This window comes from Haliotis asinina, chromosome 2 (assembly GCF_037392515.1).
Source record: "Haliotis asinina isolate JCU_RB_2024 chromosome 2, JCU_Hal_asi_v2, whole genome shotgun sequence".
Classification (NCBI taxonomy): domain Eukaryota; kingdom Metazoa; phylum Mollusca; class Gastropoda; order Lepetellida; family Haliotidae; genus Haliotis; species Haliotis asinina.
Genome location: NC_090281.1, coordinates 71411108 through 71483196, shown reverse-complemented (window position 1 = coordinate 71483196; position 72089 = coordinate 71411108). Strand labels below are relative to the sequence as shown.

Here is a 72089-nt window from a genome sequence, read left to right as displayed (position 1 = left end):
TGAGTGCGGTGTAAAACTACACTCACTCATTCATTTTATTCCTACCTGAATCGTACAGTCAACACCGGACATAACTAGGTTGGACATAGCGAATAGTCGCCACACCTGTATCGATAAAGAACGGCCCATGCTAGTAATGATTATGTAACGAATTGCATTCGGATTTTGTCATAGGTTCAGCTGACCGTGTTGTCGCCTAAGTTAAGGTATAGCTATACCTAGTTCTAGTTATTTCAAGGAATGTTTGTAACATCAGCGGATGTGGAAAACTCTCACCATTGAGGTTTGTCTCTCACTTCAACATCAAAGTAGTTAGCATACTAATCACAAACAGCACACTTACAAAAAAAGTATGTCAAGGTGCGGATGGACAGCTGAACAAAGCCATACCATCACATCTGGTTCAGATCACGATGCTAGCTCAACCACTGTCACAATTCAGTTTTAAACACTGGATATCTCAGTATTCCTACCATTTCGATAGCTATGTGGGAGCAGCTTCTTGCTCTGTATTTTCACATGTTACTAAAACCAAGTGTCTCCTGCATCACGCCAGTCTACGCATCTTGGAGGACATCGATCATTCCACGTCATTGAAACGTAACAATAACCATAAGTTGTTTCTATAACCATAAGTTGTTTCTATGTGTTTCTTGTAACATGTATGCGGGACTGAACTCCCAAAGACGTTTATCTTCAATGAAATCCACATGGATATCTGTCCCGGGGGTTCCAAAACGGTATTGATATCATCCCCTTGGGTCTTGGCTGCCTTCACGTCACTGAATAAGTGGAATTGTTCTCAAAAGCCCTGATGGTTTTCTTATAAAATCTGAAAGTAAGGACATCAGAATTAGCATTGATATGTCAGGTTGCTCCGTTGGCTTAAATGTAGATGATTCTGGCTTTTGCGTGATGCCTTGTAATCAGAGTGACGTATTTGACAAGACTGTGTTCAACCCATCAGTCATTGTTTGAATACTCCGATGCTAACTAAACATGTCAGAAGACGTCTAAGAACACCCAGTCTTTTTTGCTTGGCAATAGTTATTATGTCTCGCCATGAGATGTTGCCAAATAACAGGAATGTCAGTCGTAACACATGAAGGACTACCTTAGGACCACGTCAAACGATCTTCATATTAAGCGTGCGTTTGAGTTGCCTACGCCAGAGATGTGTTGAGTAGGCTGTACCGCACAAATCATGCATTCCAAAACGGGAACCTAAAGTGGAAGTGGCAAGTTATCTATTTACCGTTGCAGCATTAACACTCAACGTCATCTCAGCCTGGTTTCAGCCATGTAGGGACGACGACTTCCAAATCAATTTGCAGTTGGATTTTGGAAGTCTTGTAAGAAAACTCGTGACTGAGTTGCTAAACGTCGGTGTGTGGAGATTTATGTGCACATCTAAGTTCAGTAAACCAATAAAAACCAGCGCCAAGTGCTGTGGTTTATGTTAAATCTATAAATAGACAGCAGAAATATTCTCTTTGCAAAATGCATCGATCAACCATTAATCGTGTTAGTCAGGGGTCGTTGATATTGGTTGGTTTGATTAAATTTGCTTCCACATTCCTTCGCCAGAATTCGACGTGGGTTCTATATTTAGCATAATTCAATTTATCGGACATCAAGATTGTTCTTCTGATTCGCATACACACTATACAGACGAGATAGCATATACCGATACGCAGTTGAAGCTCGGTTTCTATTCCCCACATAGGTAAAATGTGTGAACCCCATTTCTTGAGTCGCTTGCCGTCACTTTGCTGGAATATTGCTGAAAGCGGTCTACAACTAAACTCAATGCACATTAACTTCTACCAATTAAATACCTTTTGCAGCCACTGGTTTATTACATACGTTCGCACCAGAAGAGAGGTATCCATAAAGCAAACCGTGGCTTCTCTATGGGAACTATATTGCAGTTACAGGGTCTATTGATTTAAAAGGTAAATATTGAATATTACTTTATGAACATTTTCACCCAGCTGAGCGAACTCCTTTAAAAACATATGACTGGTCTACATGAAATGGCAAGTCAGTTAACACCCATTAAGAAGTATCCAATGTCACTTTCCTCTAAGAAAAATATTTAATAATAAAGTGTATGTAATTCGTTGTCAGTCTCAAAGTTTGTGTCTAGATCCCGATCCACAAAACATTTCACAGTTCACCTTAGGTTAACGAATGTCCTAGACATAATGATGTCTTTTTAAAACCGTAATTTGCAGATTATTGAGACATATTATTGTCTGGCATTGATGTTTTGAGTACAGCGCTACCGTTTGGGAGTATCTGGTGTTTATAACTCTTACATGATATTGCAATTCACAGCAATATTTTGTTTTCACTTTTGTATCTGGGTTCAGATCCACAGTGCATTCGTAACTTTACGATTTGTCGTAAAGTTACAGTTTACCGTAGGCTTACGAATGTCAGCTCTACGAATGCTTTGTGGATAGAGATCTTATGATGGTAATGCCTTTTATAATCCATATTTTGCTTGGACGTCCCATTTAGCTTGAAACCGACGTAAGAATCTACATCGAAACGTCGCTCAACGTAACAAACAAGACGTTGTAATCCATACAGTTGTATGTTTCATTTTGGACGTACAACAGTTTAATCTATCCCGGCAGATGATCGCAACATAAACTCCGATGACACTGACATGTCATCACATACATCATATTTAAATTATAGCTACATTTTGATTTCAGCCAGTTTCTTCAACTTATAAGGTACCATATAATTTGTTACAACTTGCTTGGCGTATTTCGTGACAAGTATACAAGTCATCTTAATCCAACGTTCGTGACAATAAGGATCTTCCTTGATTTGTTGAACCCAATTACCTCTTTTTCTGTATTCATTTTGACTTAACTGAGCTCTTGAAATTGTGTGATGTTATCTTGTTTGGCACAGCAGCGCGGTCCAAACAAAATCACGATGAACTGAAAATAATCAAATGAGCACATGGCAAACCTCTGACTGACACTACGACCTCTTCACTCCGACATGATGATATCCAGTCAACCAAACCTGACCCCATTATTCATTTTAGTCACATCGTACAAGAAAAGTTGCATTCTGGGACCAGTTGGACAAGGGCCTCCATGGAACATTCGATCAGAATAGTATGCTTGTGTTATTAAATAAAATTTGCACAATACAATGGGCCTGTGTCGTACACATCGATCACTTACGAAAGAAAAGTGTGCATGTGTCAGGAAGTTTAAATTAGCAGGAAGACTTTCCAGTGTCTGTGTGGATTACATGGACAAAATGGTGGGGTAGTGTCAGTGTGGATCATTTGATAGAAACATGTCAACAAAATGAGCAGACCCTGCCGATGTCAATCTACTTCACAGTCTGAAGCTTCTCAGGCAATTTCTCTTAACATGGTTCATCCAAATGTGTAATTATTTTTTTCGTGAATATTACAGTTCGTAATATAAGAAATATAACCTATGGATGCGTCACTCGTCCCATGTACATGTAAAGAGATGAGACACTAAACTATATACATGTATTACATAATTAAAGTATAATTGTGAGTTTTAGTTCAGTTTATTTTTACGCCGTACTTTGCAATATGCAAGCTTCATGACGGCAAACTGTAAATGATTGTGTCTGAACCAGACAATCCAGAGACCAATAGCATGATCATCGATCTGCGCAGTCGGGATACGATGACATGTGACATCAGTGAGTCTGAAATCAAAGTTTAAATCTAAAACCAAGCATTTACCTTCATCAGAATAGATCGTTTGTTAACGAATTCTGATACAAGTTTACTGTGACGCCAATGGCCTATTTTCTTAATCTCTTGAATTATTGTGCAGGTCAAGGTACACACACTCACACATGCACGCACAGACACAGACAGACAGAGAGACAGACAGATAGATAGATAGATAGATAGATAGATAGATAGATAGATAGATAGATATACGTTGCTGTACCGGCAACTAGGTGTTTCCACGTATTCAAGTGGCCACCATCTGGTCATATACCAACGGATTCGTGGGTTGTTTTAAGTGCACAGGGTTGTGTAATGTACCCAACACTGAAAGAGTCTGCACAAAAAGTTGACAGAAAGGTTTTTACACCCGGTCACATTCTTGAGGAGCACTTAATGCAAATGCTCAAAATCGAACATTTGCGCATGATCGACATCCACGTCCGAAATATACAAAAACGTTTTATATCTTGGCAACTGTTAAAATACCTCTTGGCCCAGATTAACTCCACTGAAATTTGTTTCTTGTGGATTTTTGTGTTAATGTCGGTACTGAACATACCATGGGTGTAAGTGGTTATCTTGTAACAAGACGAAATAATACAAGTCATAAACTCTGGACATCCCACATAGAAGCCTAAGTGGCCCTTGGAATTGGATATCGACTTAAAAGCAATCATTAGACAAATCAGGTCTTTCTGTCAAAATTACTTGTTGAGCCTGCGAGAAATTCCTTAAACACTATCAACAAGGGTTCTGCGGTGATGATTTATTGAACAAGTACTTGATATTTCGGTACAAACTTTCAGATCGATGCTGGCGTTACTTACTATTTTTGCGAGTCTCGTTTGTCTGGGTCATGATATGCCTGAAAAAACAAATTGCATTCTGTACACAAAAATCGCCTTAAGTGCATCACTTCATCATATTTTTAATATCACCTTCAGTGGAAAGTGACAGAGGAGAGGAGCTACATATAACACTCAAATTTATCAGCATAAGCAGTGTTCTGTGTTATATTATTTAGACTGTGCAAAAGTTCAACATGTAAAATGTTACGTTATATTTGGACTCAACTTGTTTCTGAAGGTTTTATCTCATTGATCTGTCTGGCGATCTAGGGTTTAGCTTTAGATAGTTGTCGTGCAATAAAATTATTGATGTATGTATTTTGAGTTGAATGAGATAGACACTTTTAAACTGTGGTATACTGACGGGATGAATCAATAATTGAAAACTAAGAAAGCATCCACTCTGCATACACATGTTTACATAATAACCCCAGTTTTGGCGTAGAGATTAAGTGCTTCGAATTCAGTATCATTACACAAGGTCCTCGACAAGATTAATATTTGCTGCAAGAAAATACATCCAGACTGCTCTAGCTAATCACAGTTGAAACTATAATAATATTCATCACGTTCACAAATAACATATTACGTTACCATTTGTACATTTTATATCTCAAGAGCTGAGTTATTATTCAAAGTCACAGTCTTTAGCATTTCTCACCCTTGACAAGGGTATTTTAACAAACCTGTTGAAATGACTGCTTGGTACAGGAGACTCGCTTCCTTAAAAAATTCATTTTGTCGAACCCGAGTGCACGAGAAGACACTGATCACAGGGGACTAAACAGCACGATGGCACGAACCGATCTCACAAAAGGAGATAGCGAGGGTTGGGGTGCAAGAAGCCACCTGGTCTGACGTTTCAGGAAGTGAATTATATGATTCCTTGGTTTAATCACAATACTGCTTCTTTTATAGAAATTGTATCCTTATTTTCTCTTAGCATCTGAAGCACCTTCATATTCACGTTCACACTCGACGGTACTGAAAGAATGATAGATCACACACCCCTTTCCTAGCCATACAAAGCAAGCATGTTAAACACCACCTCGTAGATGAAGGTGTGGATCAGCATAAACCAGTTGTAAACAGTTGCAAGAAATTAAAGCCGTACAAGTTGCCCAACATTGTGATTCCGCCTAACATATTTCAAAAGTTAGCACTATGAATGTTTTCAGTCTCCGTTAAACAGGGGATGTAACGACATTCTTACTGCTTCGCTGGGTTTGATGAATCAGGTCCTGGTTTAAATCTCAAAAACGGGTTCTGCTTTTAGGCCATTGTATAGGCCTGGGTCTAGCCGGATATCCTTTTGTTTGTGAATGGCCGTGAATGTCGCTTCTTTGTTTCAATTTATTTCTCCCGACAAATATACCCTCGAATAACCCCAATACATTAGTGTCCTTTATTTTCATAGATACCCATATGGATACTCGAGCCGGGGGATTCTTAATGCCACGATGGTTTTTTTGTAAAACATTCATTGAAACAACTAGAAGTTGGGACGCCAGATTCAGCATTGATGTATGAGGTCGTCCTCATGGCTTAAATGTAGATGTTTCCGGTTTCTTTGTGATGCGTTTTAACCAGATTACACTAAGTTAACGCCATCAGTCATTACACTGATATATATCTTACATCTGAAAATAATTTATCTGTCATGCAATGAGAGGCTTCAACGTTGACTGGATTGTAACTGTCTTTACATCAACTGTTGCCATACGAGAAATCGTATGTTCTTCACATATGATAAAGACTTCTTTGGCTGAAGCGCATGCATTCAAAAACGAGAGCCTCAAATGAAGTGAAAAGATTATTTTCTGTTGATACATGGTGTTTTTAAATTTAATGTAAACTCTGCATGATTTCAGTTATGAATGGACAGTGACTTTGAAATCAATATGAATTTTAAATTTGTAATTTCAGTAAAATACTCGCGATGAGATGTTCATTGTCCATGTGTGGAGATTGATAATGCAATTTCGGTAAGCCATGACTCCGATTCGAATAATAAGAAACTCCAAGCGCCGAATGTTGTGCTAATTCTTTAAAGAGATATAATACTTTATTAGCAAGAAAAACTGATCAACATTTTGTCAGTTCAGGTTTGGGATATTGGTTCGATTGCTTCCAGATCCCCTCACCGGAATTTGACATGGGTTCTAAATACTTCCATTTGTTCTCTTGGTTACAAGATTCCTACTCCTTCCGCAACAAATAATTATCCTTGAAATCAAGAGAGAGGCGTACCATCAAAATTGCTCTTTTGGAGTAAACATCAACGGAACTTCTAGGTGACATTCTTGACATTTCAGCTTCGTTAACACTCATGTGAAACCAGTGGAGTTTCCTAAGATCGGCAGGGCAATGTAGTTGTAATGCAGATCACTACAATCAGCTATCGGATTTAATTAACATAAATTGTGTTGTTTTGCTGAGAGCCTGTACTTGTTCCGACAGGGTTTGGCACGATAGGCTGGAATGAGAGCAGCTATCAACCTGAAGTCCCAAAATACAATTTCTTCCATTGATTCCATTTATTACGAACGTTCGAATCCAGTCAATGTATGTAACCCCAAGCTACTCGGGGATGTTTCTTTATGGCAGCACCAATACTGTTGCAGACTATGTTATTTGTTTTTAAAGTAAATACTGAATATTTCTGTGTTTTTTAATTTCTTTTCTATCTTTGGCTGTAAGTGTTTTAATTTATGTTATATTTATAGATGCCCTGTCAAGTAGAGAACTTCAAAAATAGTATAACTATGACACCAGGTGTTCGCAAACGGGTGTGAATATATCGCACCAGCTTTGGTGAATTTTCAATACTTCAGTTGGCCCCTAAAACCCGTAAACGTATACGATCTTCAGGTATGTAGGTATCTACAGAATATTCTCAGGTATTGATTTATTTAATAAGTTGCATCTATAGAGAAACACCCATTGTAACACAACCAAGAGAACTATTGGAACTATACAGTGTGTGTATTCAGTTGCTAATGTAAGAGTACAATGTTTTGATACAAATGAACATGGAGTGAATTGTCTACAAGGACCTCCAAAATCAAAAATCTACTAAAGACATAAATATATTCTTCAAAAAAGTAGGGGATCCCCTTTTTTTCTATTTACGATTAAAATATTTAGGGGATTCGTCGGAGTCAATCAATTTTGATATGATATTATTGAATGTTTTGAGAGAGCATCACCATTTGCACTTTCTTACAACCATGGTTATTTGGAATGTAGTCGCTTTGGAAAGGTGATTGGTCTATGGCATGTAATTTGCATGCATACGATTTTCATTTTAAAACAAACGACTAGAAACAAACACTATCAAATATGTGATGCAAGACGAGTGTCAAAATTAATGTTCTAAGTGATTTCTAGACCTTCTCGAAAAAACGTCAAAACAAAGAATGGGTCCCCGTGCACGTGTATGGGGTTACTGCGTTGTGCACGTGCATATCATGCGTTGTGTTTAGGGGTGGTCATAGAGGGAATTGGTGGTGCGTTCATTAGATGTCTGTCCTTGAAACGCTTGTTAACGTTTACACTTCCTATCCAGATTAAATGTCCATTATCCCTTACTGTTTTTTTAAGAGTATATATTTGATATCCAGGTGTGTATGAAATATACATGACTATTTACTGACGTTTTTTTCTTAACAGTTACTATGTATTTCCCGTGTCGTTGTCGTTAGTGTATTTAGTGTAATGGTCTTGAAAATAAGCCAAAATCTTGTCAGTTAACAATCCGGAAATTCTCAACATTGCATGTGGTAGCTTCAGTGGACTTTCAAAACAAATATTGACTAACAACGAAACATTGAATAATATTTCAGTGAAGAATATGCGTTGTGCTAGTTAGGAAGTCCTGATGCATTATCAAAAACGTTTTTGTAGTGATGAAATATTGAAGAAGTTGATCTTTCGGTACAAACTTAAGATTGATGCCAGCCATCCTCCATTCTCTGATTGGGGGTATTTTGAAAATAACCCACTGGAGTATCTGTCCACACTTTATCAGTGTTAATGCACGTAATCCAGACAGACTCGACTGGTAACATAGTTTGCTGGAAATTTCTGCAACACTGAAATCTTTTTATCGGTTTTATCGCCAGTATCCACTGAGCTAGATGAAATTCTGTTTATTTTCTTTTCCACTGTCATTCTGAATTTAATATGTTCTGTGGGAAGGTTTGGTTTAATGAGCGTTATTTGTGTGCAAAGTTGTACTATTTTATGTTCTCTTTTAAAACCACAAAGTTTTACGGGGCACAACGGACTTGTCTCTTTCACCAAAAATTTAATCTCATGGAGTTGTTGGACAATCGAAGGCTAAAAGAATTACATTTTCGCCAGACAATCTGGTTTCTCGTACATGATCGAAAGAGTTTATCGTGCAAGTAAAGCTCTTAATGAATCTGTGGTTTGGAGGCATGTGAAGGGGAGAGGTACTGTGTTATATATGAGGCAAAGTTTATGTCAAAGCCTATAACAGATCTTAACATGCAGGTACATCAGGAAATGTTCGCATGGAACCAATTCAGATTCAGAGAAGACTTCTAGAAGAAACCATTTCAACATTCGTTCTCTGCAGAAGACATGAAGAGAAAAATCCGCTTTGTTATAAATCAGATCTGAAGTTTCATCTTCATCAGAAAAGTGCACAGGAATTCGGATGCAGGGAAAACTTTGGTGTCACCTAACTGCTATTGTTCAGTCATTACATTATCAAGTTGGTCATGTTGAAGACACCTCTTCCCTGCCATATGACGTGATTCGAACGGGTCGTACCGAAAATACTTCTTTACAATGATTTGAAAATCGCAGTCTTAAAGAACAGCGAGCGACACTGACCCTGGACCAGTAAGTCACTGCAAATATTCAGAGAGGGAAAAAGATGCATGATAGTTATTCATATATGAAACGTACGGGAATATTTTACCATACCACTTGGCCTAGATCACCTCTCCTGTAATATCTCTCTTGTAGTTTCCGATGTTATTATGCCCACTGCATATTCTCAGGACCGATTGCGCCATGCAATGCTCTTCAAAAACATCCACACAGAACTGAAATCTTGTTACTGGACAAACTAACTCAAATCATAAAATCTTGACACTCCTCATAGCCGCTTCAGCGACCATAGAAATGTGATCATGAAGAGAAAACAAACATTTGAAAAATCAATTCTTTCTATCACGATTATGTATTGAACCTGCGTTGAATTTCAAAAACATTTAATTTATCAAAGACGTTTCTGTAGTAATGAAATGTTGAACAAGTACTTGAGATTACGGTACAAAATTCATATCGATGCTAACGTCTATTTATGTTCGCGACATCGTTTGTCTGGGTCGTGGTGTTCTTGAAAGACATTGCATTCCCTGCACAGATTCCGCATCAAGTTCATCACTACATAAAAATTGTAACACGACAGAAATGGTGCAACACTGAAATTATTAAACATAAGCACTCTTTTGTGTTACTTTATTGCTAGTTTAGACTTACATACACTGGCCCAAAAAAGAAACGCATAGGTGAAAATCCAATGTTATGAGAGATGATTTATTAACTTAAATTGCACAAAAAGTAATGGAACTTGAGCAATGATAATTCACACGGGTATTAACAAATGTGTGTCAAGACATATACAATCATTCACAGTGGTATTAAGCGTCTCTATTTTCCATGGCATAGTGAGAAAGTCAGTATCTGGTGTGACCACCACGGGCATCAATCACTGCTCTGCATCGCCTGGGCATTGACTGTATAAGACGTCGTATCCGCCTTTGTGGGATTCTTCTCCACTCATCTCGCAACGCATTCACCAACTGTAGACGTGTCTGTGGCTGCGGCTGTCGACGTCGTAACCGTTTACCCAATTGGTCCCATAAATGTTCAATTGGGTTCAAATCCGGCGATTTTGAGGGCCATGGAAGAACTGTAATGTTGTTGTTGGCAAGGAAATCCGTGGTAATGCGTGCTGTGTGCGGTCTTGCATTGTCGTGCTGGAAAATTTCCCTTCTAGCGTCAATTGTAGGAACAACATGACGGTTCAGAATTTCATCCCGGTAGCGTACAGCATTGAGATTCCCTTGCACATGCACCAACTGTGTCCTGCCGTTCATAGATATGCCTCCCCACATCATTACACCTCCACCACCGTGTCTGTTGACCTCACGAACGCACTGTCGAGCATATCTCTCATTTCGACGTCTGTAAACACGCATCCTTCCATCATGTCTGTACAGCAGAAAACGTGACTCATCGCTGAACCAGATCCTCCTCCAATTCAAGAGGTTCCATGCCCGAACGTTCCTGCACCACTGAAGACGTGCACGACGGTGATGGGGATGCAGAACAGGTCCTGCATGAGGTCGCATAGGTCGAATTCCATGCTCTCTTAGGCGATTCCTGATGGTTTGTGGAGAGACTCTACGCAGCCCAGGAACGTGATCAGCGGTATACGTAGCAGTGACGGCCCGATTACGCAGATGAAGCACCCGGATGTAGCGGACTTGTGCTGGAGTTGTCACCCTTGGTCTCCCACTCCTTGGACGGTCTCTGGTCGAGTTGTGTTGCGTGTATCGTTGCCAGAGACGGGAAATCGTGCTCTGCCTCACATTCAGACGTCTGGCAACTGATGACTGACTTTCCCCAGCTTCCAGACGTCCAATGGCTCTATTTCTGTTTTCTTCATTTAACCTTGGCATTTTTCGCGTCGCATAGAAAGAAATTCGAAGAATGAATCGCAACAGGACCTGTCCCCTTTTATAACCATCATAATCAAGATTGAGATCCTGCATTTGCACGTGCATAATGCTTTCAGATTTTCCCACGTGCAGATTATACAAAGCGTTTTCAAGGTGCTGTGGTGTGGCGAATAATCACCAGAGGTTGTGTTTGTTTGTCTGTTTTGGTTGTATTGACTATAAAAACACTTAATATTTACATTAATTGTCATTCCATTCCATATTTTCCGAAAAAATCTACTTTAAAAATGAGATTTCAGCTATGCGTTTCTTTTTTGGGTCAGTGTAGATGGGGGATTTTTCTTCGTTTTTTGCGTCAGAATTCGTATGAAATTCAACGGATCACCACGGACTTACCCTTTTCTCCACCGCTTTAACTTTACTGACCTGCTTGATAATTAAATGTTCAAAACATTAGATGCTTGTCATATGCATGCAATTTGCTTGGACGAGGGGTATTGTAAAATGCGTTTTATCACGAATATCCTTCATATTTTCTAATATGAATACTGAAAAATTATCAATTATTAAAACTACTCATTTTGTATGTATATGTGCGTATAGTAGATCACATGTAATGAAAAGGGATGAGAACCTCCAAAAACATCATTCCTTTCACTGTGATGAAGGGGATGTATACATGCGAATATACTTCAGCGTCAAAATAACTTACCTCACAAAGCCAGTATATCATACAATATAATAATGACAACCACAGTACATCAGGCGACATGAATTAGTGTCTGTGTTAATGGTTTTGACTCCGTCCCATCTAGAGGGTATCCAGGAATATTTAATATTTCGTTGAAATAGGCCTGTATACAACCTTAGACATATCAAAGCCAATATACTTTAAGTCTAGGTCTTGTTCTTTTTCATGAAAAGCTATGACATTAATACATCTGTCCCTCGTGACAGTAATGTTTTGACATGATTCGGGAAAAACATGGTAAATATCAGGACAAGCCTTTGAAATGTTGTAGACTCAGAATTAATCTCGGTGCATTAGGTTTTGGTACCTTCTGATCACTTAAGCGGGTTCTTGGAAGGACAGTCCTTCTAACACTCTGGGCAATGCAGAGGGTTTCAGTATTAAGGATTCTTCTAAAAGTATTTTCTGCATTCAACTAGGCAGTACTTCCTGCTTCGTGCGTGGAGGTGGGGAAGGTACCTGAAATGATGTTAAGCCTTACCGACCTGTCTCGTAGGACCACTCCACCTCACTTCGCTGCATGTCTCACAATAATTTGTACAAAAATGATAATCACGTCGAGAATAATGAGTGATTAGCATCACAGAAGTTCTTTGGCATGAGTTGTCAGGAATTATCTCCATTCTCCTACAAGACTACCACGACCGAAACTATAATCATCGCAAATGACATGTTTCAGTTGGCCCTCTTATGTGTCAATCACCACAGCATGATTAGCATCTTTGCGTGTAATATTTCTCACCTTCGGCAGCAGTTGTGGTGATTAAACTGTTGCATTGATTGCAGAGAAGAGGAACTCTTTTTCATAAAGATGAATTCAGTTGCAACGAAAAGGCAACAGAAAACTTTGATCAAATGGAATCACTGCAGCACAACAGTGTTGTCGTACTGATTACTGATGTGCCGGTAGCTGAGGCAAGCTGAAAAGCTGATTAAACGTAATTCCTTGTGATGTTTCTCACACTAGGCAAACGTTATGGTGGTTAAAATCTTGTTGGGACTCCTTAGAAGTATAACCTTGTTTCGTAAAGATAAAGTCAATTTAGGGGCACAAGCCTTTGATCAAACGGTTGCAGCGTAGTCACACTGATTACTCGAAAAGAAGTTGTTTTCCAACGGAAGAGAAAATAGTCAGGCTTGACAAGTGAGTATACACTTGCATATTACACCATACAAGTTTCAGAAGATATGTGTAAATTCAGTAGTAAACTGTATCAGTTGTATGAAGCATCTCGTCATCTGTCCCGTTCCATCAATGATAATGTCCATTCATGTTCATACTGCTTGCTAAACATATCATGATAGCAATGTGAAGGAAGTCTGTACATCATCGCGTCTGCATTAGACAATCTAATTACCGAAACTATTGGCAAAACATATACATGCGCAAAACAGCACAACAACCCGATTCGCAAAGATTTTAATGCATCTTTCAGTAGATAAGAGTATACTAGGAATATGGCCTATTTCTGTGCACACTTAACATATACAAACTCAAATCCTATGCATCGTTCCATTTCCCGTAAGATCACAGATTCAGATGTCATCAAGGATGGAGACAAATCTCACTCCTGCCATTTCTGTCAAGCGAGTCTAAATATAGTCATGTTTCATCTATTAAAGTCTTTACAGTTAGATTGTTGTGCAAGCAACTAACCGACTAACTAGTACTCCCCTGACATCTGCAGTAGTTCAAGCAACACGATCGATGCCCCGATGTGTACCAACTACAGTCACGAAACATCCTGCTATTTACGGTCTATTTGAAAAGCCATTGACATCATTTTACGCTGATAGGAGATTGGGTTGAAAGGTCAGAGATGTAACCAGTCGTATTAATTCCACTTGAAATTACTAACCTTTGACCTAGTGGCGAGTCATCAGACAATATAAACGCCTGAAATATATGTTGCCCATACATACAATCAGTGGGATAACGAACAATAACTATTCAGCACCACATGTGCAAATCAGTAACCAGAATCATTTAACGCAAACCAGTACTTTCGTGTAATAAAACCTGTCTTGCTAAGTAGACTTCGAGTTTGTAACAGTAACAGAATAGCGCTTTCCGCCTCTGTCATAAACGTATGCAATGTACACCGGAAGTAACCAGGTCCAACACAGCGAGTATAAAATTAATATACCGGTACCAACAACGAATGTTGGATGTTATGGCCTTATATTTATAGGGGATCACCAATACGCATTTTCACAAACAATATTAGCAGATTAGATATGAGTCACCCCCTCTAGAAAATTGCGTACATGCATATGGAAGGAATATCACCGTTAACGTGACATTTGGGATTAGTTGAATAATTATAAAATGTTAACGGCAGAGAAGACAAATGCTCCCCTTGGCGTAAAAGGACAAACAACCATGGAATTTAAATGAAAAGGATCAATGTCGATTGGTGATGATACTAGCTGTTCGTAACTCCCATCTGGGCACAGTTTCTCATAATGATCTGAGTACTGCGACTGTTTATGCAACACGTTGGAAGTTATGACATTTATAATTAGCAGGTCTAAACATAGTCATGTTTACAACTTCATTTTAAATTAAACAGGTTTGGGCAATAGGTTCAGACTAGTTTACATGCCATTAAGCGGACATTGATCATTTAGCGTCTGTAATGCAACAATGGACATGAGTGAAGCTTCGTTGTTTTCGTTTGCTTCTTCTGACAAATATACGAGAGTGAATAAATACGCTAAAGGCATTGGAATCGTTTACTTCCAATAAAATCCAAATAGATAAGGCTCTTCAGTTTTATTGTACTCAGGCCTTTACTGCCAAACTATCACGTTTAAGATGGAAAAGTTTCCCGACGTCCTGTTAATTGTTTTCGTTTCACTAAACTCAAGGAATTAAGACACCAGCATTGATGTGTTTGAGGTTGTCGTCTTGGGATAAATGTACATGCCTCCGGCTTCTTTATGAAGCTTGTAACCAGAGTGAAGTATAAAACTATATTCTGGTCAAACAATCAGCCATCGCTTCAGGGGCGATACAACTTTTTGAGAAAGTGGGGTGCACACTATTGAGAAAAGGGGAGGGTGCACACTGCATTTTCACCCGAATTTCAATGGTCATTCTGCAAAATTTCAGGACAAAAAAGGGGTGCGCACACGCAAACGCACACACTGGATCCGCCTATGCGCGCGCTTTATTTGTGTTCCATTGTTGAGTTATCAAGGTAAAGAAAAACTGTTTCCATGTGACAATACATACTGCTATTTGCCAGCTGAACGGAATGTTGTCTTTGAAACATATTGCCTCTAATTATAGACTTTTTCATAATTAACTGCATGAGAGCTGTTTTATATGGAATACTGTGCGAGAATGCGAGATCGCGAGAATGTCCCTTACAGTATTCCATAGTTTTAACACCCTGTTAAATCAAATACCAGAACATAAAATGAAATGCAACGGATAAGTATTTCTCCAGAAAACTATAAATTCTAAAATTCAATGTAAACACGGCGTGGATACATATATATAGGAACATCAGTTACCAAGTCAGTTTGTTAACTGGTAATATCAGTTAAGGTTAGTGGTGGCTGAGACTCTTGAAGTCGGTGAATAGAGATTCAAGTGCACTTCCAAGCTCGGTAAACCATTATCTGACACATATAGAAGCACCAAGTGCTGTAGTTTATTATCTTGTTAATGCTATAAATATAATTTATAGTAAAAATATTCTCTTTGCAAAAACTATCGATCAATCATTAATCATGTCATTGAGAATTCGTTGATAACGGTTAGTTATCATCAGATCCCTTCGCCAGTATTCGACGTGGCTTTAGAAGCGAAATTCAGTTTATCAGAAGTCAAATCAAACTTTTTGAAGAGTTGCATGACACACTGGTGCTTGGGTAAACAGGTTTCCAAATGCTGAAAAGGAAACAAATATGGATATGAAATGGTGAACAGTCTACACATGTTCTGCGAGAACAAATTAGCATATTTTCAAATGTTTAGATTCCTGCAAGACCACGTTGCCCTCTTTGGAACTTTTTTTCTTTTTTTTTCTTTTTATGTCGTTCCATCAGATAATCAGCACAGAACAGGCAGTGGGTGTTATGGTCTAGAAAACATGCTGCCTGCCAATCTACAACCTTGGTATTGGACGGATTAATTCAATTAATTCAAACATTTGGACATCACCCTTGGCAGTATAAGTAGCACTTAAAACAGATGTTGCGTAAAATTTGAAATGGCAGTTATTTCTATCAAGATTAAGTGTTGAGCATGCGAGCTTCCTAAGCATTGACAAAGAAGTTATTGCAGTAATAGTATGCTGAACTTCGTTCAGAGTTTCAGATCAATGCTAGTGTTGCAGCCTACATTCTTGATCATCCTTTATTTTGGTATTCTTGAATACAAATGCATTTCAGCACAGAACGAACCATAAACTTCCCCGCTTGATCAATACTTTAACATGACATCGAGGGGAATACCGATGACAGAATACCGATCGGTAATACCTTTGATCGATTCTCAAAGTTCAATCACTGACACTATAATCTTAGCATATAACTTTCAGCTCTTGCATAATCCATTGTGACGGCAAAATCCCTTTTGTTATGTAGTTGACACAGAAGAGAATACCAGAAACTGACAATGATATTTTTGTTTATTAATAAACTTGTCAGTGGCATTAGACATTTATTTTTTGCCTCGTCCTTGCAACAACAAAAAACGCAAATGATGCGTGTGTGGCTTAAAGCAACATTGACATTAAGTTTATAATAGTCTATATCTCTATTCTTAGTACATGCCAGTGTGATGTAAAGTAAAATTTTAAGTCACTCATTCGTTTAAATTTGACACAAATTAAGTGTGCATAAGTAGACTTGGATCGTTGCCAAGTTCGACTAATCCTTTGTCATAACGCAGCTTATACACAAGTATTAATGTTTGCAGCTCAGTTACATTGTATCATGAAATATTTCATTGATATTAAATCTTATTTTACAGATTGCTGCTGGCCAAAAGCAGCAGAATGGCTGGTGCACCACTCACCGATAATGTTTCCATAGCTGATTTTTTCCTATCGTTACAACTTGAAGCCAGGATGGATTTCGGTATTTCAAAATCATAACCAGCAAATAGACTCAGCAAAATAATATACTTGAGTGACTCAGGCCGTAGAATCCATTTAGCCAACGGACCAGATCTAATGAAGTTGGCAAAGAAGTTAAATCGTCTTGCCTTTGATGGTTTGAATACACATTTTACTATATGAGACTATCCATGTACTCTCAGCATAAACACAATGATATAAGGCTTCCTTCCATTACCGGGAGGATCACAGATTCAGATGATATCAAGGATAAATCTGTATACTTAACATACACAAGCTCAAATCCTATGCATCGTTCCAGTTCCCGTAAGATCACAAATTCAGATGTCATCAAGGATAAAAACAAATCTCACTTTTGCTATTTCTGGCAAGTAGGTCTAAATATAATTGATGTTGTTCCTTCCAAAATATAGTTACAGATAGATTGTTGAATATCTATTCTATGAAATCAACAAACTGATTAGTCCCCTGATATTTCAGATATCAAGCATCACGATCGATGCACCGATAAGAACGAGCCACTGTCACAATGTATTCTACGTCTTACAGTATATTTGAGTAACCACTGGCAACGGTTAAGGGAACTCGGCTCAGGAGATCACAGGTGTAACCCATGGTACTGATTTCATTTGATATTACCTACGTTTGACCTAGTGGAGAGTTATTAGACATAGAAATGCCAGAAATATATGTTGTCCTTTACTTATAGTCAGTGAAACAACTACTAACTATCCAGCGCCAAGTGTGCAAACCACTCGACCAGAATCATTCAGTCCACACCAGTACTTTCGCGTAACAAAATCTCCATTGATATGTGGACTGCCCTGTACGTAACAGTAACAATACCGCTTTCCTTCTCTGTCATGAACGTACGCAATTTACACCCGAAATAACGAGGTCGAATACGCGGATAGCAAATTAATACACCGGTACCAACATGGTGAATGTTATCGGTATAGTTTTTATGTGAAAACACCGTCAGCAGTGTACTTTTCCACAAACAATATTAGCAGGCTAAAAAAATAGACGTGAGTGGAATAACTATGAAGGTGACGTGACAATTGGGATTAGTTGAATGATTATAATATGTCATATGGTAGAGACGACACATGCTCCACTGGGCGTAAAAGAACAATTAGCGATGAAAATGATATTTAGTTGATTACGGACAGTTGGTAATACCGGATATTCCCGACAACGGTAAACATTTCCGCCCTGTGTTTTTACAAGAATGACAAATAATTATTCGGCGTTACCCTCCACACAGCCCTAAGGGAATGACAGAACACACACATTCGCTTCTTAAAGCCGCATCAAAGTCCTTTAGAAACACCAAAGTGAAAAGCAGAGTGCGGTACAACACAGTAAAGATGCCATCAAGTTAGTCGATCATAAGAGATGTGACTACAAGAGATGTAGGCACACTTCCCCATAATGACCAGAGCACTACGACTGTTCATATCTGAATCTAAGAGAGCGTTATGATGTTTATACCGCCTTAAATTGGTTAATATTTGTAGGCTATCAAAAACAACTCTAAGGTCCATCGATATGTTGTGGTTATTACTTTCCGACCTGTCGACAGAAATACTACATGTATTAGGATACAGAGCCTTTGTTATGTAACAGTGGTTATGGCGGTGCGGTGTATTTAGTTTCTTATATATATATATTTCTTTATATGTATTTCCATATATATTGGAAATAAAGAAACTAGGGATTCAGTTCCAAATTCAAAAAAAAAGAAAATAGAAAGCAGGAAGAACTGAAACGGACGGAAATAGAGAAATGGAAAGAGACAGAAAGGAATTAGAATCGGAAGAAATTGCAAGTTGACAAAGAAATTGCACTGAAAAAGCTTGAAAACCCTTCCCAGCCCTCAGATTCTTCTTTTGACATTGCAAGGCATGCTACACTGGTACCCCTTTTTATGAGAAAGAAGTAGACAAATATTTTCTAAATTTTGAAAAGGTTGCTGAAAATCTGAAGTGGCCTAGGGAGTCATGGACTATGCCACTGCATACTGTTTTGAAGGGAAAAGCTCAGGACGCTTATTCAGCGTTGTCAGTACAACAAAGCTCAGACTATGATCTTATCAAGAGTTCACTTCATGTGACAATGATTGCCAGCTGATTGGAATGTCGCCGTCATAACATTCACTACAATCATGCGAAAGCATCGTGTGTCTTTCAGAACACAATCTAGCGATTTATATGACACCCTGTTTAACGCAACCACAATCCAATATTAGAACTTAATCCAATTTAAAAAACGTACAATGAAGTGCAAAGGGTGAGTCACTGGTTGGTTGGAAAACAATAAATTTCAAAATTCAGCGTAAACACTGCATGGATGCAGAAGTGTAGGGACGGCGATTTACAATTTGGAATTGGTAACATCAGTTCAGGATACTCGTGACTGAGATGGTTCAAGTCAGTGGGTCGAGACTTATGTGCACTTCCAAGTTCCGCAAACCATGGCTCCCACACAAATAAAAGCACCAAGTGCTGTGGGTTAATTTTATCAAATCTGAAAATAGATAGTTGAAATGTTCTCTTTACAAAGAGCATCGATGAACCATTACCCTTGTTATTTAGGGTTCGTTGATATTGGATAGTTTGAGTAAGCATCCAGATTCCTTCTCCAGCATTCGATGTGGCTTCTCAATTTAGCATAACTGAGTGTGAGGAAAGACTCTTCCTCTGTAGTTAGCATACACAATGCACAGGAGGGGCAATGTGTTATCAGTTCTGTTAATGCTTTTTCATAAACTTTGACGACCCTTTTATTAGGCTCTTGGTTAATTAAAAATTCCGTAGCAGATGCACATGTTTCTCCTAATGTTTTGTCTTGCTTTTTAATCAGTTGTTCATGATGTTCCAATAAGACCTTGATAAAACATATAACTGACATTTCAGTTTGTGTACAGTACAGTACACAGTGTTATCCACTTCATGGTAAAGTGTAAATTAGTGAATTTTATTCGCATATACGTAAGTGGGCAATCATTAATATATAGTGTTGATCTGAGAATATGTTCCTTTTTAAGGTTTTCATAGCAAGGCAGGTGGTTAACGGCGCCATTATTGTGTGATCGAATCAAAGAGTAGTCTCTTGAGAACAAAATATGAGCTATTTCTTTATATCAGTAAGTTACACGATACATTTACATACACGTGCAGATAACAAAAACGTGCTAATACAGCCAATTTTCCTCAAAGAGAAAATAATATCCATCTCAGAGGACGGGTTTTGTTCTGGGGATCGATGTTTTGGGAGCGAGGCGCTTCATGGTCCAGAAAAACTTCAACGGAAATTCGATCTATGTTCTAAATCATTCACGTGACTCAGCTTGACATTTCAGCAGCATTGGCTCTTATTAGAACGATTCGTTAGAAGCTATTAAAGTGGATTAACGAGATCGGCAGTTGCCACGGCAATTTAGTCGCGATGCAGATTACTGTAATCAACTATCTGATTAATAGCACACAAACTGCTATGCATAACATCAATAACTTGTTTTCGGGTCTGTTAAGACCCTACATGTTTTTCGGATACTGTTAGGTATCGATAGACTGGAAGGACTACAGTCCAAAAGTAAACTTTCTTCGATTGATGCCATGTTCGTTCGCCTGTCGCAGTCATATTTTATCAAAAACCATCAAGTCAGTCACACAATTAGTTCAGTGCACTTACGACATGTTCCTGCAAGAGAGTCCTTCGTGTTAAACACTACTATAAGAAATATGTCTAATGTACAGTACATGTGGTCTGCTGATTTTGGCAATTGTCTTATTTAGGTAATTCATAATGTCAGTGATAAAGGCTCGCTATTTCACCTTCTTTTTATGCCAGGTGTGATCTGTTCAGGCACATGATGGAGACTGTTATTCTGTACCTTTGACGTTCTGAATATAGCTCTGTCTTGCTGGTTAGCAGTTATCATTCATTCATTGCATTCAATTTGATATGTTTCCTGAAACAGTTTTGAGTGTCCTAAAGCAGAGTTTAAACTTAACTATTCCTTACCAGTATCCATTCGTTACCAGTAGATGTTTACCTATGTTGATACAGCTCAAATCTGATTTTACACAAACTGCCTTTCTTCAAACTGGAGTAGCAGAACAGCTCATGATGATGACAGTGCCAGATAAGTCTAGTACAAACGTTTCAACAGCTGACAATTTCCATCTGTTCATGCACGGTTCATGACTAACTTAATTTAGTTTTTGTCATTGACTGGTAGCTCACCTAACTTTTCCCTATGTAATTCAAAACGCAAATCAGGTTCTTCAAGAAACATACTCAGCATCAAACCCTTTAAAAAACAGCAAGAAACACTGGTGCTTAGATATACATGTTTGCAAATGTTAACAAGAACAAGTGAACAGATTACATGATACTGCTTAAGATGTGAAATAAGCAGGAACATTTTATCATCTGTTGGCAAATTCATGTTACATTCTTTGGAATTGGTTCATGTTTTGTCTTCCATATTTTGTTGCTCCATCAGATAATCTCAGCACAGGACATGCAACGTGTGTAATAGTCTAGAAAACATGCCGCCTTCCAAACTACAATCTCGTTCCTGGACAAATTATTTCAAGTCATAAGAGTTGGACATAAGCCATGGCAGTATAAGTAGCTTTCGAAAATAGATATTGCGTAAAAATCACTCGTTTGAAATAGCAATTATTTTCATCAAGATTGAGTGTTAAGCAGGCTTGGAGTTCCTCATAAAAGCTTTGACAAAGAAGTTATTGAAGTAATAATATGCTGAACGTGGTTGTTCAAACTTTCAGATCGATGCTAGTGTTTGATATTACATACTCGATCCTCATTTATCTCCGCTGTGGTATTTTTTTAAATAACAAATTGCATTTCTGCATAGAACCAGCCATAAAATTTCCCACTTCAATGTTTCAACATGAAATGGAGGGGGACATGACTAGATATGTAGTTTGTCGGAAATGCTTTAACTCTCAAATTCCGCAACACGGTACAGTTTTATGTTGTTTTATCGCTAGTGTGGGCTGTAACAAATGAAACGATTATGTAATATTTTTATTGCAAGCTTTTGTTGAGGGAGAGGTGTCAGTGTGCGATGCTGTAAGATTTTATGTTCTTTTTGCAACCAAACTGAGATGAAATTTTACGATACATCACGGACCTGTCTCTTTCACCAAGGGTTTAATCTCATGGAGTTGTTTGACAATCAAAGGTTCAAAGAGTTAGATTCTCGTCGGACAATCTGCTTTCACGCCGATCTCGGGAAGATGTGTTTTATTATGAATGTAAAGACTTTAAACAAAGCTCTTGCAGACATGTGAAGATAAGAGCCTCTTAATTTTTAGCTGGGTTTAAACCAAAGAATTAAAGAGAACTTAACGTTCATCGCCATCATGATCAGACAAGTTCGCATGTAATTGATTCGGATGCATTGAAAGGTACTTTAGTGTGACGCAAATGTTACTTCTCAATCCTGCAGGACAAGGTGAATGCACGATTGTTTTTCTTTTTAATGGAGTCTTGTGACTGATCTCTTGCTAATACCTTGATCGATTTTTGCCCTGTGTAATGGTTTGCATAGATTTTCAAATTCCCCTCGCTGGGCTTAAATGATTAATATGAGTGAGTCACTCACTCACTGATTCCTGGCGTATAACTTTCATAATGCAATGAGATGGCAAAAACGTAAACTGTTATCCCTTTGATCGATTTAAATGTTTGCATCGATTTTCAAATTCCCCACTCTGACCTTTATTAATTCACTCACTGTCACCATATTCTTGGGCATATAAATTTCAGCGCTGGCATGATCTCATGTGATGGCAGAAGTTCATTCAATACATTTTGTCAATCGTAGTTGACGAAGAAGAGAGATCAGAAACATAAAACAAGATGCATCCTTTCAATAAAGTGAGTGAGTTTAGTAATATTTCAGCTATATGGCGGCGGTTTGAACCGCACAATCCAGTGATCAACAGCATGCTCATCTGGTCTCCGCAATTGGGAACCGACATGTGTCAACCAAGTCAGACAGCCAGACCACTACAAGCAAAGGCGTCCTTTATGGCATGCAATGGGTTGCTGAAGGTCTGTTCTACCCCGGACCTTCATGGCTCCTTTTAATAAAGTGATAAATTAGCACCGCACCAGTGATATTTTTGTTCAGTTAACTAATAATGCATCTATAGCATCTATAGCTCTGTAGCTTATGTGCCGTCTTACGCCGATTTAACTCTGCAATTATTGAGAGTTTCTTTGTTTGAGAATATAATGCTTAGAATCGTCTTAGTGCTGAGAATAATCGTAACTTTTTTTTCCATCATGTCTATTCATTTCAGTGGACCATTCATTTTCAGTATTGGTATACATTAAAGTCATGACAGTGTTAGCATAACAGATTTGCGTAAGGAGTAGTTAGCACCTGGTACACTTATACACAAAACTACAATCAAGCTTTCATTTCAGTGGAGCATTTAAAAACGAGTATAAACGCACGTTGATGGCGTAACAATGTGGCATAATATACTGGCATAACATGTCGGTAATGCCAAACATGCTTGTACAGAAAGGTACAATCAGGGTTTCCTTTCAATGAAACAGCTACAAATAGGTATACGTTGGTGGAAACGTAGTGTTAGCATAACGGGATCGTTCACACTTGACACAAGGTCAGGGTGCATAATTACACGTGGAACAGTTCCCATGTCGACTACGCCAGAGTCGTGTAACGACAATCGGCCATGATACATTTTATGGATCAAGGTCTGCAGTGTAAACTATCAGTCACTGCTTCATATACCTTTCGTCTTGCAAAGTTCAGTTTGAATTTAAAGTAGAAGTTGATTGAAATTGGAACAACTGTTCAGTTTTATCACGGTTTGTCAGTTTTTACGTGAGAGGAGTGCGTGAGTGAGTGAGTTAATATTTAATGTCACATCGGCAATCTTACAGCCATATCGTGACGAGAACATTCGTGACATAAAAAATGAAATATATGTGCACATAAAGAACCTGTCGACGAAGGACAGTAAAACCACTAGACTATCAAAGTTGGTATTAAAACTAGCGTGGAAACTTATAAAAAATATAACAGTATCATTACTTGGACAGTGCAATATAAAAACAGACCATAGATCGCCAACAACAGAGGGTAGATCACCATACTAGGGACCATTGGGACTTACAATACCTCTGCTACCTGCATGGTCCTTAGCTGGATTTACTTCATCCCCTCAGCTGCTGGCGACTGTATACAAGATTAGCCACAAATTAAAATGACACATATTCTAAAAAAAAAAGTGGAAGAATAAATCTGACTTCAACAGTTTTTTCGACTTACGTACCTTTACGTGAAAGGGACCACCCATCAAACGAAAAGGGTTCCTCTTGCATACAGCAGCCACAAGCACTGACAAACAATAAATCACAATCAAAGCTAATTGACGATTCTTACTTATGATTATATTAAGAATACACCTAGTATACAGTAATTCCGACACTTCAGACGATGTTTTTGGCTCTTCGACGCCGAATTCAGAATTTGGGTGGGTTGTGACATGTCAGTTTAGTTTCTTAATACATAATTAAACTATCAGCTATGTGCACACTCATAAATGGTTATTTGGCGTTTCCAGGAACTTTGCTTATAAACCTTGTGCTTCAGATGGGCCCTTTTCATCTCACTAACTCATTCCCGTAACATTTTACCAGGTAATAATTCATCGATATTAAATCTTATTTTACAGATTGATGTTGGCCAAAAGCACCAGCATGGCACCTCTGCACCACTTACCAATAACGATGTCAGCGATTGCACAGACGTTTCCACAGCTGATGTTTCCTATCGCTACAAGCCTAGATTCATTTCATTTAGCTTCTGTCGTTGATAATGAGCGAGTAACTGAAGTTTATAGAGCTGTCAAAACTTGTGATGTGAACAAAAATGATTACAGTTTTTCCTTCCATGGTAAGCATTCGTTCCCATATGATAGGAAACGTGTATGTAGCAAGTCTTTGCAATGATTTGAAAAATCGAATGTTTTAAGAGCAGTAACCATCACTGGTGCGTGATTATGAATTCATTGCAAGTGCTGAGAAAGGAAAAATCTATGGATTTCCCATAAGATACTAAAAATACTCATGTAATCCATTCAGGCCTCAAATCTCCAGAAACATTTCAGGTTTTCATGTCAAATGTTAAAATCACACGTTTAAATGTCATGAATTAGTTTGTTGCAGCCTTCGGCGTTTCTGTATAGATTCTAGTCCTTTTGCTAGGGTGAGTCCTATCCAGGATTCGATCCTTTGGTGTCAGGCACCTAATCGTCAGCAGACAAAGTCACAAATGTAACCCCCCTCAGCCACCGCGGCCTCCGTTTGGTATAATGGTTTTCAAAACATGCATGTCGGGACAAAATCTTCTAAAATTGATTGAAGCCATAAAATCTGGACACTGCACGTAGCTCCTTAAGCGGCCTTTTGGTTTAGTTACTGAATAAAATCCAAATAGTTGAAAAATCAATTTTCTATCAAGATTATACGTTGCGACGAAGCAAGCGACGAATTCCTTAAGTACCAACACTGACGGTTCTGTGGTAATGAACGTTCTTGATACTTCTGTACAAACTTGCAAATCGATGCAACCGTTGGAGTCTATTAAAGCGGGCACCGTTTGTCTGGGTCCTGGTATTCATGAAAGAACAGCTGCAGTCTCCGCACAGAACCAGTCCCTCTTCATCCAATCTTTTACGTAGTTTACAAGTTGGCATTAGTACCATGAGCGTGTTTTGTTAGAAAAGCTGCAACTTCCATAACACTGGAGGGGATGTTAAATCATATTTTTGCTGGTATACACTGCTATAGAAGAAGTTTGCTTCAATTTGGATGTTTGGATGATGTGAAATAGTACGTTCCTTTCTGAATGAAAATGGAGAAGACATTTTCAGATACCTAAAGAGATTCGATTTCATCGAGTCGTTCGACAGTTCAACCTTCACCGAGGTAGATGCTTGTCAAACAATATATTAAGCATTATTTAAAGTCCGCTGAGAAAACTTGGAAACCTTTACGGGACATACTGAGAGACTCATTTTAAGATAGATCTAGAAAAATATTCAAATATATATCAGCATTTATCTTTACGAGAAAAGTCGCGATGTAAGTAATTCATAAACAGAGAGAGTCGAGTGCAATCTATTGAGTCCTCCTTTGTACATTTTCCTCGGACGTGGAGCACGAAGTGTGTATATTCTGTTTGTTCAACTGTTATACGACGTTCATTAAAACCGTCAACACTAGACATTTTATGAAATTATGGTAGGCATAAGAAGTTAACCGAGACATAAATGGGTCCAAACTCATTCTCACATTTCTGTGTTAGACAGAACCTTAAAATGATCCCAACTTAAACCCGTGTAAGGATTGCAGGACTGGCATGATGACTGGCGAGATAACCGTTCTGACAATATACATGTTGAAGGAGTGTTCTGGATTTTCTTGAATTTTGCAAGGGGAGTTCTACTAGCATCAGTCGGTACGTTGTTATTTTAGTCCGAGGGGGATGGCATAAGGACTTGAACATGAGCTTATCTCATGACTTGATGACGAATGCGTCTAGATCTGATGCAACGGAGATGGTAAGCACTGTTTGCAAACTTTGAGTACTTGAGAGTTCAAAGATTCTCCAGCAACTCCAAGATTCTCCGATCACCTGGTCAGAGTTTTCCTTTTACGAGATGTAATGGCTTAGTTCATACTGGAATGGTAATTGTCTTGTGGTCATTTAACATCATAGAATGCTTTGAAGCTTGTTGGGTGGTCCTTTGTCGTGTGCGCTCTGTCAGATCTGATATAACGAAGCCGAAACTGTTAATTAGCTGAGTGTCATCGGCATTTGACTGATGGTGAACTAAATCCTCATCGATCAGGCTTCCAAGGCAAGCTTGTAAACAGAACAAACATGACTGGTCCGAGAACCGACCCAAGTGATATATGGCCTCTTAGTCTTGTAATATAGTAATTTTCCTTGACCATTTACAATAATCCGTTCTCCATAGAGGATTTATAAACATTCTTTTTTCTTTTCTTGTTCTTTTGTTTCCTAATCCCAATTTTAAAAAGAAGTTAATTAGAAACTGCGTTAATAAGTAATAAGTGTTCAAAATGTACTTCAGCAATTATAGATTTCATGTACTATACGTTACTACACATACATTCCACAACTATGCACTTGTGTTATATAGTAGGTAAATTCCAAAAGATTCCAACGAACTACCCTGTACAAACATTGTGCGTTCAATGCATTATATGTCCTGGCTACTCTTTTTACGTATTAGAATTAAGAGGTATCATTTAATGATAAATAAAGACGGATGTAGTCGGATTCTCAAATGAGGGAGTTCGTTTCACGCCTTACTCAGCAATATTCCAGCTATATGGAGGCCAAAAATATCGAATATAACCGCACTAGTATACAGTGAGTGAGTGTGGCCTTAAGCCATTTTAAGCAGTGTTTCAGCGTTATCATGGGCACCAGAAATGGGCTTCACACACAGTGTTCATTGTGCGGAATCGAACCTAGATCTCTGGCGTGAGGCCTTAACCATTAGACTACCCAGCTATCCACAGCAGTGTAAACGTTTGTGTTAGAGTTTAAAAGAGATCAATGTAGAACGCATCAGAATTTCCGTATATACGTGGCACGCGCAGCAACACCTTATATTACAGTCGGAATGTCTGACAGCAGAAACTGAGAAGATCAAAAGCACTAGGAGACATTAGTGAGTTGTCTTCCTGTGAAAAAGAAAATTATTGGGTCAAACAGAGTCCTATATTTACTTTATACCACTGTCAACAATAGTCCCTACTGTGTCCGTTGAATAACGGAACCTGATCCTGGCAAACTGGGCAGTGACTACCGCCATCAGGGCATGTCAGGGCTGGCACATCACGCAAGTCACAGCTTCATGACAAGCTTAGGCTACTTGATTCGTGTTATCCCGAAATCCCAGATAGTGGAGTCTGACAATGATTAAATGCTTGCTTACATCGAGCTGGGATATAATGGATATACTCTCTGTGATTTCATTCGCCAACAATATATGACTTTAGTCTATTTCAATCATAATGTTTGGAGACATTTCGATAAAGCAGCATAGATGGACGCATTGGCACATGTTCACTTCTTCAAAGCAAATACACTTTCATTGTTGTGTTGGATTTTGTTGTTGTCTGTTTAAGATTTGGTTTGGTTTATAAAATTGATTCTTTTATTGTATATTTCTCAAAACCTAAAAGCAAAATTCTCTAACAGACTGACTTAACTAGAAGTCTTCGTATAAACACAAATGGACGGAATGACTGCACATTTTCTGAACATGTATGGAGAGTACCGGCTGAGATGTGGCACAACTCTAATGTACTGTATTGCTCATGTTTAAGTTTGCGTGCTCAATGCATTTAGAAATATCTATTCAGTCACTTACTGAAGAGATAAATCACTAACTGAAGAGATCAATCCATAAATGAAAACTTCATAATCGTTAATCGTTAATTATTGAAGTATGTCATCGGCCAAGATCCAAGTAACTTCACGCCTTAGTTTCTGTGGCGTCAGCCGTCGGCGATGTTGTAAACTCCACGGTATTTTGCAAGAGTGATACTAGGAAAAGGTTAAACTCCCACTGCTGTAATGTTCTCGTCAGGGAATATTATATTTTCAGCTGAAAACTTGTGCTCGTGCTTACAACCCCAACTACCATAATTATGGCTGTTGTTTAAAGCCGCCAACTTTATGTAGTGTACAGCAAAGGAAATCTAATAAAAGCTAGCGGTCATGTTCATGTCTTCTATTTAAAAACGTGGCAAAAAGCCAGCGTTTCTTTTGCTGTTCGGAACGATGAAAACTTGGCGACGCAAAGCAATAATTTTTTTCATGAATGGTATTCAGTATCGTGGGTTGTAATGAAACCAGATTAGATTAATCGCCTCTCAGATTAATAATGTATTACTTGCAACCAATAGAAAGCCTATTTTTGATTGTTCAAAATTACGCGGACTGCTAATGAAATATATCCTGGCCTCTGTTTATAAAAAATAATAATAAAAGACATGTTCTAAAATCAAATAGGAACACTATTCAGATTGGGAACAACCAGCTTCTGTTACGATAATAACTCTCAGGAATCATTATGTAAGCGGTGTATTGTCTCTGTGACTATTACATCTAGATACATATTACATTTTTCTGTTTGGTTTCTCGGCAATATTCCAGCTATTTAAGGGCCGTCTGGAAATATTCGAACCTGGAACAGACAATCTAGTATATGATATCATGAGTATCGATCTACACACGTTGGGTACTATGCCAACTGCCAGTCCACCACCACCACCTGATCCCGTAAGTCGTCCAAACGTTTCAGTTGGTGTCCAAAAGCACGTATTAGTTCGGGGGGCTTCATCCCGCAGAACGTAGTTCAACACGACCTTTTTAATGATTAGTACATTGTACAAGACGAGTACTGCAACAAGTCTACCACATTGTTATCCAAATGTAACGTACAGTATGTTTTGTCGTCAAATGGACATAAAAAACATTATAAACATATAGAAGCGCCGTAACCATGAATGGGCACTTTCAACACATTCTACGAGAGCTTCGAAAAGTATAAAAAAAAAATCCTTTGCACCTTTGAATGAGACCGTAAATTCTTAACAAGAACGAGTGAGAAAGTGAGTCGTCACAGTCACCCTTGCTTTATTACTAAACTCTTCCTTGTAGGTTGTGGAGTTAATTAACTGGGACATCAATCTAGCAAGAAACCGCATTTCACACCAGGCGGTAAGTCACAAGGTATGTTCAGACAGAGCAACTGAATAAAGTGTTTTGGATTGAGTATAACTGCTCAACGGACTAACTCCATTAGACCCAACTGATTATGCCCTCGCGATGAGACTCTGCGTCTTCCTCTCTGATAAATCCAGAAGAGAGCGACAGTTTGCAGCGCACAAGGACAAAGACTTGCATGTTTCAAGTTACTGAAGCCTCTCACAGTCCAACTGTGTTGGTAATGTACAGTGATGGCACTGCTTCATGTCATTCCCAAACTGAAATAAAAAAATTTTCACCGCGACAAACACGGATTTATTTGAATGTTTATTTCATTGGCAATTCAGCCTGTGGACTGGTGGCATTGTCTGTACGTACAAGAAAATGAGTCAGTTGTATCATGAAAAATATGTGAAATGATTGCAATAACATGTGCTAAGATGTCCATTATACATTTTCTTTTCTTATCACATCATGGATAAAGTAAACTATTCTCGCAATCTGATTTATTTCATGTATTTCACTTCGTTGTACATTTTCTCTTTTTTTCAGTTGCTAGTCGAATTTAGTGTTGCCCATAAAATAAAATGCTGTGATGACATTAAATCCTGGATAACCCACAACAAAGTTAAGATCAACAGCATGAAGAGAGGGTGCATTCTCCTTTATCCAGAGAAGCGGACGTTCAAGTGTAGAGTGAGCTCACTGGAATTGGACAAATCAAATATCTACTATGCTGATCAAGTCAAAGACTTTGGCGTGTTCCTAGATTCTCATGTATCTCATCTTGTCAAAACCAGTTTACAGCTGAATGTGCCAAGTCTCTTGTAGTGTTGCTTCACATGAGCTCTTTACCTTTAATCTCACCTTTATTTTGTGCACTTTCAGCAATAAGTATGGACGTATTCCCGTAACAAACATTTTATTATTATTTTCTAGAATAATTATTAATAATTCTATAAACCTGTAACGCAAAATGCTTTTAAACTAAAGATTTCTATAACTGGACTAAGGAAAGGATTTAGTGAAAACATATATTTTAACATTCAATGATAAGTGATAAAAGATGCAAATTCAGGCACAGCAACAGAATGACATTCTTTCTCCCTTCTTTTTTTTAATCAATCACAAATAGCTTTTATAATTACCAAGTGTGCCGATGCATATGAATATGTCAGTGTCTTTCATTTAGTGTTAAATAAATATTCAAACCCGGTCCGATATACGACTACATTTTGGCAATAACACTCGTTGTTCCTGTCCACCTGAATGGAAAGTGCAAGGAAAAGCCATAATGAAACTATGTGTTGATAGTCGCCTTCTTGATGCAATGTTCCCTTGAGAGAGTAATTGATGCGCACTCCTGTGAGTGTTATTTCATCTCTCGCTATCCGATACAGGTTTTCTTTGAATTTAAATATCACATTGTAATTAAAAAATCTTTTTCCCTTCATTACAATCTGTTACGAATGGCCGACCCCGATTCGAGATCCAGTTGCGATCTGGTAGCGGTCACATTTTGGGGGGATGGACGCGTTGTTTTTGTTTTGCTATTACTGTGTGATTATTATCTTATCGTTTTATTTTTATTATTAATTTGGGAGTCTTGAGGAGCAATTGGTTTATTTGTATAAACAGTAATTGTTTGTTACAGCCAGTGTCTAAAATCTAGTTATTTGTAAAATCACACAAATATGAGAGCTTTTAGAAATTGATACAAATATCAGGCGGAATATTTGACACATCGATCGAAATTTGTCAGGTAATTCCTATGGACTAATAATAACGTGATGTTTGAAGAAATCAGGGGGATTGAGGCTTCAAAAGCCTGTTGTTATAGAAGAGATTGTACAACTTAATACAACTTGTACTCTCCAATCAAAATATCCAGCAACCAATACAAAGGCCTATTACGCATGTAACAATAGGTTACCATGACGACAGGCGTTTAAAAGTAAGACGTATCCACAAGCAGGAAAAAATGATATATGGGAATATATTTCTTAGACGATTTTTTATATCCTTGTATAGACTAACGTTAAAAAATGTAGACAGTACAACGCGGCTGTTGAAAATACCACCTACGCGCAAGTATAGATAATTATCTGGAGAAAGGTAGGACAATCACCATGTCCATCTGGATTTTTTCACACAAAGGACTGTGTTCAATGTCGAAGGTGTCTATCAGAATCAGGCCATCTGAGAACTGCTTCATCGATCGTCATTTATTTAGTTCTCTAGTCTTTGGTTCCGTAATTACTGAGCATTGTGAGGGAGCGTAAGATTCCGTCAACTGTTATATTCTCAAGAACCATTATAAGCACCTAGCTCAACTAGATGATCATGGTTCCCCGATACTCTGCCTCAGCTCTCCAAAATATGTGTCATGCTTATCATCAGCGTTAATTTCTATTTGCTGGCAACCACACAACTGACTATTTTCTTGATCAATGTTTCGGAACATATATTGCAAAATCCATAAGTGACTGTCAGTAAAATTAAAGCCATTAATGGTCGAACAATATGCATGGAGACTTGAGTGTGCATGATAAATTGCTTGTGTGCAAATGAATCATATTTTATTGAAAAAAAAATATATATATTATTGGCGTCATCATGAACATGGTTATGGCCTACAGTTACGACGTTCTGACGTGCCTGACATCTGGCGACCAAAGGACATCAAGTGACACTTTGTGGCGTCACTGATGTCTGTGGTTCATCTACATAATGTTCACAGCTGTTATGCCTTTCACACCAAATGGGTATTGTTTTCAGTGGCTAATGTTACTAGCGGGTCCACATTATGTTCTCTCGTACAAACAAACAGAGCACAGCAATGTAAGGATACTGCACTGCAGACAAACTGTATTTTAGCTTTCTATATTTTGCATGTGGTACAATAATAATGTTGAACAAACTTCATTGATAACAATGTATTGCATTTTGTGTGTGCGATACTGGAACAAGATTCTGTATCGAAACGTCAATCTCACGAAATTAAAGAAGTTGTTGTTCAAACTGTGGTCTAAACTGCCACTCAAAGAGATTGGTAGAAATATGATAAGCTGTGCAAAGTCTTACTTCATGACAGAATCATCTTCTAACAAGATCCACTGTCCCAGAACGATCCACTGAATATTAACACGTAAATCCGTCACACAATGTAAAGGACAAAGTACATCGTTCACATGATACAAACGTATCGTATTCAATAGCAGCTTCTTTCTCTGCCTACACTGCACATCCTTTCAGAACATTCCCGAGATCGGGAAATGAACACTTTGTATTCGACTCGATTGAACAAGACACGCTACAGCCAAGATTAATAGTCAAGATACAATTTGATAACTCCCCTATGGTCATCGTACCCCAGCTCAAACAAGGACAATGGAAAGATGTGTAACTGGTCAGCAGAACATCACCACACATGTAACATAAGAGAAAGAATTAATAGGAAACAGAAACATATTTGATATTCACTTCATGGAAGATAACTATGTAACATGTTATCATGACAATAGATTAACACGTTATGACCTGCGTAGTGCTCTTACGGTCTGACGTGACCAGTACTGGGGTGTGCTCTGACTTTGACTCGATGCTGTCAGAATGGCCCTTGATATGACATGCTGACTAGTGGCACGTATAGTAACAAGAGTCACATATGAACATTCGGATGCTTTGGGCTCACCAGGTCAATAGTTCCATCAAATGCCACACAAACATGCATCTCCATTTCTCGAACGGAGCACATTCTTTCGCCAGTTAGCCAAAGCTCATTTTATGGTTGCTTCTCATACAAACACTACTATATGACTCATCATCATTAGCATTGGTCTTCTTCATGACAATGTGGTGTGTAGGAATTCATGGCGATAACCCAAGAGCGTCAACATACTGGAGGCGTCTAAAGAAATGCACAGGAACTAGGCGGGGTTGCTCCTGAACAAAGTCACACACATGGGGAGGGTCATGGTACTGTTAAACATCAATTTATTTCACATCAACAGTAAAATGTCCCAATAACGGTAGGTGGTTTTTAAAAAGTACAATGCATAGCACTGGATGTTGTGGGTTGTATGTTCCAAACTCAAAACTCAAAGTTCCATTTCAACCAAACTTCGTGAGATAAACATCAGTTAAATATGAATCTTTGAAAGCAATTCTCTTTTTTCTATATCGATAAGTACTTTGTAACTGCTTTTCCTGTTTAAAGTTCACTGTTATCCTATCCTGGTCTGTGTAACTGTAGAAGTATTGTATCCACACGACTGAAGATTGAACAGTGATAAAACTATAATGACTCACTGAAATCAATACTTCTTCTTGATAACCCACGGCATCACTATGGGGACGTATTAAGAGGACACCTGTCGTTTTGAGGGCATGGCTTTTTTAGGGTTTTTTATGGAAAACAACTTCTTTTATTCTTTATACGACGTGTCAGATTTAAGTCTTGGTTGTTCACCGGGTTCATCTACTTCTTGAAGGAGCAAGTGTTAGTTCTGACACCGTCGTGTAAAGAATCAAAAGAAGTTCTTAACCATAAAAAGTGTCACATATTCATGTTCATTCACCTCCTGCTGCCTTTCAGGAACTTCATCTTACGTATTGGTATCTTCAGTTACCGTTTACCGAAATGTGTAGGTAAATGTTGATTGGAGCCGGTATAGACCTGTTGGACAGTGTTGCACCCGTGAATATCATTATTTTATTTTGTTACCGTTTTCATGAAACCTTTTCACCACTGTAGTTTCACATTTTATTATTGTTATGAAACCGTCACATCTCAAGCATGTGCTTTAATTTACTGTTTTAGTTTTTATGTCAGTGTTATCGTTCATCCTTTATTCCCCTTGCCATCCATACGTAAAGCCACGTGTCATTTTCCTCATCCACATAGATATAAATGTCAGTGCCAGAGAATCACCAGTCTAGATTTCCGTCTGTAAACAACAGTGTTTGTGCAATAACAACAGAGCCACCCCACTGCCGCAAAACAGAAAACACACACCAGTTCTACAGTATTTATTTCGAAACATAATTGAATTCTCTTGGAGACATATATGCTGATAAAAATATATAACAATTTTTTTACCACATCTGTCAGCGCATTTACAGGGGATGTGCGGAACTGTATGTAGTCATCTAGACTATACCTTGTCATCTATCAGGGTATAATGGATTCATATGACTGATAAATACTCGCAACTGAACACAAATTCCATTGTAATGATATTTCTCAATAAAAGGCAGATTCTAATATAGGATTCCGGCTACATAGCTTGATATTCGTAAGTAAATAATGTTCTGATTACAGAGGCAGCTCATAATATGCAGGAATTACAACTGAAGTAAAGGCCGATTTCAATTGTATATATCATTTTTCGGAATGTCTATTACGCACAAAGATTTTTTCTAAACTGCACTTGCCAATTTCCTTTAACCTTGGGAAGAAAGGTGAAGTTGGAGCTATAAAAATATCATTGTGAAAATAATATTACGTTCGACCAGCACTGTCCTTTGTAACACATTGGATTCATATAGTTTGAAGTGTTTGGTAAAGTGGAGTATCTGCTGGTTTCTCTGTATTCGTAGGTATTGTCTTTATTCAGTCTCTAACCGCTGCTTAATACAAACTAGCTATTCATTTCAATTCACCGTTTAGAAACCTTATATTCCAAACAACATCTTGCCATTACTATGTTTGAATAATATATTGTGGATTTAAAAGGATTTCGTTTCTCATATCTTACAAATCGATTTCTTCCTCTGAAATAAGAACACTAAAGCTGTGGGTTTCAGCTTTCATGTCATACTAATCCCTCACGATGCAAAGTGCCTTTTAGTGTTTTAAGGTGAAGATTATCTTTTCATTTGTTTTACAGGCAAGGCTTAAAAGGAAACTAGTAAGTCGGCTTTTCACCGAAAACGAGATGAAACGACTTATAAATTTATGTTCTTTGTGCCTGCGGTTTTTCAGATGCATGCCATTGTAATTTAAACAGAGAACACAATTAAGTTGTAATCTCAAATACAGACGAGACACAAGCATTGCAAAGAGACATAGTAATTAGCTAACACAACAGACGCTAATACTACTCTAAGTTGGAATCTTCAGTTTGCACTTAAATCATAAAATGATGTTTACGAACAAAAGTATATCGTCAACAAAGAAATGAAGCTACAAAGAAAAACATTTCTAATGATGGTGTTCACGATTCGCTAATGCTTGCAGTCTGATCGATTTAAAGCTCTCCACCATAAGAGTATGTATAGACTGAAAGAAAGAAGGATAGAGTGGTATAAAATCATGTTGAAGTGGCTTCAATAGAGGATAGCCCATGGCACGAGATAAGCTGAATGAGGCATTTTAAAATAATAATGAGTTGAAACACATGAAATGAGAACAGATGGTACTTAACTTAGATATAGAAGAAGCTCTGGGGATATAAAACACATGTTAATCCCGTGTCGATGTGGTACTTACCCAACTCATATCTTCACATAAGTAGACAGCAAAATGAAGGACTGTAACTGGTTATGTATTCACACATTAATGAAGATCAGAATATCATTTTTTATTATCACTTATAGCATTTGTATGTTCACTATCACAGTGTCTGTACTGGAGAAGCTAATCTGCCTTTGTAGCAGCGCTCTGGAACGTTTGATAATACATGGACGGAATTATTAAAGAAAATGTCGAAAGACTGGATCAATGTGTCTGTTTCGGGTTCAGGATAGTATTACAAGCATAAATGCAAACATTTCCGACAAGCATACAAGTATCAGTTGTCCACAGTTATGTATCTGGCAGTCTTTGACTCACGATCAACATGGCAGTTCTGTATTTTGTATAATGTTGTAAATGCAAATATTATATAAAGGACAACCAAAAAGGATACAACTGTAAACATTCGAGAAAAAACATATATGTTTTTCTCCTACTGTTTATCAGTGTCTCTGTGTTAGCTTTAGGATAGAGTTCAAAATATACAGGAAACAGGAAACAATTTCTCACATAAAAATCAAAACTACATAACTGTGTGTATTCAAAATATAACAATTTCCTAACTCCTAAAGTCTAGTCTAAAGAAGTTATAAAAGTACAACGTTGGCATGGTGATTCTACTCTGGGGGTATTTGAATAAAACCCGTGAAGATCCGGGTTAGACATAGTCTTCATTAACACATGCGTGTCGTAAGAGGTGACTAACGGGATCGAGTGGTGAAGCTCGCTTGACTTGATTGACACATGTGATTTGTGTAGCCCGATGCTTATGTTGTTCATCTCTCGACTGCTTGGTACGGACGTGATCATGTACTGAGGCTATTGCCATATGCCTGGGATATTGCTGTGTGCGATTTTAAACAACAAATACAACATTTGTAATACCATAACGGTACGTATACATACAATTACAGTCATCACAGCCTATCGTGATATGTAACATACAAAACTGAACGTCCGCCAGAGAGGCTAAACAATGTAGGCAAATTACAAACTTCCGTGTTTTTTCTCAGGAACTGATTGCTCACGAACAAGAGCGCTGTTCATTTACACATCACAAGAAACAGTAATTAACACTTCCTTCACTCTCTGTATTCTTTGGTACTTCGTTAGTGTGCAAAAATGACTGTGTCTAGTCCGGACACTCGGAATTTCAAGCTTCGTTACCTGTACAAAATGTGATACTAAATTCGAATCATCTTGACCACAGTTACACCAAAATGTTCCTATTTTATCATAATATTACTTGTAGTAATTTACACAAAAGTTTCTATCGTCATCTTTGCAATTCACACATTTTCTATTGTGTCTTTACATTGATAGAATGACAGGTTTTATATATTTAGGTACAAATAAATAAACAGCTGTTACAGAGAAATATATATCCTATATGGTTGATAAATATATAAAGTTGATTGACAGTTGACGTGAGTACGTGGCAGTAGGCGAATGATGACAAATAACACATTGACGTAAGCATCATTACAAAAGCATATAAACGCATGTGCTTGAGCAAATGATCAAACACCTTTGAATATAATTGCCCCAGGGTTAGATAAAATTACCAAACCAAACACGTGTAACTTTCGATGTACGGTGTCAAGGCACAATGATGTTACGTGTGTTTCCATTCATTCCCCACAATGATCAACAATTCCATGGACGTCTAAAAATTCACGCTATTATCACAAGAATCTAATGTAAATCCAACACTCTTCCACTATTTCTCTCATTGTATTTACTCGTGCAACTTAAACCTCCGTCCGGATGGCCAAATCATCAGTGGTACCATAAACTGCCATTTTTCTGTTGTCATGGCTTCTTGGATTGTTAGCACCAAACCCTTGTTCAAGGGTGTCTCCAAATTGGTAAACATCTAACTGTATCTCTTTTTGTTTTCGTCCTACATCAAACTGTCTGTGTATAACAGAGATAGTGTTCAAAGCGGCGTGAAACCCAGTTCATTCACTCATTCAACCCTTCCAAAAAGGTAAGTGGGGATCCAATAACATGAATGCCAGCTCTAAATGAAGCCATTGTGTCACGTTATTAGGTTGTAATATGTCCAGTAAAAGGCGTTGAACAACACAAAAGCCAGCGGAAAGCCATGGCGCGAGATCTTATCAATCTTTACTCCAAGGTCTTTAGTTCCATCAAGTTTTAAGGTGATGATTGATTTTGACCTTGACCTTGATGCAGGGATACGACCTGTAGTGAACATCTCATCATTGTCAAATGCATTGTTGTACACACCGGAACTAGTACTCTGAAAATACAAAATACCGTAGGTATACATTCTGTTTTTAATATTTCTTATTGAACATCTTATGTCAAGAGGTCTCGTTTCGAGGTATTATTGAGGATTTGTATAATCTTGGAATTGATTTCTGTCTACTTATCTACGAGTTCGTGGACTCAACCGTTATTGTTCACTGTATTGTACATTATAATAATAACTGCCTGTTGATAACAATGATATCCAAACATGGGCTGATTCGACTTCGTTAAATAATCAATGAAACTGACAGTGTACTTTTCCGTACATCCTGACCATTAGACTTACTGACATTTTACGCCTATGTTTTAGGCCTAAGAAAATGTTTAGATGTTTCTGGTCAACGTCGAACTATTTCATTTTCCGTATTTTCACCAAGATCAGATAAGTCCATCCTTCTCTTAGGTAACCAGATGGACAAAGTCTTTGCCTTTTGACATTATACTCAGTAACAAATTTCATGTCGCTCTACAAAATACACAGATTCTCTGTAACATACATACATACATTGTTTCAATGGGTATTGACTCTATACCTTGGACAACAGCACAAATGCTCGTTCTTCAAAGCAGGCGCTAAGTCGAACGTCTATGCTTGAATGTAGATTTTATAACATGCACTTGTGATAATCTTAGCGCTAGGATCTTTTTGAGAAACGGGGCCACTATTACAGCCATACTGAGGAGTTAGTGAAACTATATGTGGTACTCAAATGTTTGGTAATCATTCCTGAATATTTTGTGGTTTCCACTTATTTAATCTTTTCAGCGCAAACACGCTCTGTGGCGATGAATGAATGAAGGACAAAAATATACCAATACCATAGCACTTACCCCATTCTGTTTTGACGTTTCTTTATGCCTTGTGCTCATGCTCAGTTTGCGGTGTCTCCGTGCGAGGACAGTAACAACGGCATACTCCATATAAGCAGCAAACACGAATATAAGACAGGCGGACATCCACACATCGATAGACTTGACATATGGAACCCGGGGTAGTTGTGTCATTGCTCCAGAGCTCTGTGTGGTGATGGTTAGTACTGTAAGGAGCCCGACAGAGATGCGAGCAGGGATTGCTTGATGGTCGATCCAGAAGGAGATCCAGGAGAGGCTAACGATGAGGATGCTGGGAATGTAGGTCTGGGTGAGGTAGAACCCGATCTGACGTTTCAAAGTCAGCTTGGCGTACAGACAAGGGAAGGTACCTTGATAGAATGATAATAAATAATAATGTAAATGGCAATTTAAACAGCGCATGATTCACATACAATTTCAGAGACATTATCATCCCAGATAACCCAAGCTGCCTCTGAGGCGCTAGAAGGTTAATAGTGACAAGACCTATCTCAACGGGTACCCATTTTCTTCAAGTAGATTTTGAACAAACTCACTTGCCTTAGGTGAGACCACGTGTATGACACGTGCTTCGTTATGGAGGAGGACTGAAGTCTTAGAAACTCTCAGGAGTCATGTTGCCAAACGTCTGTTTAACGTCAACTAAATTGTGACCTGAGCTCCATGCTCTATGTGTGTGTGTGTGTGTGTGTGTGTGTGTGTGTGTGTGTGTGTGTGTGTGTGTGTGTGTGTGTGTGTGTGTGTGTGTGTGTGTGTGTGTGTGCATAAGCAGGGCTTTTGGTTTGGATTGGTTTTCCCAGTGATATACAAGGGAAGAAAGTTAAATTCCGGAGGACAGTGGTTTTCATAATGCTACTTATTACCGAACAGAACCTAATATTACTGAAAACATCTCGTCGCTTGCCACGTTTTCACTCTCCTGACATATGATCGAGTTTCGTGTTCTTACAAATACCATGTACAATTACTGTACCCATACATGTAGCATCCCAGAGGGAGTAACATTGTCACATTTATGCATGGAGACTTCGACAGCAACATCCTTGCTCTAGTAGAATATCTTTTTCAAGCTGATTGCTTTCAGAAACGCAAGAGGTATATGGAGTGACGTGAACGTCGTAACCAGTATGACTGTGGGAGACACATGAACAACATTTTGGCATAAGCAGCGAATGGGATCACACACCTAAATTATGTAATGTATACGTGTTGGTCACATTGTTTGGCAATGCCTTCAGTGTTGCTCATATCACAGCGTGTTATGTGACAGCCACGACATCCTGGTCGGAGCTAAAGAGATTGCAAGCGATTTGCAAGAAGATACTTCTTGATAAGAATCTTCACAATATGGGCATACCGTATTTTATCATTATTTCAAATAATTTACAAAAAGAATTAGTTTTGAATATTCAGCAAGTGAATTGTGTGTCAAGCCCTGATTGCAATATGTGCAGAGGCAGTGCTGGGCATGTATATAAAGCTAACTGTACATGGAGAGATTCTCGCAACTGACATCGGCGAAGAAAACACAACGAGTAATACCTGTAGCGTATGTGGCAGTGCAATCGTGTGTGGTAACAGATAACAGCTCAAAGTCGGGCATGTTGGCGTTCGGGAGAACATTGAGAGACTGGCGCCCCGAGGACCACTTCATCAGTATGTCATCAGTTGTAAATGCATCTGAAATAGTAAACGTGTACATGGATAAATGAAAACCAGATATTACATCCAATGAATGAGTGATCATGAGTGAGTCAGGTTTGAACAGTTTTCATTTTTAATTTAGACATGTCAGCATAGTGTGGGCTCAAATTGACAGAGGTCCCCCACATTAACATTGTGGTCAAACCCATTAGCATGACGTGGTGCTGACAAATCAAGATGTGCGGATTCAAACTCATGATCATATCTTTCTGGCGTGGCCAAGGGACGCGGCACAGAGAAATGTTTACCCGAACAGCCAGATTGGACTCCTCAATGTTTTTTAAAACTTTATCATATTTTGACTATAATTTTCTTTGAATTTTTCCATGTCTCACTTCCACCTAGCAATGAAAATAAGATGAAAGAACACAAAGCAAAGGAAGGTCATTTGAAAGCATGGTTTTATTATTTGATCCTAATGCCGTAACAACATGATGAACAAATCATTAAAGAAACATTTTTTTGTGTGTGTGTGAAGTGTATACTCCGACTTAAACAGTATATTCAGGATCCCTAACTAACTGTCAGAGCGCGTGAGCCATGTGTATATATATACAGGATATACTTTCAGCCTGAATTAATGACCCCATTGCGTTAGGAGTATGATTGCAAATACGACGCATAATAAATTGGCCATTTGTCTTTTCCTTCAAACAAAATGTTGACATTGCACTCGTGACAGCGCCATCCGTGAAAATTCATAATTCACTTGATAAGAGGAGCATACAAAATGCAAATATTTAATTCAGTTACGTTGTTCTATGGCGCTGGGTGTTTTGCACAAACATCAAACGCTCATTCTTTTGGTTCATGTTTCTTCGGTGTGTTTAGAGAGGAGGTGAGCACAAAAACACATAAGGTCTAATCGTTTTCAAACATGATTATGAGTTTTCAATGCGTGTCAGTATGGCGTATGGTTATAGGAGCTGTCACTATCTGGAATAAGAATTAAACGATTGATTCTTACAACTTTCCATCCTGATTTCACAAGTTTGTTCATCCATTGGAAACTTCCTAAGGTCCATCACACAGTGAAATTCCACCGAAACCCTGGGATAGAAATATAATTATAGGCATGTCAACTCAGTAGCCTTAATCACAATGTATATATTTACATTTTAGTCCTACGCCAAATGCTTGATGTTATCTAGTTTTAGGTATGAAACTTCCCAGCCTCGAAACTTTCTTGTTGATATAGAATTAGCCACCAGGTTATTGAACACAAACAAGGTTTAGCCAACTGTTGAGACAGCGCCCACATGTTCATTGACCAACTGCATGAGTACTGACCACTCTAATGGGCGTTGGTCTTGCAAGATATGCAGTATGGGTAATAAGGCTGGGTGTATCCCATTACCTGATTTTGTCATCTCTTCATATGGCCAAAGGGTAATAAATGGGTCAGTAATTATACCCGTGTTGTTTCTGAGCGGAATTGTCTTACTTATCACGGATAAAGCGACTAAAGGAAACGGGTGGTCAGGCTCTGCCGGCAGTATTGCTGAGTGCGGCGTTAGACAACTATCAGAACCACATTACGACACACATCTGATAAATAGAATTAACGTAAATGTAATTATCATTTTTATCCATATAAGCCTGGCTAATGAGCACATATTAGCAACAGAAAATGATGTACAAAATATCCATTTGCATGTTAAGTGTTACATAGGATGGGCAGTACGATTACAACTTAAGAGCGATTCACAGCAAAATATGCTGTTCATAAGAGACAACCAAAATAATCGTCTACTCTGCCTCGGTGGTATTGCAAATGGATTAATGCGCACTGGATTGTCTTCAATTATTTCCAGACCGCTGGAATAAATAGAATGCTGACTACAGCGATATTCAACAGACACATGTTGTCATTACCCGCCAACGCTTTACTGATATTACAGCCTGACACCGTACATTTAATTAATCTGCCAGAAGTGCATATATCAACTATATGTGTAGCAGTGTGGTCGTAATAGAAACTGAACAAATAAAGGCACGCACAGTCAGTGTCAAAAGTATCAACCGGTTCGGATTTCTCGAAAATGATCTATTCTGTTTCTCACATTTTCTTAAAACTGGAAAGCAATATGACACACAGCTCCACAACCATGAAGTGAACCAAACCATTAATAGTTTTTAACCCCTGAAAATATAACATTTGGTATTTGTGGGATTACACTTTCTTAATTAAGTACAAATTCTAAGCTTTTCTGGGATTCGAACCAATACCTTCAGAGTCAGGATCCTACATGTAATCGCAAGCACATAACCCACTGATCCACCGCGACTTCAACGCTTGATAAAATGCTACAAAATTAACTAAAAGCTGTTCGATATAGGTAGCAGTCGTCAAACACCGTCGTAGTGCTAGTTCGAATCTAATTCCATGTGCTTTGAGGAGGACTTGAACATTAAACCACATATTCTCTGATTTTAGTTAAGGTTAAGTATGCGTTTTATTGTGTCAGTATGCTACTCAAATGAACCAAATCAATACCAATCATGTACATGCTTCTACAAGTCCCTTCACCATCACAAGTTAATCGTAAGTTAACTGTAACACTACCTAATATTGTTCCAAGAATGCATATGAAGAATACAAACAAACATAACATTGGAATTAAGCTATGTCTTTCTTAACTGTTTGCGAATACTGCGTACAAAGTACCTTTGACTATAGAATACCATTCCTTCTGGGGATAAGCGTAGTAATACATTGGGTGTGGTGATGTCGTGGCGCAGCTCCGTCTCTGACTGGGGAAAGAAAATATCGGGTACCCATAGCATTGACAGCTTCTTGTAGCTTAGCACGATACTGTTGTTTAATTCGTTGTACTTGAGGCGGGAGTCTAACCATTCCTGGCGGAGGTAGAAGCTGGCACCGAATTTCTGGAAAAGTTATCGGACCAAACCGCTTTTTAGTATAGTGAGTCAAGTATCAACGCCAAGAAGTGATCGTGAGTGAGTGAGTGAGGTTGTTTGAAAATATTGCAAATATTTCACAGTGTGTCAGTGTGATGTGACAGGTGAAGCCGTAGAAGGGTGCATATGTCATGCATGATTAAACAAAGGACCAAACATAGAATCCGAAATGCAGCAATTCTTGTATCAGAAACCTGAGATTCCGATAAGGTTTACTTTTGAGTGAGTGAGTTCAGTTTTACGCCGCACTCAGCAATATCCCATGTGTATGGCGGTAGGGAACAGATTCAAACTGAAACAAGTTTGTGCAGGTATGTTCGTTATACTGACTCTTACTTTATTCACCACAGAGCAAGGAACCATTACATAATACATTCCATTCTGGCCATTCTACACGTCCTTGAAAATCCGGGTTAGAATGGTGGTTCTACCCAAGGATGGTACTGAAGAATACCCATGAAGATACGGGTTAGATTTGGTTGTCAGTAAGCCATACTTGTCGTAAGAGGCGACTAACGGGATCGGGTGATCAGGCTCGCTGACTTGGTTGACATATGTCATCGTATCCCGATTGCGTAGATTTATGCTCATGCTATTGATCACTGGATTGATTACACCACTCACTCACTGATTACCTCAAAGGTCATTATCAGTGTAATGTTTTAACACCGACTGTTTTAAGAATTACACTTTCAGACCATTATTTGTGCATCGCACATCGCCATTTGCCTGCACATTAATGCAGAAGGAATACATTGACTGTAACAATACTCACCATATCTCTGTCATTAACAGGGCCCAGAGCGTTCAGAGCAATATCTATGTGCACCATTGTAGCTGAACCTGGAACCAACACAAATTGAAACCTTGAAGTCGTTGTTACATTCTAATTATGAAATATAGATGCAAGTAGGACTGTCTCATTCAGAAAGGATCAGGCAAGGATGAAGTTAAATATTGATATCAGTCACCATTAAAATACCAGAAACACTTTGTTTCCTTTTCATTGCACAAGCTCATGATGATGTACGTGTAGTGTAACGGTAGACTGATCAAATGAAATACAAAGTCACTGAGAGAAAGGTTGAGCACGGGATGCACACCCATGACTTACTTGCAAAAACTAATAAAAAACGGAGTTTTTAGGATAACGTTTGATTACAGCATTGGGATTGCTATATGTCTCAGCGTCTACGGTTCTGCGTTTTAGCTAGTGTTCCATACCAAGCACGGTAGGACATAAATAAAGTTGAGCGTTGGTAAGTATTAACTGGTTTTTTTCTAAATTGTAAAACATATCGTTTACTTGGGGAAAAATAGTAACAGATCGAAATGATATTACAAAATGCCGCAATGTTTGAACATTACGAAACGATTGTATTCCGTATGAGGGGAACATATGGTATGATAGAAAAACTATTTGTGTAATTTATAATTATAAAAAGTAGACATTACATCATTTGAGAGAAAACACAAATACACAAATACACAAATACACAAACACACACGAACGTGCGCGTACGGATAGGATTGCGACAGCGCAGTTAAACATAGAAACAGTCGCTTGATGCATGTCATTTGTTTTCATGCAGTACGTTACAAACTCATCCACAAAACTCGTACACATCATGTTCCAAATGTTCATTTGTATTCATTGGCTTTGACGCTCATCATGTATCTTTATGCCTTGTTAGAAACTCATATTACCATCGCACATGACATTAGACAAATATTAGATCCACATGCATACACAATCTCTCTATCCTTCATCCTGACTTACTGCTAGGCCTTATACTGGAGTCGTACGTCTTTCCCTCCAGAAGGGTGTCGATCAGCAGTTTCACGGAGGCTTCCACAGTATCATTGCTACATCCTCTGGAAAACCAATAGAGTCGTGAATGAGTTTAACATATCAGTGACAGAATAGACATTGTGAAATGATACTCGATCGTATGGCAATAACTCAACATTGTATCATGACGCAAAGGCGTGCATGAGAACATGATCACAACAAGACATTGTGTTATCATCCTTTAGAACATCATGAAGATAGCTTCAGTTGCTTCAGCAGTCCTGTTTTGTCTATGACAAGTGAGCAATGAACCTGTCGTATGTGTATTATGCAGTTTCAAATAGCATTACCTGATTAATAATGGACAGTTAATCTGGAAATGTCTTCTGGAACTATACAAGGAAATACTACAGACAGGGAATATTGGTGGAAAGGTGACTGATGGTAACAACTGTAGGAACACATACAGTCGTTCCAACAGTGTAGAAAAAGTCGTGGGGCAGTTTGGGGATAAAAACCTTTGCTAACATTTTTTCTTTGATCAATTTACTTTGCATGAGAGTGGGTCATTTAGAGAAAATGCACACAACCTTCGGACTATATATCCGACAGGATTCTTGATTTGGGTAGGGGGGAGGTTATATAAAAAAATAGAAATTGAAAAAATCAAGTCTCTGAGTTGAATTGAATTCCCTTAAAAGTTCAAAGTTAGAATCGAAATCGTGCAATTGCCTGACACTGACATTAACACTGGAATGTTGCTAAACCTAAACTCCCTCACTCACTCACCACTGTAAGCTTAAGAGGCTACCAAAAGCATCGTCTGGTTGGCCTTGCTGGTTTCATTGATGCCAATGTATCTGAATGCTCTTGACGTCAATGAATCATTGTCCATGATGTCAATGCCAAATAAACAGGGAAACAAGCAGGAATAATCGAAATTATCTATAATGATTACCTTTAAGATATATACGAGACAGGGTGAAATACAAGTTTCTGTTTTCAATTAATACCTGTTATCTCCGTTGTTCTGACGATCAACACTGTACAATATTTGGTATCAGAAATGAGATACCTAATTAGGGAGTGAATTTACATTTCTTGCAAAATGCATTTGTTTAAACAATCGAATTCTTAGTACCTTAAGTGCGGCCCTATTGTTTCTTGTCCCGGAAGATCGGTTGAGGTAGTTACACCATTGTTATTGTAAATTAGTAACAGTGAAACAAAATCATTACGGAATATTTTGGAAAACGAACAAAATACTTTTCATATAATATGCATGACACAATCGATAAAACACTTGTTACGACGTCAGCACTGAAATTCTGTTAAAGGTTGCAATCAATAGTCAGAGGCTTGGCGGATGTCAAGGTCTTTAAACATGAATATTTGATTGCACATTGAAGGCAATTTTCATGTGGAAGGTTGAGAGAGCATACCAATAATATCACAATGATAATAAATAATAGTCAATTTGTCATGCGTATTGCTCCATGCACAATGAATGCTCGAAGAGCCCAAACAATCTGATTATCATTACCCCGGATAATCCACATTGCCTGTTATGTGTGGCATGACAAACACATATAGAGGCTAGTCAATTGTTCACATGAAGACAAAACACAGGAACATATGGTACAAGTTGAAAACATCAACAAAAGGAAAATAGTACTTATCCCTGTTCCGATACATTTTGAAATGTCCTCCACGTGTCTGGAATAAAACTTTTCAGAGGTTGAAGTATTCACTCGTCACCGCTGAGATCCGAGTGATATTGCCAGACATTCGCTCATAGAACGAAAATCTTCCGTGGTAGAGTCAGTAGAAATTTAAGAACTTCAATTCTGAGTAAAGCTATGGTCCGTCCAGGGAGACAAAACGCGGAATTAATTGATTTTGGGATTGTCCTCTTTTTGGCTAGGAGAGATCCTAACCTTACACCTTTGGGTATGTTTGTACGTCTACACAGCTGTCGAAAGTCAAAATTATCTAACTGGATTTTCCTGTCTGCTGATCACTTTTCACAAATTTAGTGGATGACGAGTGCTGTCGGTACCTGAAAGACTGGGAATACTTACCCTTTCGGCAAACACCTGGTGCCATCCGTGATTTTGCTCCACCCATATATTTGTACGATTACACAATGCCATTTAGAAAGCGGAAGAGCGGATTAGGTGGCTGACTTTGTGTGCTGGCGATTAGGTTCCAGGACTCTTAGTGTGGGTTCGAATCCCGGACGGGACTCAACTCAAAGAGAGTATTACGATTTGTACGAAGAAAGTATAATCCCAAATATAACATATGCTACATATATTTGGAGCAGCATTTTCCCTTTACATCACACGTTATGTAAGTCTGATGAGAGTCAAAATTGGGTATATTTTTTCACTGACGTTCTGTTTTAGTGCATGTGATTTGAGCATGTTGTGTCCGTTGGAGATTGAGTCTCTCATACAACGTCTTTCCCCCAAGACTTGTAACCTGGCAACGTGCTGAATACATGATTCCACACCGTCTAAAATCATCCATATCTTAGATATTTTTATCATCGAAGACTAGCATAAAAATTTAAACATTTAAGCATTCGACCTTTCAAATAAGGATCGGTCTGCTTCCAGACAGTATAATCCAAAGTTCCAGAATATGGATATTTAAAATCCTCTGATTCTTTCGTATTTACAGCAACCCACTGGATCAGTTGAGGTTACTTCCATCTTAATGTATCATGTTGTCACTGGATCAGTTTAATTAAAGGGGGTACCTCCTTCTTAACGTACCGTGTTGTTAATTGATCAGTTAAGGACAAAGAATTATCTACTTTGAACGTATAATGTTGTCACTGGATCAGTTTACGCATAAATGATACTGGCACGTATCAGGTTGTCCTGTTGTACTCCTTGAAGAATTTATTCTCGAATACCTCATTCTTAAAAACAACTACTTTAGTCTTGTCCAAATTAACTGTTAACTGGTAATTATTACAATACGAATCTGGAGTGTCGGTTCTTTTCTGGGGACCAAACTTGTGTCAGATATCAAAATGACATCGTCGGTAAACAATGACATGAACAATTCAGTCATCTCTGGATTAAGCATGATACCAGGTTTACACGTGGATTCAATTTCCTGTGCTAGTTCATTAATAAGCCAAGGGATCCTAACCGATGAGAATCTGGATTTTGGACTAACAAGCAACTCGCAGGAATAAAGAACGAATGCATGCTGTACGTAGTACACAATGATACCAATGGCCACACACCCATAGATTACCACCTCGTGAATAGCTTATTATAATATTACCTGTATCAACGCATATGTATAATATATGTGCTCAGTAATTGTTTGCCTGGTTTAACACAGCACTCACCGATACTCAGCCTTACAGGCAGAGGTCTGATAGTAATACAGTTGTGATTAGAGACCCTAGTGATTGATGTTATGAGCTGCTATAAAAAGACAAATAATCAGTATTTGTTGTCTGCATTAACAAAATAATGAGGGAAGATTACGTGAACACATCCTTATAATCAGTAAATAGGTGTTCGTAGAAAGGAAACACCACGCGCATTAAAGTCCCTGGAAATCAATAATAAGACAAGGTGGTGTCTTGGAAAAGGGTCAGGACATCCTGCTCCACATGTAGCTCTTCCAACGATACAAGTGATATTTTGCAGTCCGAGTTAGAGCTGGTCTTCAACAACCCATGCTTGTTGTGAAAGGCGACTAATGGGGTCGGGTGGTCAGACTCGCTGATTTTAGCTAACCACGAGCTAACCAAGCGGGCCAGATGGTATTCCGTAGACTGATCCAGGCACACGGAAGTCAGTATTGTAATTATACATCAATTTACGCTATCAATCTCTCAGTCACTGTGTGTTGTTTGGTTATCAAGGTTAATAATAATCAGACTGTTTGCTACAGCTTTGAGCATGTTATGTAAAAGGAAAATGCGGACACAACATGCCCACAGATTACAATGCACGTGATTGCGTGTTTCACTTAAGTGATAGGCATCAAAGGTCGTGAAGGTATAGTGCTGCGGATCGATAGTCACTGCAGCTGTATACTGTGGAACCAAACAATGCCCGGTCATAGAGCCTAATGCTGACGTCATGCTTGTTGGATCATCCACATCACACATGGACTACAAGTGCGCTCAATACATCGTTTAGACAAGGAATGTATCTGTCTCAAATTAATGAGTAAGCGTTTCATTAAGCCAAAATTCTAAGAAACATTAACGATTCACTCCACCTTACATATATTAATTGAGGTTTCCAATGATATGTCCAAACTAGAGGTGAAATGATTTACTCGGAACGCCAGTGCTAGCTTCAGATGTCCTGTTTCCTGGTTGTCGCAGTATCGTTTCCGCAGAGCGAGTTTGCTTGCAATGCTGACTAAGAATGAATTGTGCAGAAACCCGATCCCGTGACTGGAACTGATGTGATCAGCTGATACCTCATCTCATCCCTAATGGCAATGACTGTTCTACGAACAGAACAGAACAAAGCAGAACTATAATGCTCACAAAGCAATATGTACATAGGGTGTCCACGATTTACTGATAAGGTGTATAATTGCGATAGAGCTACTAGTATTTACTTGGATGTGTCCACTCCTCGTGTACAATGTTTATCTAGTTTCTTCATTCAAAAGCTGCATAAGTTCATACAGTGATGGGTGGACACTACGGACTTAGGGCGCTAAGGGCATGTGTAGCTGTTTGTCGGAATTCATATATACACGGGGAAAAAGGATCGCAACTCGCCATAGTTTTCATTGTTGCAATAGCCAAAGCACCATTATACAATTCAGTGAATGATCATACATCAAATGAATGGTACAATTTATAAAAGATGTTCTGAATAGTATCAAAATATCAATCACCTCAGCAAACAAGGAATCATGTTGTGCAAAGAAACAACACCAATCAAGATAAATTCGTCATCGATTTTAGTGACATGTACGTAGAGTAATTTGTTTGTCCAATCATTGATAATACAAGGCAATATGACGTCAACTTCGTCTGCCCCTGTGACTTAGCAACTCATTCTGAAGCACATTATATTTTCCTATCACACTTACATTCACAAAATCCGTGCCCTGTTCTTTATTTAGAATACACCTCATTGTAACATCCTTCAGTGCAATTTGACACTCAACACCGTAACACATCTTATTCTCGAAACGTTCGTAGCCCTAAGAATTCTTAACTTTGATAGTAGCCAGTGTGTTAAGAATGGGCTTAAGAAGTTCGTTGGGATACGAACGTTTCGAGAATAGATAACCTGCTTCACAAACAATTAGGTACCTTATTTCCCCATCAGTCCTAATCCTCAACCTTCTATGTAAGTATCATCTGTTCTTACTGATGCAGCACTTATGTTTCTTCATTGTATTGAACGGTGAAGTGTTTGGACTAAGTACACTATCCCTTCAGTGTACAAGATCCCTTCAGAATAATGTGTATGTTTAGCCTCCAGATCACAGTGTTTTTATATGAAATCGATTGTAAGCCATTAAAGAGTTGGAAGGAACATCAGAGTGCATGTGTGATCCATTGACCATGATCAGATGGTTCTGGCGTACATGGACAGGATCGACAACAAGATTCACATATCATCATGCCTACCGTTCATGATTGCGAGGATCTTGTCCATTGTGGGATTGATGTCCAAATTTCTCGAAAGGGATGTGCGTCAGTGATGCCGTAAAAGACCAGTGACAAAAACTACACACATTCATCTTTAAATCTATTTCTTGTATTGAGCGGTGATATTTTTCGAACATGTCACGCGACTGCAATTGTCTACCAACTGCACGGCTGCCATAACCCTATAGAATATACAATTACAACAACGATACTGTTTCGTAATGCCCAAAACGCCCCTAAATGGTATTTCTATTGACATTTCAAAGAATGCTGGGTTCCCTTGAAAAAAATATGGCCACAATAGGCGATAATCCTCAGGTTTTAGGCCATTATTTCGCAAAATATCAGCAACATCACGGCCGGGGACACAAGATATGAGATTCAATTTTTTTTTCTCATGCAAGGTATTGATCCAATGCCTTTTGCCTGATATGTGAACGCTTAATGCCACAATTCTACTCGATTCCCGTCGTCCATAGACCGTACGATACGTCTTGAAAAACGTCCCCTGCTCTAGTGAATTGAAAAAGACGCCTTTATACGCGTTGACATGAGGAAATACAATGGGGCATTGTTTGCACGAAGACCGACATAGCTGATAACCAGATGTCACCATACATAGCAGATATCAATCGCACCTAGACTCATGAAACACTTGGTCATCAATTACAAGGTCATCGATGAAGCTGATCACTTAGGAAATAAAACCATTCACAGGTGCCAAAAAGCCACATCTATGAATTGCATCATTCTAGTGCCACTAAGCAGAACTTATTATATATTACAATATTATTAAATATTAAATACTGGATTTAATTTATGCCACAGTATCGGTACCCTTAACAGAGCTACGGGTTGCGTGTGACTTCAGAGGATACCGACAAACATGCATGAGCATCTGATATCGAGAAGTAGACACTATTAACTCATAATATTATCACCACTATCCCAGCGTATCATCCCCATCGAAGTGGTTCTTATTAACATCTTTCACCGCTGACCAATAAGCTTATCATATACAATAGGTATATTATGTTTGTAAGATAACATTGTATATTTGAGTTTCCGTATGATGGAATCTGAAAAAAGGTTCTTGGGCCACAAAGTTAAATAAGTAAATGAAAATGCATTCAATATTCATCAAAAACAGATAAACTACAAACATAAGTCGGATATATTTATCGATAACACTATCCAAACATATATATTTAAAGAATGAACTCAGATGAGAGAAATATTCTTGTCTGGGATATGTATATTAGCATGTTTGAAAGGAATATAATATCGATTTAATCAATTAGTCTCCACAAACGTTTAACCAAAAATACTTTCATAAAGAATATTATTTAGGAAGATATCTGGTGCAACTCATGGTGGTGAATTACCTTATTGGCTATTTCAAATAAGTTTCGGTGGCTGAGTGGGTGTGAGTGCTGATTCTGTGTTCTTGGAATGTAGTACCTCCCTAAGAGCATGTGTGTCCGAATCCCAGTGAGGACTGCTTTACTAAGAAACATTCCAGGCATATCTGTTAATATTCCAGTCAGAGACCGACAATCTAGTGATCATCAGCATGGGCATCGATAACATTCGAGACCTAAGCAAAGGGTTACCGACAGTAGAAAAGATGGGTATGATGACAACTAGTTGAGTCACACGTTGTTACCACGTTGTTGATATGTTCTGTCATCAAGAGCGTGTGATGTTTTGGATGACATGAACAAGAAATTACTGCTTAAAGTAATGACTTAAAGTTTCACATCGCAAAAGTTGCTGTTATCATGATTGTGATCAAGACTGGGTACATGTATGAACTTAAAGCAATGTCATTATTTCAAATCTATAACACTTTGATTGCAAATTACCAAAACTGAATTGATGCGTGAACGTTTTTACGTTCATTATTTTTAACGTGTTCAACTGTAGCAATTATTATTTTATGATATATTTTATTCATGACATAATTGTATTTCTAACCTGAATTTTAGTCATTACATCTTCACAGTCCACGTGCATCTCATGCTCCAAATACAGCAATGTGTTATTTGTTACTTACTACAATTATTTGACACAACCATGAGGAGGAGACGTATGATTCTTCCTGTAAATCGCCTGCTAATGAGAAATATGTTACCAATGACATCGCCCTATCAAGTCCTGTTCCTGTTTAAGTTTAAGTTTAAGACACGTCGACCTGAGAGAATGGCAGGTAATATGGATATTGGGCAGGAGGAACATGTCATCGTCATGTTTAAGGAATCATTAATAACTGCCAGGTTAAGTTTAAGTTTAAGACACGTCGACCTGAGAGAATGTCAGGTGATATGGATATTGGGCAGGAGGAACATGTCATCGTCATGTTTAAGGAATCATTAATACCTGCCAGGTTAAGTTTAAGTTTAAGACACGTCGACCTGAGAGAATGGCAGGTAATATGGATATTGGGCAGGAGGAACATGTCATCGTCATGTTTAAGGAATCATTAATACCTGCCAGGTTAAGTTTAAGTTTAAGACACGTCGACCTGAGAGAATGACAGGTAATATGGATATTGGGCAAGAGGAACATGTCATCGTCATGTTAAGGAATCATTAATACCTGCCAGGTTAAGTTTAAGTTCAAGACACGTCGACCTGAGAGAATGACAGGTAATATGGATATTGGGCAAGACATGTCATCGTCATGTTAAGGAATCATTAATACCTGCCAGGTTAAGTTTAAGTTCAAGACACGTCGACCTGAGAGAATGACAGGTAATATGGATATTGGGCAAGAGGAACATGTCATCGTCATGTTAAGGAATCATTAATACCTGCCAGGTTAAGTTTAAGTTTAAGACACGTCGACCTGAGAGAATGTCAGGTGATATGGATATTGGGCAGGAGGAACATGTCATCGTCATGTTAAGGAATCATTAATACCTGCCAGGTTAAGTTTAAGTTTAAGACACGTCGACCTGAGAGAATGACAGGTAATATGGATATTGGGCAAGAGGAACATGTCATCGTCATGTTAAGGAATCATTAATACCTGCCAGGTTAAGTTTAAGTTCAAGACACGTCGACCTGAGAGAATGACAGGTAATATGGATATTGGGCAGGAGGAACATGTCATCGTCATGTTAAGGAATCATTAATACCTGCCAGGTTAAGTTTAAGTTCAAGACACGTCGACCTGAGAGAATGACAGGTAATATGGATATTGGGCAAGAGGAACATGTCATCGTCATGTTAAGGAATCATTAATACCTGCCAGGTTAAGTTTAAGTTTAAGACACGTCGACCTGAGAGAATGTCAGGTGATATGGATATTGGGCAAGAGGAACATGTCATCGTCATGTTAAGGAATCATTAATACCTGCCAGGTTAAGTTTAAGTTTAAGACACGTCGACCTGAGAGAATGACAGGTAATATGGATATTGGGCAAGAGGAACATGTCATCGTCATGTTTAAGGAATCATTAATAACTGCCAGGTTAAGCTTAAGTGTAAGACACGTCGACCTGAGAGAATGACAGGTAATATGGATATTGGGCAGGAGGAACATGTCATCGTCATGTTTAAGGAATCATTAATAACTGCCAGGTTAAGTTTAAGTGTAAGACACGTCGACCTGAGAGAATGTCATGTGATATGGATATTGGGCAAGAGGAACATGTCATCGTCATGTTTAAGGAATCATTAATAACTGCCAGGTTAAGTTTAAGTTTAAGACACGTCGACCTGAGAGAATGACAGGTAATATGGATATTGGGCAGGAGGAACATGTCATCGTCATGTTTAAGGAATCATTAATAACTGCCAGGTTAAGTTTAAGTTTAAGACACGTCGACCTGAGAGAATGGCAGGTAATATGGATATTGGGCAGGAGGAACATGTCATCGTCATGTTAAGGAATCATTAATAACTGCCAGGTTAAGTTTAAGTTCAAGACACGTCGACCTGAGAGAATGGCAGGTGATATGGATATTGGGCAGGAGGAACATGTCATCGTCATGTTTAAGGAATCATTAATACCTGCCAGGTTAAGTTTAAGTTCAAGACACGTCGACCTGAGAGAATGGCAGGTAATATGGATATTGGGCAGGAGGAACATGTCATCGTCATGTTTAAGGAATCATTAATAACTGCCAGGTTAAGTTTAAGTTCAAGACACGTCGACCTGAGAGAATGGCAGGTAATATGGATATTGGGCAAGAGGAACATGTCATCGTCATGTTTAAGGAATCATTAATAACTGCCAGGTTAAGTTTAAGTTCAAGACACGTCGACCTGAGAGAATGGCAGGTAATATGGATATTGGGCAGGAGGAACATGTCATCGTCATGTTTAAGGAATCATTAATACCTGCCAGGTTAAGTTTAAGTTTAAGACACGTCGACCTGAGAGAATGGCAGGTAATATGGATATTGGGCAGGAGGAACATGTCATCGTCATGTTTAAGGAATCATTAATACCTGCCAGGTTAAGTTTAAGTTCAAGACACGTCGACCTGAGAGAATGGCAGGTAATATGGATATTGGGCAGGAGGAACATGTCATCGTCATGTTTAAGGAATCATTAATAACTGCCAGGTTAAGTTTAAGTTCAAGACACGTCGACCTGAGAGAATGGCAGGTAATATGGATATTGGGCAAGAGGAACATGTCATCGTCATGTTTAAGGAATCATTAATAACTGCCAGGTTAAGTTTAAGTTCAAGACACGTCGACCTGAGAGAATGGCAGGTAATATGGATATTGGGCAGGAGGAACATGTCATCGTCATGTTAAGGAATCATTAATAACTGCCAGGTTAAGTTTAAGTTTAAGACACGTCGACCTGAGAGAATGACAGGTAATATGGATATTGGGCAAGAGGAACATGTCATCGTCATGTTTAAGGAATCATTAATAACTGCCAGGTTAAGTTTAAGTTTAAGACACGTCGACCTGAGAGAATGGCAGGTAATATGGATATTGGGCAGGAGGAACATGTCATCGTCATGTTAAGGAATCATTAATACCTGCCAGGTTAAGTGTAAGACACGTCGACCTGAGAGAATGGCAGGTAATATGGATATTGGGCAAGAGGAACATGTCATCGTCATGTTAAGGAATCATTAATACCTGCCAGGTTAAGTTTAAGACACGTCGACCTGAGAGAATGACAGGTAATATGGATATTGGGCAAGAGGAACATGTCATCGCCATGTTTAAGGAATCATTAATAACTGCCAGGTTAAGTTTAAGTTCAAGACACGGCGACCTCAGAAATACAGTTTGGCCGTTGGACAGGAAAAAATCAACATGGCGTAATCATGTTGACGGGATTATTAAACACTGTCCAGGTTCAAGTTTAAGTGCAAGACAATTTTACCTACTGAGCTGAAAAACATTAATATACTCCTCGGAACTCTGCGTGTGTTCGAGCACCATTTCTTTAGTTTCTTTTGTTCAGACACGTCGTCTCATGAATAACTGACAGGGTATTGCAAAATAAAGTGACATGAATGCAGTTGTTGTGATATATTTATGGTTCGGGTGTAATCTTCGTGTGTCCCACAGTCCCTGAACCACATCATTTTCCCTTTCGACCTCCCTTCCCTTTCTCCCTTTTTTCCTCAGATCCAGATTCTGAAATTACATTGAGAGTTTCGACTTTGAGTGTTTAAACGTTAGATATATTCGTGCTTTAAATAGTGATCGTAAGCTTCAAAGTCCCAACCACCGTTCGCAACTTTCTTCAAACTTCAAGCATGATCAACACGATGAAATAGCGTGAATTTTAGACATAAGATTGATCGAGGTAATCCTTATTAGTACGGTTACAAATTAACGTTATAAAAAGACGTTATGTTTATTCACGGGGTTTTTGTGGTAAATTTATACCAGCATTGTGATTTCTTGGTGAGTTCTGGTTGTCTGATTAAATGTCATATTACTGGGATATACAAAGTTTTGAAGAAGTATATCAATAATTCATTGTAGTATTTGCAAACGGAATAGAGTTGGCATACGGATCCATCGATTTCTGGCACCTCAAAATGTCAGTTATTTTGCAGTATACACATTGCGAGCAATTATAATGTCCTCTACAGCATCTCTTATAACGTCCACAACTGTTTCGGAACATGTATTTCCGTAACGGATGATATGGCATTTTCTCTGTGTCATCATATTGCAAAACTGCCATTAGTGCAGGTATTGTACTACATGTTATATTTAGAAAGGTGCAATCCAAATATACTGTGGTACATATGACCATTTTCTAAATGGCATTGTGTATTCACAGCCTTCGTACGTGTGAGCCATGCCAATTTACTTTTATCAGAGGGGTACTAAAAGTTCGTTGTCAAGACTACCATTTGTCCCATTTCCATTTTTGGAGCAAGCCGCGGTGACTGAGTGGGTTAGACGGCTGATTCTGTGTGCTGGGGATTAGGTGGCTGACTCTGAGGGTGTTGGGTGCGAATGTTGGGTACAAGAGTACCAGAACCTGTACCTTAGTGGAAAAGTGTACAATTCCAAAAATAACACACTTCCAGGAACGAACAGCTTTATAAATGCTATTGCATATTCAGAGTGCAGGATTTGTCACTGTTTCATTTGTTTCTTCGCCGACTCACAAGATTTATAGATGTTTAATGCTATAACAACGCCATACACGTCCACCTAATTGTGTTGATAAGCTGTTGGGTTAGTATGATTACTGGCACCACCAGCAATAGGCACTGTTATCAGTTTAGAACAGTCAACATTTTCTGAACTGATACTTAAACATTTGAAACAATGTGTATTTCGGATCCAAGCGAATGATATGCACGCAAATACGTACACCATGTATCTATCTGTTACGTCTGTCAATACCAAACCACAGTCCCACGGGACATGAAGGACATTAATTGTCATCGATTGAACTTACCACTCCAGAAGGTAGGAACTGAACAAATAATGTTTTATTCAACACCTACAGCATGGGGCGGGATTTTGAGTTAAACCCGATATAATGAGTCGTTATTTGCAAGTTTTTTGTGTCATATTTAAATGCTTGTGACTCTCCAACAACCAATAACTGCCCTCATGGATCGAATGCATCTAGTGGTCATTGGACTTGGTTCATTGTATGGCATAGCATTCGACGTGAATGGACGTTCATTTTTCTGGTCCATATTCGATCTTTTTAAAGCTGGTCTCATATCTGGAATAATGCTAAAATTAGTTAACGTTGTTTAACGTCCTTCAGAGTTTGGAAAATTTAAAACCTGAATCCTCTATTGACATGAATATTTCCAGAAATGATTATCTGTATAATCTGCATTACCGCCGTTATAATACTCCCTCATTAACTATAAACATATCGCTATCTTAGTGCTAAGACAGCTTCGAAAATCTAGGCCCAGGTCTGGAAACGGGTAACTGGGGGACAGAGCTAACATATGCCTAGTCGGCGATTTCTGAACAACTAAAGTTAGGGTTATTCCATGCAATGCGGTAATAAAAAGGTTACAAAAATGATTTAAGTTAATGCTGACACTAGCAGGTATCAAGAGAAATAAAACTCTGTTTACCAATCAAATCAGTCAAAATAATTAGTAATGAGACTAGAGAATGTTTGTTGATCAATATAAACAGGTTCACATACAGACCAGCGCAACAGACAAAACAAATCAATGAACATTGGTTTCCAAACGGACCAACCCCAACATTTGTAGTTTTCTTAAAAAAGATTCCTTTTTTCGAGTATCGCGAGGGAAAATTAATGGTAAAGATTGGATAAAGAAATAAATAAATTTATTTTATCTCATGTGTATCAGTTGAAAAATATCCTATTCTTGGGTTTCCTTCACAAGTAACTCTTGAAAACATCCAAAGAAAACATTTGCATCGTTCTAATATTTTAAAATGTAATTTACTTTCAGTCTTTAAAACAACTAAGTAAGAAACTGCTGACAGGTGTCCTTGCCTTCCTACCTTTGAAAATAATATGCCATTCTAGCTATATTACTGATTATCTTACCTCACACATGAATGTCGCTCTCTGATTGGCTAAGGGCTATTCTGTTATTTTCAATGTACCCCGCTTACAGGCGATGTATTTTCAATGTGCACCACTGGAAATTCCGATCTCTTCTGGTGCTTCATGGTAGTAATTTTTACCCCGAATAACATTGAATCACGCATCAAGCACGGAAATTACCGATGTATTGCGATTGAAAATCAATGGAAGGGAGATAACTCTAAATCTGTTTACCTTGTGTCGTCTGCAAAATGGCGATTCCACTCGCATAGAACAGAAGTGCCTCAAATTCAGGTGTTCGGTAAAAGAAATACGTTGTTCACTGGTCCCTCGGGGTCCATGGGCTCATGTACCCTCGAGGTTTCTTTATGTTCCCCTCGCCCATGGCCCCCTCGCGACAAGTGAACAACATATAATATTCCATGACTTTGTCTGGATCATGAATTGTAGCTATTCCAGTCTTCGCTGATCCAAAATATTGACACAAAATCACGTAACCCCAGATTTCTTTTAGCAAACTTTTGTAGGAATAAGTGGTGGTTAAATAGACATCACCGACTTTCAAAGAAAGAACAAAGGTGACATCTATGCCATTGCACTAGGCTGGTTTGGCATTAAAGAACGACGAGGACAAGGCTTTGTCGCATCTAATGTTTTGTTACTTATTTGGTTATTTTCCTTTCTTTATTGCAACGTTCTTGTTAATCAATAGACCTATTTACACATTTCTCACCATACATACATATAAAATGCACGTCATGTTTTTATGACGTTTTGTATAATCTCTTCGTGATGTTTGCAGCTTTACATTTCTGTGGAGTGTTTTCTTTGTCAATCCACCGGGGTCGTTAATATTGCCATTCCTAACAATTCCCTCATCTAATATTTAATGTGCAAAATACTGGCTATCAATATTCGAACCTATCTCCTCACGTGGGACTTCAGTATTAATCAATGTATGACAACATTCAAAGTCAGTTTACTCTGGGCACCCACATCAATATATCAAAGCAACGCAGTCCTTTCCATAACTGCAAGACACTGCTGCCACAAGAATGCTAGGAAATTTGTATGTGTTTATCCATCTCTTGGAAGCAATGATGAAGTCATAGATTGATGTTCGAGCAATGGTGAGGCGTATCCAACACTACCTATGGCACCTGCTACAATATGAAGAACACGTCCATTCAATAGAATACCCAGTCTTGACTATCGGCCAAAGAAATCCTTTGGCCTAAAGGGCAGAAAGATGTAGGAGGAATAGGACCGAAGAGATGACACCATGAAACACAGGCAAATATGTTGTTGATATGGTAAAACATTTCAAAAGATGTTCTTTGAATCGCATTTGAAAGGGATACACAAACGGAACAGAATTTTATGGATACCAGCTTGTTTATTAAGAGGAACACATCATTTCGGAGTATATACCTGCTTATATCCTAAGTTCTCATTTCTATTAGCAGTGAAATGTGTCGGACGTCGTTTCGATTACCGGTTTGGAAATGCCCTATACATAGGAAATACTCCACGGGATAAAACAACTTTGAAAATCGCACGACGTTCTTGGAAATTTACATATTGTTAAACACCATAATCAAATGTACGTTTGAAATTGAGATGTGAGCTTCCGGAATATTGATCGTGAGATCGATTTGTAAGGATGGACATTGTGATGAATGTCAGTTTAGGATTGTATGATAGCCATGTACATCAAAGACCCAAATACAGCACACATATTGTCCATCATTGCAATTACCATGAGAAGGTTTAAAAAAAATCTCTGTCTGTCTGAAAATATACGGTATCAAGATACTGTTGGTTGGAGTGTATGACAAATACTACATTCTCATTGATCACAACTATTCCTTCCTGTAGTAGAAATACATAATTAACAATACTGTTGCTAATGGCCACAAGTTCGTCAAGGAGTATATCAACTGACAACATCGTCGCGGAAGCGATTAATCAAGGATGCTGGTGGATGTATTTCAAAAAGCTTTTAGATGCCAAATGTGTTATAATTTGTAACTTGATAGTTTGCTAAGCTGACATTAGTATACATCTGATCCCAGTAGAATACAGATATATGAGTACTGGTTCATAAGTGATAGGAAGCAGGTCTATCAAATGGTGGTCAGATTAATGGAAATGATCAAACACTGGTCGCAGTGACCAAATGACGAAGCAGTTGATCACATTTTCTCATAATCGATCACAAATGATTTGGGAACTACCCCTGTAGTGTTTGAAACGCTTGACATACCTTGGAAGTTGTCACGGCATGAAAACGTGTTGAATTCTCACTGAAAAGCCTGAATATTTCTTGAAGACTCTAGGAAGTTTATGTTCAAGATATATTAGTCATCGCTTTAAAGTTGCATTTTATATTAGATGGAAAATTTCATCGCAGTTTCTACAAGGCTGATTAGGAAAATCTGAAAACTTAACCTAACAATTTTCTTCCGTAATCGCTCATTTGTAGTGAACCAATCGTCAGTTGTGAGGTTTCAACCAATTCCCAACAGTACTATTAGTATACATCAACGTTTAATTACCTGCACAGGTAGACCCGGGATCACCATGTTCTTTGATCCTAAACTAGAATGGCTCTAAATTGTTCTCCAAGGAACACGCCCATTTGGAAAGTTACTTGAGATTTACACTTTAAAGTGAATCAGGATTACTGCTTAGTTTTGATAACGGGAAATTTCCTCGAACCTCAAGAGTTTATTTAATACGTTTAACACATTTAACGACATGATTTATAAAATACACAATTCCTTAAAAGCTTCAGAAATCAGGTCTAGTGTTCTTTTTCATCATGTGTATAGAGGGTGTAGACCATAGTCTGGAAAGTCACGTGGTACATTATTTGCGCGTCTATTAAAATCTAATGAACAGAAAACATACACTTAATTACTTGGAGCTGATCCCAAATACAAGTTGTTATAATAACGTTAGGTGATGATGGGACTGCAAAAAGATGGAAAGATAAGGTCCTAAATATAACCATGATATCTTTATATCACCATCGAATGATTCTTTTTGGTTTGCTGTTTCAGTCAGCATTGAACATAGGTGTGTGCATTCTTTCCTACAGTACTATATTCGACAAGTACACGGTGTTAAGGGACAGCAGTTCCAACAACATTCCGGGCGCATCTTTAATAGTTTAGTCAGTTTAATCAACTTATTTCCAGTAAAAACCTCTTAAATGATGGCAGGATTCCCTTATACAGTTGCCCAAATATACACCTGGCGCACTGGGAATTTCTACGTTTAGCTTGCTATCGAATGACTCAATCACAAACAGCCACTACGACATCTGAATTACATCTCAAACGCCCACTTCCGTATCAGACATCGCAGACACCTTAGTCTGACGGTGGTTAAAATCAAATGAACATGACATGGTTATTAGAAAGCGATGCACACGTGACGATTCAGGTTAACGTCAGTAGTCCATGCTTGTCACGGTGAATAACGGGATCGGATGGTCAAGCCCACTGACTTGGCTGACACATGTCATCGTATCCCATTTGCGCTGATTGATGCTCATGCTGACAGTCACTGGATTGTCTGATCCAGACAGGATTATGTATGGACCGCTCTCATATAGTTTAGAACTTGCTGAGTGCGGAGGAAAACAACTAACAACCGATGAGAAGGAGACGGACGTGAGTTGGGTGTCGATGTTTTTGGATATGAGGTGGGCTTCTTTTTGCACTGTTCTGTTGGGGTATTCAAGTGCAAGTTTCAAGGAAAAACTTTCTTGATCATCTAGAACACCAAGCAAGGGAACACCCAACATGATCTTCTTTGCAATGCAATTGTTTGCACGTGTTTCCAGATTACTATACTTCATTAACACAGCGCATTTAACTGAAAGGGTTGAAACTGTTTACAACCCTACACCAAGATTTGACCACCTACTATTCAAATGCAACCCAATATCGAAAAATATGACAATGCTGAATCCCGCTGGTGACTGAGAAATGAAAAAGCGTAATACTATTCTTTAACCTTGTATTTAATTGAATCGCGATTCTTACAGTTAAATAAGACTTCGGTCTTTGTTTTCTTTCTTTCTCACGTTTTCAGTACATGTATTTATCTGCGTCTCGGTCATAATTCGTACCACTTTGGAATTATTCAGGCAGTCACCTATTGAACACCATACATTGTAAAGCATATTGTATAACCGCCACACGCAAAGTCGAGTTACTAACAAAGACCACAATAGCCCCCTTACCTGTGTATAAATAGAGCGGTCATAGGCCTACTGGAGTGGAAGAGGGCAACAGTATTGATAGGGTGGCTCCGTATAACACGCTTACACACGCTGACATATGTCCTACAGTTGTAAAACCATGTATGACTGAAACTGAGGTTTACAGTAAAACATGTCACTGCACATGTTTCTGTCAGACATTGTACACAAGTATAGTACGTGTAATGTGCAGGTATATGTGTGTGGAGGGAGAGAGAGAGGGAGAGAGAGAGAAAGAAAGGTCTAAAGATCCTTGGCACAGTTATAATTCTTTAATTCTACCCGGTTTCACAATATCAAAGCGATCATCATTAGGATGTGTGTGTGCGTGTTTGTGTGTGTTTGTGTGCGTGTTTGTGAGTGAGTGTGTGTGTGTGTGTGTGTGTGTGTTTGTGTGCGTGTTTGTGAGTGAGTGTGTGTGTGTGTGTGTGTGTGCGTGCGTGTGCGTGTGTGAGTGTAAGGTATATTGTACAAGAACATGTAATTTTATATATACCCGTACAATGTGTAATACGGAATCTGGTGTCTTACTTTAAATCTGAAATCAGAGACTAATCAATTGTTAATGACAAGAAACAGGAAGATGTTCATACAATATGCAGCGGAATACTGATATAGAATTACCATTGTTCTAAATGGCTTGATGTGTCACCTGAATGCGACGTGTTGACAGCGAGCAAACCATATGTTGAAAGCAAGCCTATGGCCCACATCGATATCAGCCACACATATGAAACAGCGTGTAGCAGCAATGTTTCTGTTTGTACTTACCCATTGTGTATTGATCCGAGCGCGACTATAGCCAGTAACCACATGTATATTAACCGTATATCACCCGTCGCTTCCCGTCGTCGACTGATGTCCTGCGCCTGGTACTCGCTTTTACCTGAAGGCTGTACGGGAGGTTTTCATAACAAGGCATTCGATTGGTTGATAACCCCAGGTGGAAGAACAGTAAGTAGTCTACAACTCTACGCCTTGGTTTTGGCCATTACTCACCAATTTACTAACTGTGTATACAAGTTAGAGTTAATGAAATAGAGATTTGAGGTGGTGTTGCTGATGGGGGTGACAGCCGGATGCTAGTATCTCCTTGGGGAGGACGTAGCGGATGTTTCACGTCTGACGCTGAAGGCATTTGTCATCCCAGTTGGAACGAAGCTAATGGTCTTTGCTGTCGCAGTTTGTACAAAGCTACACCTTCTGGGTCGATGTGTTAGTTCCAACATTACCTTGACTTTGTGGACACTGGAGTTGCATTAGGTTTGTTAACGTTGTGATTAGTTTGGGTCAGTGGTTTTGACGTCATAGTTTAACGGGTACACCTAATTCGCCATAATGTGTCATTGCTTTCACCAATATACTTTATTTGTTTGCCAATTGCAACAGTTGCGAGATACATGGACACAGACATTTTCCCTTTCGATTCTCTTTATTCTGTTGTTACGAAAGCGACTCTCTTGCGAGATAGTACCTATTCGGGACTGGGGCATAGGGGAGAGTATTACATAAACAATGACTTGAACGAGGGAGGCTAAGAGTGCTAGAACTTCGCAGAGACAGTGACAAAGTGCTTGAGGGTGAATAAGACAAAGAGAAGGGGAGCGAGTGTCAGAATTAAATTAGAGGTGAAAGAGGAAGTCAAAATGGGAGACAGAAAATGTGTGTGTGGATAGGGGGTGGGGGGTGGACGAGTGCTAAAATAGTAAAAGTGAGTGAGCTGAGTTTTACGCCGGCTGTAGCATTATTCCAGCAGCATCACACGGCGGGGCACACTAGAATGGGGCATCACAAACTGTACCCATATGGGAAATCAAACCAATTGCAAACTGTGTGTCCAGTGGACGTATTGACCACAAAGCGTCCCTACCGCCACAGTTAGAAAATGGGTCAGAAGAGACAGAGCGAGTGAGTGAGTGAGTGAGTGAGTGAGTGAGTGAGTGAGTGAGTGAGTGAGTGAGTGGGTGGGTGGGCGAGTGAGTGAGTGAGTGGGTGGGGGTGGGGGGTTGGTGTATGCGTGAGTGAGTCAGTCAGTCAGTCAGTGAGTCAGTGAGTAAGTGAGTCAGTGAGTTGGGTTTTACGCCCCAATTTAGAAAGAGTAAGAAGTGTGAGTGAGTGGATCAGGTGAGGTGAATTGGTGTTTAACGTCGTACTTAAGACTATTTCGCTCATATGACGACGTGCATGGGTGTGTGTGTGTGTGTGGCTGCTTGTCGTAGGCCAGACTAATCTGGTTTATAGTGCTAACTCAATGAGATACCATGCCGTAATTAAGCATGCATATGCATATGAATATAACACAGACGCATTATACTGACTCCGAGCCAACCAGTCCTTGTCTTACCCATTAGCGCCAGGCAGGTACCAACAAGTACCATATCGTAGCGTTTTGGGATATGACTCGGCCGGGAATCGAACCCGAGACCTTTTTCTCTCCTGGCGGGCGCTTTACCTACTACACCACAGAGGCTGCCCCGTGACTGGAATAGGGAGTGGAACACAGAGTGAGCGAATGGGAACCACAGGCGCCAAAACTTCCCACCCAGCAGCGACAGAACTATGCGCTCAATATAAACAAAGTTCCTTAGCACATAAAAGTCTAGTAAATGTAAGTTTCAAAACCCATTCAGTTTTAGCTAGAAAACTCAACATTTACCGTAACAAAAGAGCAATAAATGCCTCCTTCTATGCAATAGTATTCCTACAAATTATTGAAGAAGTTGTTTCTTTAAATGTCTAATATAATACGCCTTCATTAACTCTAGAAGAGATGTGTATTCTGTTACAGTCAAAGTGTGTTTCTAGTACTAGGTACACTACCGATCAAAGTTTGCAGGAAATCTTGTGACAGCGTATCCCAGTGTTCGATCACTTCTTTCTTCACACCTTCAATATTTCCAAGTCCTTTTTAGTTTATTCTGTTATTCATTAGTCCTCACACATTCTCAATAGGCTAAGTATCTAGCCCCGATTTCTCGACAGAAACGTAACTATTTACTCTAATTTCAGATTCAGTTTGACAGCTTGAAACAACTGCATTTTTTTAAATAGCAAAGCAAAACGACTTAAGTAATCTATCCACCAATCTGAAATTGTCTACTGTGTCAATATCAATTTCAGTTCATTCAAGGAAATGATTTTTCTCAACTTTGAGTAAAAACTAAAACTTAAGTATTAACTGAGACCTAATTTTGTTTCGAGAAATCTGGGCCTCAGCTGTACCTGGGTTTGTCTAAAACTTGAACATTGTCATTTTCACTCATCTTCATACAGTGTTCGGGCCGTTGAAAAAAGGTAACCATTTAAGATGTCGACATATAGTTCTTTCGTCAAATTTTCAGTGCAGAACGGCGTCACACCAAATGATGATATCCCAGCCACATATGAAATTTCGGACTATGTTTTCGGGCGTTAGTAGATAGGTTTTTAGGTATCTTTTGCCCAAGTTTTTACACAATCCGGAAAAAGATGCCCCAGACAGGACTTTCCTCAGAAATGAAAACATTATTTTGATTTTTATTAACTTATCGTTGATGGGAAATCATTTGATATTCGTGGTATTGGATACAGGGGTGGGTGTACCAATCCATGACGTGAATAAATCAAGATTATGAAACGGTTTGGTCGGGATCGGTAAAAAGTTATCAATAATATTAAAAGGAGACATTAAAGAACTTCAGTATTGGGGTACGGTAAGCGAGCTGGCTAAGGTGCCGGGCTCGTGATCCACCAAGGTTGAGGTGAGGGAATTGAGCCTAAATGTGACCGGGTGTGAAAACCTGGAATCAACTTTATATTCGGATTCTTTCCGTGCTGTCACAACCCTTTCAGTGCAGCACACATTCATGTGCAAGAAGAACCCACGAATCCCTTGGTATATGGCCAACAGCTAGTTGCGGATACAGCAACGTACAATAAACTGTGACTATGTGTCCCAGTCCACCCAGCTGTTTATGGATATCTCGACGGGATGTTAAACCCCGGTACGCATAGTGACTGCACGAGTTGCATGATCCCCAGAGAGTTGAGATTGAAAACTGTGCCGTTTGAGACTGACATCCATTTATCGATGTGAAAACAAAGCGTCTTTGAGCAGGTGATCTGGGTGTTAGCGCTATATAATAAATAAATCCACGTAGTAACCGAAATATTAAAACTGTTATCATTTCTTCACAATGATAATTTCTTTTTCCTTTGTTCTGGTAAAGTTCTATTTCAAACCCATTGTGAATTATACTAACTATTAAACAATATAATGTCTCTCAAATATTTGTTGAGGCGTTGGTGAAATGACGCTTGTTTGTGATTCATAAGCTTTTCCAAGGCTATTATGTATTTTATCACAAATGTTTTGGGGTTTTTTACGTCGTTGTCCCTGGTAGTGATGCGACGGATTACAAACAGGCAAGATATATCCATGAGCATTCGTCACCAGTAACGTTGTCAGTCATATACTGTCTGATATGTACCTGTGAAAAACGTTAACTTCATTGTGGGGTAGCCTAGTGGTTAAAGCGTCCGCTCATCACGCTGAGAAGCCGGGTTCGATTTCCCACATGGGTACAATGTGTGAAGCCCCTTTAACCTCCGACGTAATATTGATAAAAGCGACGTAAAACCATTCTCATTCTCTCATGTCATTGGCTCGTGTACATGGTGGCAAGTTGTCTAAGAAGCTCTCTCTTAGAAACTTCCTTCCTCAGTAATACTGAAAGATCGATGCTTAGAACAGTGTGATTCTGCCAATACAATCATTATTAGATCCCTCCAGGAATACAATAATTAGTTTCCTATAGGAAGTCATTTGAGAAATTAAGTATCATGAACACCACCGATGATATCTGCGGCCATTGATCTTGTCTTTAGTCTTGATTGAATTCGTCTACTACTGTCATCGACGGGAACCAGTGTCGTCTTACGGAAGAAGAAAGAAATGAAAGGTGGAACATGCCAGCATTCCCTCTGAGCTCAAAGATGCACTGGGTGCAACAAAGCATTCAGTCTGAACGGAAGCCTTCAATACTCATTAAGTTATCGGGTATCCGAGATCCTTAGAAACTGATGGCGTGAACACCTAATGAAGACCATGCACAGTGTCATCAATAGATGATGAGTTTGGATCAAAAGACTGGGAGTGGTTGAAAACAAACATGCTGTTTATGTCGTGTTAAGCTTTGAGTGAGCGTGGTCGGAAATTAGCCTCTTTGTCATTGCCACTAATCTTTTGTTGTTGTTTTCTCAAACCGCGCTGAGAGATTTCATGCTTCATGCGTCAGGCTGTAAATAAGTCTGGAAAAGACAAACGCATTGTTGACAGTTAAGTTACGATCCTTTGTCTCAATGACATGTAATCAATCAGGTCACAGAGTTTGGTAATGACAATGCAAAGGTTGCCGAGAACTACGAGTAGGTCACCGGACACGTTGTTCCAAGACATGTTGTTCCAAGATATGTTTGAATCGTTGAATTGTTTGTTCTTTGATGCTGCAGTCAGCAATATTCCAACTATGTGGCGGCGGTCTGTAAATATTCGGGTTTGGACCTGGCAATAAAGTGTCAACACCATGAGCTTAGATCTACACAATTGGGATACAATGACATGTCAGCAGTTCTGACCATCAGACCTCGTTAGTCGCCTCTTATGACCAGCATAGTCCTCCATCCAACCTTCTTTTCATTTAAAGGCGCCTGGAAGCGGAAATACCTATGGGAAAACATTCAAGGCCAAGGTGACAGTCTCGTTTTCTTCCCAAAGCCAGATGAATGAACAGCGGGGTGGGTTCAAAGGGGACACCGGTGGGCAAGGGCTGTGATTTTCTGTGCACAGTTGCATACCTTAGATGAGCCAGGATTTACAGAATAGATCACTTGTGTGACTGTGGTTCCCATTGATGGGGGATTTCCGAAGAAACCACGAAATGCTTTACTTTCAAATCAACTGTTTGAACAACTAGCACCTTGAAGCATTCATGACATACGATTTTATTCTCTTAAACACGTTATCTCTGTAGTTTCGTTCAGAGAATTACACCATACAGATATACCGACTTTTTATCTAAATAGCGTCCGAATGAGGATAGAAAAAAGAAGAAATATCACAAAGACCTCCACAAATTTCATTTAAAATTTAAAATAGCCAGAACCTAGTAATCCTACCCTAAGACCGCGCCGTCAGATGTGATGGTTGGGAAAGTCGTATTACACGAGAGAACATTTATATTGAACTTGGTATATAATGGAATATCCACACTCTGACTTCTCACAAAAATACTTGACCTCAGATACCCCATCGAACAACCACTACCGTGTGATGCCAGCAATATAGAGGTATTTTGTCCTATTGCTGGTTGATTATTAATCGATTTTCAAGTCTCTGGCCAAACAGGACACTCAGAGCAACCCTCTTCTTCCCATTTTTCACTAACGAGGTGGTTTGTTTCTCACTTCCGCGGTTCGTGTTCAGCTGATTGTTTCGCACTGAAGGGTTTACACGAACCATATTACGACTTTGTTGTGTATATTGTTATAGTGGCTTTAGGGACAACTGATGAGGTCAGGTAGACTACAATGTTTGGCTTGGCCAATTATGCAGAACGTCTCTGAAATGGCACAGGGTCGATTGGTTGTGCGCAGATAAAACGTAATAGAACTCGAGCATTACGTAACGTGTTGGTGTGTTTATGATGTTATTATTCATGTTAACATCATCGTCGTCGTTATTGTTTTTGTAATTATCGTCACCGTCGATGATGATGATGATGATGATGATGTGAGCACGAGTACGAAGACAAGGAGGAGGATTATGATTACAATGGTGATTATGACAGTTCCAGAAAGCATTAAGGCATTGTAAAAGTATAATACGGAGTCATTATTAATCCCTCTCTGTTGGTGTAAAGATTCATCAAATGCAGCGAAGCTACTGGAAGTTAAAGGGCACAAAGTCAACGTCCTTCTCACAGATGTTCTATGGGCGTAAGGCCAGGTATTGTACCTAGTTAATTAATGAAGTGTGCTTCCATTATTCAACAAATCCGTTGATACACAGATTTACGGGCGTTATCCTGGTAAATTCATTGCGCCGTCAGTGATGATGGGTGACCTCCACACACACACACACACACACACACACACACACACACACACACACACACACACACACACACACACACACACACACACACACACACACACACACACACACACACACACACGAGTATTAATTCAGCACCACCTGAATCCAGTCACAATGTTCTTCAAATATTGGTTCAGACATACGACCATTTCCTAACACACATGAATGCTCATCTCAAAAGTCATATACCGATTGCATATTGAAGTGCTGTGAAGGCGCCAAGTATGCTGAGGTATGAATTTCATGATTGTAGTATGTAAAGGACGATTTGAAAGACGCAAAGCTAAGACTTGACTTGACTAAAAGTCGACACGACGACTTAGAAGATACACGATGTCAAGGTATTGACATGCATCATGCAATCATGCAGGGATGTCCCGTCGCTACTTTGGTGATAACTTCAACATAAATACCGCCGTTAGTACTGGATACCGTCGCTGTACCACATTAGGACAATCATATCTTTGCCAGTAGTCCGAAATTCAAGTGTGACAACGCTCTCGAGCCGTCATCGCCCTTTTAAAGAACGCCATCGAAACATTGCCATGTCCCAAAGGAGCAATGATATGAACCCCATAGGCAGTTTTTGAAACTACCTTAGACGACAAGCGTGAGCCGGTGACCCTCCTGTTCAAATGATTAAGAGTGTAAAAATCAGTGTATCAGTAATCAGTGTAAAAATATGTGTGTGGAATTTGATTTACAAAGCAGAGCGATTATCTTGCCCATATGTTCTCTGACGAGCGATCTATGGGCCATTTTTATGTTGTTTCGTATGTTGATATCGTTTCAAGATGACATGCTAGTTTTAAATGTGCGTCTGTGATAGTATAGCCACTTTTCTGAGTTTTGTTGACAGGTATGTATATTGGCTACATTCATTTTAATATGTGCCTCTTATAGTCATGATATGGATGACATACTGCCGATGTGAGTTTAAGTTTTAACTCACTCACTCACT

General features: G+C 38.8%; 1 protein-coding gene across 1 annotated transcript; it reads right to left on the bottom strand.

The window, feature by feature from the left end:
• Positions 1 to 35016: 35016 nt before the first annotated feature.
• LOC137272842 (glycine receptor subunit alpha-2-like) lies at positions 35017 to 64844 on the bottom strand. Its single transcript, XM_067805249.1, has 8 exons — positions 64765 to 64844; positions 46053 to 46147; positions 45048 to 45115; positions 44019 to 44239; positions 42318 to 42400; positions 41189 to 41326; positions 39626 to 39996; positions 35017 to 38783 (listed from the first exon to the last, which is right to left on the bottom strand). Exons 1-8 carry the CDS (start codon positions 64806 to 64808, stop codon positions 38559 to 38561), a joined length of 1245 nt encoding a protein of 414 aa, XP_067661350.1. The 5' UTR covers positions 64809 to 64844; the 3' UTR covers positions 35017 to 38558.
• Positions 64845 to 72089: the final 7245 nt, after the last annotated feature.

Excerpts from the sequence above, each read along its gene's own strand:
- LOC137272842 (XM_067805249.1), bottom strand. The coding sequence starts at position 64,808 with ATGTGGTTACTGGCTATAGTCGCGCTCGGATCAATACACAATGG. Across the intron at positions 46,148-64,764 it reads CTCGGATCAATACACAATGG|AGGATGTAGCAATGATACTG; the intron begins GTAAGTACAAAC and ends TTGGTTTTCCAG. Across the intron at positions 38,784-39,625 it reads AAACGTCAAAACAGAATGGG|AGTACTAGTTCCGGTGTGTA; the intron begins GTAAGTGCTATG and ends TTGTATTTTCAG.